Source organism: Meles meles, chromosome 12 (genome assembly GCF_922984935.1).
Source record: "Meles meles chromosome 12, mMelMel3.1 paternal haplotype, whole genome shotgun sequence".
Classification (NCBI taxonomy): Eukaryota; Metazoa; Chordata; class Mammalia; order Carnivora; family Mustelidae; genus Meles; species Meles meles.
In genome coordinates, this window is record NC_060077.1 from 31,486,374 (window position 1) to 31,541,185 (window position 54,812).

General features: G+C 49.6%; 3 protein-coding genes across 3 annotated transcripts; 1 reads left to right on the forward strand and 2 right to left on the reverse strand.

Moving 5' to 3' along the window:
- Nucleotides 1-1,668: 1,668 nt before the first annotated feature.
- On the reverse strand, nucleotides 1,669-16,414 carry LRRC74B (leucine rich repeat containing 74B). The gene is made up of 9 exons (XM_046024090.1): nucleotides 16,276-16,414; nucleotides 15,491-15,633; nucleotides 14,926-15,058; nucleotides 13,800-14,006; nucleotides 9,349-9,458; nucleotides 8,288-8,403; nucleotides 6,799-6,877; nucleotides 4,303-4,398; nucleotides 1,669-1,824 (listed from the first exon to the last, which is right to left on the reverse strand). The coding sequence occupies exons 1-9, from the start codon at nucleotides 16,412-16,414 to the stop codon at nucleotides 1,669-1,671; spliced, it is 1,179 nt and encodes a 392-aa protein (XP_045880046.1).
- Nucleotides 16,415-17,241: 827 nt separating this feature from the next.
- Nucleotides 17,242-27,956, forward strand: P2RX6 (purinergic receptor P2X 6). Its single transcript, XM_046024101.1, has 12 exons — nucleotides 17,242-17,471; nucleotides 18,187-18,337; nucleotides 19,686-19,757; nucleotides 22,733-22,808; nucleotides 23,017-23,110; nucleotides 23,198-23,278; nucleotides 23,360-23,501; nucleotides 23,591-23,700; nucleotides 24,885-24,978; nucleotides 25,065-25,130; nucleotides 25,309-25,386; nucleotides 25,474-27,956. Exons 1-12 carry the CDS (start codon nucleotides 17,338-17,340, stop codon nucleotides 25,555-25,557), a joined length of 1,182 nt encoding a protein of 393 aa, XP_045880057.1. The 5' UTR covers nucleotides 17,242-17,337; the 3' UTR covers nucleotides 25,558-27,956.
- A 348-nt stretch (nucleotides 27,957-28,304) lies between these two features.
- On the reverse strand, nucleotides 28,305-32,276 carry SLC7A4 (solute carrier family 7 member 4). Its single transcript, XM_046024144.1, has 5 exons — nucleotides 32,229-32,276; nucleotides 30,241-31,262; nucleotides 29,116-29,756; nucleotides 28,739-28,847; nucleotides 28,305-28,618 (listed from the first exon to the last, which is right to left on the reverse strand). The coding sequence occupies exons 2-5, from the start codon at nucleotides 31,220-31,222 to the stop codon at nucleotides 28,428-28,430; spliced, it is 1,923 nt and encodes a 640-aa protein (XP_045880100.1). The 5' UTR covers nucleotides 31,223-31,262; nucleotides 32,229-32,276; the 3' UTR covers nucleotides 28,305-28,427.
- Between the last annotated feature and the right edge of the window lie 22,536 nt (nucleotides 32,277-54,812).

The following is a 54,812-nucleotide window of genomic DNA, read 5'->3' on the forward strand; positions in this document are numbered from 1 at the left end:
CTGCTAAGCAGAAAGCTTGATGCGGGGCTTGATCCCAGGACTCTGAGATCCTGATCTGAGCTGAAGGCAGAGGCTTAACCCATTGAGCCACCCAGGCGCCCCTATTTTTTTAAATTCATTTTATTTTTTTAAAATAATCTCTACACCCAACATGGAACTCAAACCTACAACCCCGAGATGAAGAGTCAGGTACTCTATGAACTGAGCCAGCCAGGTGGCCCCTGCCCTAGGCAACTTCTAATTTACTTTCTGTCACTATAGGCCTGCCTATCTGGACATTTCATACAAACAGAATCATACAATATATGGTCTTTTGTGAATGGCTTCTTTCACTTAGCATGATTTCAAGGTTCCTTCATGTTGTAGCATGATACATCCTTCTTGATAGATAATACATTCCTGTAGTAGTAGCATGATACCACATTCCTTTTTCTTGTAAACAGCTTTATTGAGCTACAATTCACATACCATACAATTCACCTGTTTAAAGTGTACAAATCAGGGGCACCTGGGTGGCTCAATCGGTTGAGTATCTGACTCTTGTTTTTTATTTCGGTCATGATCTCAGCGTTGTGAGATCAAGTCCCTGCATTGGGCTCCACACTCAGCAGGGAATCTGCTTGAGATTCTCTCTTACTCTCCCTTTGTCCCTCCCCAACTCTAAAACAAATAAACACATCTTTTTTTTTAAGTGTACAATTCAACTACTTGTGGCATATTCAGATTTGTATGACCATTACCACAATCAATTTTAGAACATTTTAATCACCCCAAATTTCATGCTTCTTATGGCCAATTTGGAGGGGTGTTCCATTGTATGGGTATACCGTAATTTATTTATCCATTTATGAGCTGGTGAACTTTTGTACTTTGTGGATATTATGACTAAGCTGTGAATATCTGTGTGCAAGTTTTTGTGTGAACATATGTTTTCCTTTCTCTATGTTTGGAATTCCTGGGTCTGGGATAAACTACATGTTTGATCTTTTGAGGAACTATTAAACAAAACTTGTGATTTTTTTTAATCCTGATTTTCTCCCTTAACATCAATCATGTGCATTTTCATAAATTACTAGATGGTCTTTGAACATTTGGCTTTTGATGTTTGCAGACTTCCAAATCTTAGTTAACCAATCCCCTGTTATTGGGCATTTAGATTATTTCCAATTCTCATCATATAAACAGCATTTCATTGAACACCTCTGGGCATCAGTGTTTTTAAGCAGCTCTGGTTCTTTCTGCAGACCATTGAATCAGTGAGCACAGACAATTTTAAGCTCCGTGTGCATGATGATAAATCGCCTGCCAGAAAAGTTGGGTCAGTTTGCATTCCGGCAAGTTGAGTTTGTACTTCGATTGTCTCTTGAAATCACTAGAGCAGAGACTTTGGACATCTCTGACCCCATACCCAGCTCAATATGTAGTACACAGTACAAGTTACACAAATTAGCAGGAATGAAGGAAGACCCAGTCTCTGCGTTAACAGAGGCCATGGGATGGAGAGGAGGGTACAGGTGTCCAAAATTTCATCAAGATGGGCTCCACAGGAGTTACTACCTGGTTGACATGGGGACTCACTGCAGACTCGAGTGGTAATAAGGCATTGTGAGGCCAAGAACCCTTGACGTTGAAGTGGCCAATGTGAGATGAGGAAGCCACCTACCACAGTCACTTAGGGACAGACGCTGGTAGGGACGGGGTGAAGACTGGCGGTAACTCCTTTTTGTATTTAACTCTGTGGGCAGCAGTCTTTACATGGAGTGCTGGAAGCAGTACCTTCACTGAGCTGGCGAGGTCATCAAACTCTCTGCCCACTTGGATCTCCTGCGGAGAAACCCATTACAAGGCGGTACAGCATCACCTTCAGAGAACGTCACTGTTTTTTACTTATACACACAAAGTTTTGAAGGAACATCTTAGGGCAGCTTCTCTCATATGAATGACAATGCCATTACTCCCCAAAACATTAAAGTAGAAAAGGGAAGTGGTTCCAGGGGTGCTCCTTGGGGCCTGCACTATTTTTTGATCTGGGGGCTGATTACATAGGTGTGTTCTGTCTGTGGAAATTCACAGTCCTAATCCACGTGCACTTTTCAGGATAGACGTTATTCCTCAATAACAAACAAAAAGCAAGGGGAGTGAGGGGAAGAATACTAGTACCAATGGGGTCTTTCTCTACACAGGCCTTTCCTCTGGGGTCTGCTAGCTCATCCCCTCTTCACGATGAGCCTGGCTGGAAGATTTTAGCCCCATTTCCCCTGAAGACAAGGCTGAAACCTGGGAAGATTTTTACACGAACTGTCAGGATTCGGAAGTGTTTCCCTTAGGGGCACCTGGGTGGCTCAGTCAGTTAAGCATTTGCTTTTTTAAAAAAAGTATTTTATTTATTTATTTGACAGAGAGATCACAAGCGGGCAGAGAGGCAGGTGGAGAGAGAAGAGGAAGCAGGCTCCCCGCCGAGCAGAGAGCCCGATGCGGGCTCTATCCCAGGACCCTGAGATCATGACCTGAGCCGAAGGTAGAGGCTTTAACCCACTGAACCACCCAGGCGCCCCTAAGCATTTGCTTTTGGCTCAGGTCATGATCCCAGGGTCCTGGGATCAAACCCCGAGTTGGGCTCTCTGTTCAGCAAAGAGTCTGCTTCTTTCTCTCCCTCTGCCTGACACTCTGCCTGCTTGTGCTCTCTGTCTCTGTCAAATAAATAAATAAAGTCTTAAAAAAAAAAAGACAAAGAAGTATTTCCCTTAAAGCTGAGGAGAAAATCTAGGCTGGGGAGATTAGACTAATAACAGTTAAGGAACAGGAAAATAGTACATTGCATCTAGACAAGTAATACTCTTCAATTCAGAAGATCCCGTATTGATGCCTCAGGATTTGGTCCCAGGCTTGTCTGATTCTCACCTCTGTGGTGTTTCCATTACATTAAATGCTCCTGATACTAACCATAGGTTATACTGAATAATCACATAGTTTTGCTGAACAGTTTCATATATCATTCCTTTATTTATTTTTTAAAATATTTATTTAAGTGATCTCTGCATCCAACGTGGGGCTCAAACTCAAGGCCCCGAGATCAGGAGTCACATGCTCTTCCAACTGAGCCGGCCAGGTGCACCCCCCCCTTTTTTTTTAAACAATAGAAGCCAGTGCTAACAGGAATTCTCAGAGCAGGAGGGACATGTTCCAGGCAAGCTAATCTTTGGCTTTGGAGCTGTAGAAACTGGGCAGGCAGAAGGAAGCAATAAGGCTGTTTGGCATCAGTTGTTCCAAGCCTGAAGGATTGGAACTAAAAAAAAAGAAAGTCTCTGGAAAGGTTGTTTTTTTTTTTTTTAAGATTTTACTTATTTATTTGACAGAGAGAGACATCACAAGTAGGCAGAGAGGCAGGCAGAGAGAGAGAGAGAGGGAAGCAGGCTCCCTGCTGAGCAGAGAGCCTGATGCAGGACTCGATCCCAGGACCCTGAGATCATGACCTGAGCGGAAGGTAGCGGCTTAATCCACTGAGCCACCCAGGCGCCCCTCTGGAAAGGTTTTGACTTAAATCTGGGTTGACATCAACCAGAATTAGAATAATCAGAATTAGAATAAGACTAGACTTCCTTTTAATAACTCATATTTGGGAATTCTCTCTTTAATGTTTAATTGCTTTTAGTTTTCTATATTAAAAAGGCACAAATGGGGGCACCTGGGTGGCTCAGTGGGTTAAAGCCTCTGCCTTCAGCTCAGGTCATGATCCCAGGGTTCTGGGATCAAGCCCTGCATGGGGCTCTCTGCTCAGCGGGGAGCCTGCTTCCCCCTCTCTCTCTGCCTGCGTCTCTACCCACTTGTGATCTCTCTGTCAAATAAATAAATAAAATCTTTTAAAAAAGACACAAGTGAATGAAAAGGAGTCTTAATCTCCCTCAAGGCCACATGAGTGACTCTTCCAGCACCATGATCCACCTGCAGAGAGAAGAGGCCAGGGGGCAGGGCAGGGACACTTTGTAAGTACTGAACCTGCAAATACAAACATCGTAAACAGCAGGCTTTGTGTCCTCTGAGCCACCTATTATCTCGGGCAACGAAGAACCCAGGCAGGGGTTGGAGGTGAGACCATGGCAGTACCCCCCAGTCTGGAGTGGGAATAGAGCCAGAGTGGCTCTGTGACCCAAATTCTGGCCTGGGGGTGGTGGTTTTCAGACTCAGCCACACTAAGCATCTGGGCAGGGCACTTTATTTCTCTAATTCCCACTTTCTTCCTCTAAATGAAAACTCATGCAGCTGTTGCAAGGATCACAGATGAGAGTAACGAAAAGCTCTTACAGAGAAATCCAGGAGTTCTAGGGCGGACATTGGATTCTCCCGGACAGACTTTAGAACTCCAAAGCAGCCTTCGCCTCGCATGGGATTCCTGGACATCTGAGAAACACACACACAATTGAGAAAAACCGAGCCCAGGGAGGCTGGTGGGGCAACTCCAAAGGGAAGGAGGAATTCCTCATGTCTGCTGAAGTGACTCAGGACAGCCCCACTGTCTCAGCTCAGAAGTTGTCTCTGCTCGCAGAATGCCCTTCAGGAAGCTGTTGGGCCAGGGAAGAGGGGGAGAGAATATACACTGGCTGAGTAGCCCCCCATGCCCAACTCTGCCAGATATCATAGATAGGGACACACAGGACACATCCCTACCTTTATTTATTTACTTTTTTTAAAAAGATTTTTTTTATTTATTAAAGATTATGTTATTTATTCATTTGTCAGAGAGAAAGACAGCACAAGCCGGCCGAGAGAGAAGTCAGCTTCCTGCTGAGCAAGGAGACCAATGCAGGACTCAATCCCAGGACCCTGGGATCATGACCCGAGCCAAAGGCAGCCGCTTAACCGACTGAACCACCCAGCTGTCCCTATTTGTTTACTTTTAAAATTTATTTATTTGACAGAGGGAGAGAGAGAGCACAAGTAGGGGGAACAGTAGGGAGAGAAAGGGAGAAGCAGAGCTCCCCCGAACCAAGCAGGGAGCCTGATGCAGAGCTCAATCCCAGGGCCCTGGGATCAAGACCTGAGCCGAAGGCAGAGGCTTAACCCACTGAGCCACCCAGGTGCCCCAAACCCTGGGATCTTTACCTGAGCCGAAGGCAGATGCCTAACCATCTGAGCCACCCGGGATGCCCCACATCCCTGCCTTTAATGAGCTCACCCATCGCGGGGAAGAGAGGAAAAGGAAACATCATGAAAACCCAGTGCAGTGAGAGTGTATCATCTCTGCTTGGGAGGTAAAGGTTAGGCAGGGGCTAAAACACCTGCCTTGAACTTTACAGGGGAGGCATGCAGAGCTACACATTTCAGCAAGAAAAGCTGGAGAAGCAAAACAGAGGAAGAAATTGCACCACGTGGGAGACTGCACCAGAGCAGGTTGGGGTGAGAGAATGAGTTTCACGGGTGGAAGGCAGAGGGGTTATGGCAGAGCCTGGAGCCCAGTGTGTAGGGAATGCGGTACAACTAAGCCTGGATTTACCCAGAGGGGAGCTGCCTGACAGGTTTAAAGCCAGGAGGGATGGGAGCAGGTTTCTGGTTTAGAAAAATCACCTGGGGGGCACCTGGGTGGCTCAGTGGGTTAAAGCTGCTGCCTTTGGCTCAGGTCATGATCTCAGGGTCCTGGGATCGAGTCCCGCATCGGGCTCTCTGCTCAGCAGGGAGCCTGCTTCCCTCTCTCTCTCTCTCTCTCTGCCTGCCTCTCTGCCTACTTGTGATCTCTCTCTGTCAAATAAATAAATAAAATAAAAAAAAAAAAAAGAAAGAAAGATCACCTGGTGGGTAGGAAGGAGGGGCCAGAGATGGGAAACTAGCAGGTCCACAGAACTTGAGGGGAAGTGAGAAGGAGGAGCAGGGAGCCTGGGGACTCGGCAGGCAGGAAGCAAGATGAAGGATGGAAGGCATGGGGAAGAAAGGGAGGGGTGGGGCGCCGGGGTGGCTCAGTCGGTTAAGTGGTTAAGCGTGTGCCTTTGGCTGGGGTCAGGATCCTGGGATCAAGCCCCCCCCCCCCATTGGGCTTCCTGCTCAGCGGGGAGCCTGCTTCTCCCTCTCTGACTCCCCCTGCTTGCAGTCCCTCTCCCTGTCAAATAATAAATAAAATCTTTTTTAAAAATTCACAAAAAAGGAGGGGTGAGCACTGGGCCCCCACTTCTCACTCCATGAGGAAGTCCCCCCCACCCCCCACCCACAGGAGGCAGCCCTTAGAGAGAGATGATGTCTTCAGTTTGTGCTTTGTACCCATGGGACATCCAGGGAACTGTCTAGCAGGTGTCTGGAAAGGGGGATCCAGAGCTTAAGAGAGGTCAGGGGTGGAGGGGTGGGTGGGAAAGAAGTGAGTCTCAGGCTGGGGATGGGAGGACTACACCAGGGCTCCTCTGCCGGTTGAGGGTGCCAAAAGCCAGGCGGGGCTGGATACCCCCTGGACCTGGCAGCGCTGTCTGCTAAGCACTTGCCGTGGGCACAGTGGCCCTCACGGACCTGCTCCACCCCCAGTTGCACCCTCCCTTCTCTGTCCTCTGCTCTCAGCCCTGCCTAGCCGCTCCTAGTATGACTGCTGGGAGGGAAGGAACGACAAGGGAGGAGTCGGAAGAAGTTCATGGGTCAGGCCAGAGATGAATGAGTGAATGGCAAGGGAAAGAAGGGGTCACAAGAGGAAGCCAGAAGGCCCCCCTCCCTCATCTGGGCTTTAGAACCTGTGTACTCCACTGCCAGAGGACTGGAGAGATGTGGCAGGGGAGGGATCTGTGTGGACACGTACAGGGGGACCTCCCCCATCAGGCTAGCACTCACAACAAGAATCCTCAGTGTCTGATTGACCCGGAGGCCCAGGCCCAGGCTCAAGGCTCCCACTGCAGAGATGCGGTTGTTGCTGCAACAGAAAGACACGAGCATTTTGCTACTTTCCGAGCAGCTGTGCAGGTGGACCCAATTGGACTTCACATTCCAGCCTCCACTGATGCTCCAGGGACCCTGGGAAGGTCAGTATGCAAAGACTGGGTAGTGACTCTGCTTCACTGGAGGCTCCCAGTGTTCAGGGAGACCACTCAGCAAACACACCTAGAGCACCCCCCCTCCCTAGCAGAGGCCAGCTGCTGCCCGCAGGCCCTCAGAGCTTAGCAGGTCCTCCCACATGTCCCCCCCACACCCCCGCCATCAGCACCCCATTCCTATCAGCAGGACAGCATCTGTGCCGGAAACCACCCAGCTCCCTCCTCACGTCCTCTCCTCCTGCTTCTCCAGATGGACCTAAGCTCTGGCCCCAGCACCTCTCTTGGCCACTTCAGCTCCGAGCCAGTCCCTCTCTACTCTGACCTCTCTGGCTTCGAATTCCAACATGTCTCATAGCCTCTTCTGGCTTTAGCTCCTTCCATGGGAAGGACAGAATTGCTTCAGGAAGACCCTGATCATTCCAGCAGCACCCCCAGGGGAAGTGCTCAGCCACACAGTCCAGGACCTACTGGGCTTCTGCCTCTCTCATTTCCTGTGGTTTGCTGCCTCTGCTCTGGTTTCTTGCCCAGGGCTGGGATGCCGCCTGAGCCTGCAGCAGCAAATCACACAGGGCAGGCCCTCAGCAGTCATCTGCTGAGTGGAACAGGAGCACTCCCCCACACCAGTCTCTGCTGAAGATGTTTTGTTTGTTTATTTGTTTGTTTGTTTTGCTTCGTTTTGAAGTAGGTTCCCACGCCCAGCACGGAGCCCAGTGCGTGGCTTGAACTCACCACCCTGAGGTCGAGACCTGAGCTGAGAGCTGAGATCAAGAATCAGACGCTTAACTGACTGAGCCACCTTGGCACCCCTCTACTGAAGCTGTTTTACATATCTGTTTTCAATTCTCAGCCCCCGCCTATGCAGCAGGAATTATGAGACCCAAAGTACAATGCTGAACTTGAGTGAGGGGGCCAGAGCTGGGTGCTCTTGGATTGTGGCTCAAGCCCCATCACGGTTAGACTGTGGTATATTTGCCGATTAAGGTGGTAAACAGCAGGAAGATCTTGGAGTCCCTGAGCCCTCATGTGACTTTGGACGTGGAGGCTGTGACACAGTGACCACTTTATTTTTCTTTTTTTAAGATTGTATTTATTTATTTATTTGTCAGAGAGAGAGAGAGCACAAGCAGGCAGAGTGGCAGGCAGAGGCGGAGAGAGAAGCAGACTCCCTGCCAAGCAAGGAGCCCAATGCGGAACTTGATCCCAGGACCCTGAGATCATGACCTGAGCCGAAGGCAGTGGCTTAACTGACTGAGCCACCCAGGTGCCAGGGACCACTTTATACACCTCACCTCATGCTGAGTTCCTCCAACACGTTGTTGGTCTTAAGTGCCTCACCCACTGCGGATGCTCCAGGATCTCCAAAGCCATTGTATGAGATGTCCAGGACTCTGAGGAAGATGTTTGCCTGGAATGCAAGAGTGAAGCCAGGAGACCACTCCTCCCCACCCGCTCCCCCTCCCCTGAAGGTGGCCAGGGACCACAGTCTCACAGCCAGGAGGCCTGAGGAGCAAATAAACACAGACTGAGAGCAGAAGGTCGGAGGTTCCAGGTAAGAATCTTGTGGCTGGAATGATGGTGACCAGGAGACCTGAATGACTGGGAATATAGCACCCAGGGTGGGTGTGGATGACCCTCAGAGACAGACTTGATGATCTGGCTCACGTCCACTTGGGGACCCAAGGACAGGTTCTCCGAAGCACAGAGCAGGATTCCAAAGGGGCTCCAGGGAAGGGTTGTTGGGGACTGACGGGGAGAAGGGCAGGAGCTTGTGGCTGCACTGGGAACACTGGGAACTCCACCACTTGTGGAGCAGGATCCCCAGGTCAGCCCCAGGGGAGTGCACCAAGCAAGGCAGCTGCTGCCATTTCCTGAGGAGAACCCCACAAAGGGAGCTGGCACCAGGGACATCCTGGCAGGGGCTAGGAGCCACCCATTCCCGAGACCTACGAACCACAAGATCCAAGGAAGAAAGTGGTATGTTTCAGAGTGTGTGCGGGACCCAAGGGTGCAGGGTGTCACTTCAGAGAAGCATCTGCATATGCCCTCAGTGAGCACCAGACCACACGATGTCCCCCACCAGCCATATGCCTATAGTATCTATAATATCCGGAGAAGGTATGCAACATTCAATCGTAGACCCTTCAGGAAGCATCATGAGAACAAGCATGGTGTTTCAGAGTCATGATATGGGGCTGGGAAAATTGAAATCACCAAACAAAATATTTTGCAAGCTCTTCTTAAAAGATCCAAGGCTCATTTCTGAAGAGCTGTAAAGACAGGGAGCTGATACCTGGGAGACCAATCCCCACAGGACAGGCCAGAAGGGTACAGGTTGTAGGGCTGTTCATACCTCCAGTCCCCTAGCAAAGGCTACAGCTCCTGGTCCTCGAAGGTGATTCCAGCTTATATTAAGCTCAGTGAGTCCTGTATTTTCTGCCAGGGCTGGTCCAAGTATCTCCCCTTCAGAAACACCAAGACAGGCCTTACTCATTCTGTTCATTCCTTCAAAAAATGATACTAATGACAGTGGTGTGCCAGGGTCTCTGCTGGGTGGCAGGGTCACTAAGTTGAACCCAGTATGGTCCTGCCCTGTCCTCAAGGAATTCACATTTAATAGGGGAGATACAGTTGATTCTTTTTTTTTAAGATTTTATTTATTTATTTAACAGACAGAGATCACAAGTAGGCAAAGAGGCGGGGGTGGGGTGGGGTGCATGGCGGGGAAGCAGGCTCCCTGCTGAGCAGAGAGCCTGATGTGGGGCTGGATCCCAGGACCCTGGAATCACGACCTGAGCCGAAGGCAGAGGCTTTAACCCCTGAGCCACCTAGGTGCCCCCAGTTGATTCTTGAACAACATGGGGATTGGGGCACCAAACCCCTGTACAGTTGAAAATCTTCATGTAACTTTGACTTCCCCAAGCCTCAACAACTGAGAGCCTACTTGTTGATCAGAAAGAAGACCTTACTGAGAACATTAAGTGTTGATTAACACATTTGTAAGCTATGTATATTAGATGCTATATTCTTAAAATAAAGTAAGCTAAAGAAAATATTATTGAGGGGCGCCTGGGTGGCTCAGTGGGTTAAGCCTCTGCCTTCGGCTCAGGTCGTGGTCCCAGGGTCCTGGGATCAAGCCCTGCATCGGGCTCTCTGCTCAGCAGGGAGCCTGCTTCCCCCTCTCTCTGCCTGCCTCTCTGCCTACTTGTGATCTCTCTCTCTGTCAAATTAAAAAAAATATATTATTGAGAAAGTCATTGGGGGGCACCTAGGTGGCTCAGTTGGTTGAGTGTCCGACCCTTGATTTCAGCTCAGGTCATGATCTCAGGGTCGTGAGATCGAACCCCATGCCAGGCTCCACACTGGGTGTGGAGCCTGCTTGAGATTCTTTCTCTCCTTTCCCTCTGCATGCTCCCAATTTCTCTCTCTCTCTCTGTAAAATAAATAAATAAATCTTTAAAAAGAAAATCAACAGAGAAAATACACATGTAATACTGTATTTATAAAAAATTTGCATATAAGTGGACCCATGCAGTTCAAATCCATGTCCAACTATAAATACAAGTTAATGGAATATGAGCTATCATAGACTACAAACAGGGATGTGTTGGAACAGGGTAGGGACAAACCCAGCCTTAGGCGGGGGTGTCAAGACAGTGAGGACAGGGAGATAACCTTGAAGATGGAGGGTCTCACCACCTGTGCAGGCACACAACAGCAGAGAACACACACAGGAAACTGCAAACATGTGGAGGCATGAGGGAGCACGGAGCACTTGTGGAAATGCCCACAGGCCCGGCAGGTCGGGGGGGAAGCCACTGAAATGAGGTAAGAGTGATGGGTACTAGGGAGAGGCTGAGAGGCTTCAATGCTGGGCCAAGTCTTTGGGGGCACCAACCAGTTAGTGGTGAGGCTTTAAGAAATGGCTGGGCTCCTTAGTGGCAGGTGTAGGGTATGGACTGAGGTGGGCAGCGGCAAAGAGGTGAGGAGGCTGGTGCAGCTGTGTGGAGAGAAGGCACTTGTGGGAGAGAAAAGGAAGGAGCAGGGCAGGGTAAGAGACCTTGAGAGATTTTTAGCATATAAAAATGGACAGAAGTCCCACCACCCACCATGTTCTCTACTCTGTCAGGATTCAGCCAGTCTGACCTGCTCCCAGTACTCAAAAGCACCAGCACCAATATGACTCTGGGCTGTCCCCCTGGGTAGGACTCCTGACTCCCTCTTCACCTGGATAACTGCTCCTCATCCTTCTAACGGGGGCTCACAGCATCAGGAAGCCTTGCCTGCCCAGCTGGGTTGTGCTGCCTTGCGCCCCAAGTCCAATGTGCTTCCATTCTTCCAGGCCTTGGTCTAATGACCTCTCTTTGCCTGATCATTCTCTCCCAACAGCCCAGAAGTCTCTCAAGAATATGAACTGGGGGGCACCTGGGTGGATTAGTGGGTTAAAGTCTCTGCCTTCAGCTCAGGTCATGATTCCGGGGTCCTGGGATCGAGCCCCGCATCGGGCTCTCTGCTCAGTGGGGAGCCTGCTTCCTCCTCTCTCTCTCTCTCTCTCTGCCTGCCTCTCTGCCTACTTGTGATTTCTGTCTGTCAAAAAAATAAATAAAATCTTTAAAAAAAAAGAATATGAACTGGAACCCTCCCCATGGTCTCAGCTCCTCATGTGGTTTAATAAGGCTGGTTTGAAGAAAGACACAGAGGAAAAACAGATGCTCTAACTGAGCAGAACTACCTTGCTCAGGGGTGCCTGCCTGGGTCAGTCAGTAGAGCATGCAACTCTTGACCTCGGGGTTGTGAGTCCAAGCACGAAGTTGGGCACAGAGATCGCTTAAAAATAAATTCTTAGGGGAAGAAAAGAAAGGAAGGAAAGGAAGGAAAGTAGGAAGAAAGGGAGGGAGGGAGGGAGGGAGGAAGGAAGGAAGAAAAAAGATCGCCTGCTTGGCCAGAACCCACTGCCGGAAGATGCTTTAGCACCTTGGAGAGTTCCCTGCAAGGCAGCCAGCTGGGACTTCTGGGCAGCCTCCCTGAGAACAGGACTCTGGATTCCCAACCCAGCACGGTCTGACACCCACAGATTCTCAGGTACAGGTATGGACTTTCCCCCTTCCTCAGATACTTCTAGCACTGGGAGGAGAGGCAGGTGGCTCCCGCTTGTAGGTAAGCCCCTTCTTTGCTGAACAACTAGAGGGTGAAAAGTTTCCTCTACATACATGAATTGGCCTCTTGAAATTCCAATGCTTAGACTTCATGACCATGACCTCCATAGCCAACCATGAGGTAGGTGCTACCTTTGCCTTGGGTCAGATGGGGAAATTAAGACCCAAGCTCTTCACCCTTCAAAGGAGTGAGCCCCACCCACAGATCCCCACTTGAGGAAACAAAATGGTCCTGCTGAGTTTGTATTTTCTGAGCTGAAGACCTCCCTATCACATTGTGTAGCCTTCACAGGGCCTTCACAGGGCCTTAGCTTCCTGCCTTGTCCATCCTGGCTGCCTCTTCGGTGCTCACCTTTTCACTGTGAAGGCCCAGGGGGACACCTATACTTAGTTTGTTGGAAGTCTGAAATGATTTTTTATTTACTTGAGAGAAAGAGAGAGAATTAGTGAGGGAGAGGGAGAAGCAGACTCCCCACTAAGCAGGGAGTCCAACAAGTCGCTCGATCCCAGAACCCTGGGATCATGACCTGAGCTGAAGCCAGGTGCTTAACTGAATGAGCCATCCAGGTCCCCTCAACTTCTTTTTTAATTTCACAGACTTCTCATAGTAATTTTCTTAGAAGGTAAACAGGGTATCTGGCAGTTAAATTCTAAGGCTGATCCTCAAAGGCCAAGGTTGGTAACACCTCTACTCTAAGCTGCTTGAGACAGAACAGTGATTCCCCAACTTTCTTGATCAGACAAATCTCCTAAGGCATCTATTAAAATGTAGATTCATCATGGGTTTTGCCCTGCCAAGATTCTGGTTCAGCAGGTTCAGGGCCCAGGAGGAATCCATGTTCCTAACCTCAGGTCCCAACTGATTCCTATAATTGATTGGAGTGGTTGAAGACAGACAGGTAGAAGTGCATGCTCCTGGAAAAGCAGATAGCCTCTGCAAAGGCCCTGGGGCATGAAAGTGGTGAGATCAAGGAATCCAATCAATGTCTTCCACAGCACTTGCAATAAGATCTTCATGCCTTTTGCCAAGATTTGTAGGCCGGAAGCCCTCCACCTCTTCACCCAGAGCCCACACCTCACAGCACAACGCCTCTCTCCTGGCTCACTAGCCCAGCCACACCATTATCTATCAGTCTGGGAAATAAGCCTTCATGTTCACTCTTCCTCTTCTTGAAATGCTCTCTCCCTGGTCTTGCCATGGCTGATTTTTTTCCCACCCTGCACATTTCAGCTGAAATGTCATCTCACGGGGCCCTCCCCAGCCACCTAAGGCAAGGGGTCCCCATTCATTCCCATTCATCTCAATTCATCAGGGCATTCATTCATGCCCTGTTTATTTTGTTGCACCAATAATTATGGAGAATTATCTCATTAATAGGCATTCCTTGAGACCAGGGACTCTGTCTTGTTCACAACCAGGTCACTAGGGGCTAAATCAGCATCCAGCACAAGCAACAGCAGTCCATGGCAATCTGTGGGATGGATGAAGAGTTCTGTGTGGAAGGAGCGGGAGAGGGGCAGGCCAAAGTGGGACATGGGAAACAGGAGCCAGAGCATGAATGTTCAGAGAGGCCCTGTCAACCTCCACCCGCCACTGTCCCAGGAAGATGGGCTCGAGTGCCCCATGGTGGCTCTGGCTGGATGTTACCTGCGTGGTCATTCAGCTGGTTATAGCTCAGATCCAGGGATTTCAGTCCTGTGTGAGCCAGCAGGAGTTCAGCAAGGTACTGGGCTGCATGCTCCTCCAGGCCATTCCCTGCCAGTTGTACCTTCTGCATGGTTGGGTTCACTGTGAGGGCAGCACAGATCGCCCGGGCTCCCACCACTCCCATCTGGTTCTCCGACAGGTCCACATCTACGGGTTGGCAGCAGTCCTCCATCAGTGGGATCCAAAGTCAGGTACTGCCCTCTTCCCCCTTCCTCTATCTCCGAAATCTCCAGGCCTGAGGCAGCAGAGGAGGCGAGACAGCGGGACGATCCTGGGGTTGCACAGTGACTGGGCCTCACATCAGCTAGATCCATCCCCTCAAGCCCCAGGCAGCTTCTCTGATGCCCACAACCCCTCCATGTATCCACAAGCTTCTTTGCCTCAGGGTTCAAACTGCGTACTTCATGGTTTGTATAGGATACCCGTGATGGCGAGGTGACCACCCATGGATGATTCCTGCCTAACAGCAATGTACCACACCCACAAAAGTCTTCATCGATGCGTTTCTGTGAACTGGCAATGACAGCCCAGGTGACCAGTGCACGGAGCGCATACGTGAGCCGGGCTCCTTGCTGAGCCCTTCATGTGCAGTTTCATTTCATACTCAGCACAACCCCACGGGCTAAGTGCTATTGTTGGGGCCATTTCACAGATTGAAAACTAAGGCTCAGTGAGGTGGAGCAGGTTGCCTGGGGCCTCCTAGCTCATCAGTGGTAGAGACGGCATTTTCATCCAGCCCTACTTCTTTCCACCCAGCACTCCACTCTCTCACATTGCCCATCGCCTGCCTCTCCGTTAGAGGACCTCTCACCCAGCACTTAAGCAGTAGGAGGCCACGATAAGCAGGGGGTTGTTGGCTAGAAGAGGAGGGGGTGGGGCACAGGCTGGGTCAGGAGGGGAATAGTTTCCAGCATTGGGGGCACCACAGAGAGTCTAACACCACCCCGACCCACCCCTGCCCCTGCAGCACCAGGTCATGGGTGAGAAGGCCTGGCTATGGGGGAGCCCACACCCCCAGGAAAGGGAGGACTCAAATCTGCCCACCTTCCCCAGGCTCAGCACCTACCAGAGATAATGCTGGTTTTGCTCAGGGCACCTGCCAGGGCCTCCACTCCGGCCCCACAGAGCCCATTGTCTCGAAGGTCCAGCCGCTTGACATAGGGATTGGAGGTCAATGCTGAAGCCAGAGCCCGGGCACCCTGGGATAAAGAGGAGCCTGAGGGACCTGGTCCTTCCCAGGGGTGAAGGCCCCAGACACAGCTGGTCACTACCCTGGCTCATTTCCAGGGGTCAGTCCACCCAGTGGTCTCCAACTGGATGGCCCTCTCCTTCCCACATGCCCAGGGGACACCTTATCCTTCTAGACTTCACCCAGATCTCACCTCCTGGAACCTTCCCCGGCTGCCCCGCCTCAGCAGGTTAGGGGCCCCCCTGCAGGCCCCCCAACCATCACACTGAATTCTGTCATAGCCCTGATACCACCTGTCACCCAGATGCAGGGATGGTACATGTCTGACACACAGAAAGGCTGGGGAGTGTGTGGTATGGGCTCAGGGAGGGTCCACTCCCATGGCTGGTATCTCACAGGTCCTGTCACTTCAAGCCTGGCTCCAGGGTCTCTCCAGGGTTACCTGGGGCCCCAGGCCACGGTGCCGCAGGTTCAGCTCTGGGGTGCTCCCCTGGCGCAGGAAGCAGGAGGCCGGCACAACACTATGGGCCTGGCAAGATCTCAGGTAGAGGGTGTCCTTGGTCAGTTCTCCAGGCCCACGGATGTCTGATAGGAGACAGGGAGTTGATGAATGTGGGTCCCTCCCCAGAATGGATCCTCCCCAGACACAGTGGCCTACTCCATGCCCCCTGTGTTCCCCTCTAGAAGTATTTCTTCCCAGGCTAATAGGGACACTGAAAGTCAGACAAAGCAAGTCCTTTCCCTAAAGCCACACAGCTAGTAGTTAATCCTGGCAGAGCCAGGATTAGAACCTTTCCTGTTGGACGCCAAAGTGCATGCTGCCTTTTCTACTGGATTACAAAACACGTATGTTTTGTGAATATTTTATGGGGGAAGAAATCAAAACAATTCTAAGTTCTATACATTTATTAGCTTAGTTGTTCCTGTGGATTGGGAAAACTCGCCCTGATCCTATTTCGGGGGGCACACCCCTTCTTACACTGTTTGGCGGGTTGAACATCACTCACTTTGGAGACGTTTTCTAAAGGTGGAACTCCTGACACCGCCAGGAGCATTGTGGGGAGGGAACGGGGCTGGCTGGAGGTGCTGCCGGCAGTCCCACAGAGGGGTATGCTCCCTGCTGGACAGAGATCTTCCCCACTGGGCCCCCTCCTGCCCCCTCCACCCCTGCTATAGAAGCTCCCTAGGTGAGGAGACAGGCCTGCGCTCATCCCTGCCCGAGAGCACCTTCCATCTCCTGGTCGGAGTCTGAATCAACGACCGAACCCTCCTCGGCCTCTGGGGGCCCAGCAAGACGCCCAGCGGCCGCTGCCACCTCTTCCTCCTGCTCTTCCTTCTCCCCCGATCTCTCGCACGGAGCCCTCATGGTTACGCCCATCTCTCAGTCCCTGGCACTGAGACCCGAACTGTGCTGCACAGAACCTAGAGCACAGCCCGGGAATATGCGCGGACCCTCCGGCTGAGTTGACCAATCGAATGTGGCGCACAGCGAACAGGCGCCCGCTGCAGCCAATAGAGACGCGCCTCCCCCGGAGCTGTCGCCCGGGCAACCCGGTGTTGTTGGTTGCTACAGAAACGCTGCTTGAGTGGGCCGACCTTTAGCCTACTCAGGCTGGACAGATGAGAGCGTGCGCCAGGGTTCCAGCATCGCCCTCACACCTTCCGCAGACTGAGGAACATGGCTGACCCAAAGCCTCTGCTTTTTGTCCCTACGGTCCGCGGACGCGCTGCACAAGAGAGCCTCGGTCACCCTCCTCTCTGGAGCCAGAGTCACACTTTGACTCTGGCTGCCAGTTCTCTCCCCTGCTCTAGCGTCGCCTATGCTGCTTCCTCCACCAGGACATTCCTCTCCAACTTTGCTTGTTGAACTTCAGAATCTCCAAGTGTCAGCTCAGAGGTCACTTCTTCCTGAAGCTTTCCTTGAGTCGTCCTCTGGGTTCCTGCAGCCCCCGTGCTGCCCTCTCACAGTACATATGACACTTGTCATCTCCTCCTCCTCCTCCCCTCCCCCAACGAAGTGAGGCCAGAGGGTAGGGTTGCTGGGCGGGGCTTCTCCTTTCTGTGGGGCCCTGGGCCCCCTCAAAGGGAGAGGGTGGGAGGTCCTAGGCAGCTAGAGCTTGGGACTGAACCCAGGGCTGGGGGGGTGGAGACTGGGTCTTGTCCCCAGTGGAAGTGTCCCTTTAACAGCTTGCTGGCCTGGTCCCGGTAGGCTGCTGCTGTACCTCCTTCAGCAGTGGCTGCAGCTGTTGTGCTGACTCATGTGCTCCAGCAGCCGCAGGAGCTGGAAGCATGGGCTCCCCAGGGGCGATGGCGGGCTGGGGGCTTCTGGATTATAAAACGGAGAAGTATGTGATGACCAGGAATTGGCGGGTGGGCGCCCTGCAGAGGCTGCTGCAGCTTGGGGTCATGGCCTACGTGGTGGGGTAAGGAAAGGCTCCTGGGCCACGCTTGGCTGGGGGGATAATGACTGGGCCTGCTGGGCTGAGGGTTGACCGTTTGACTCTTCAGGGGCTGAGCTGGTGGTAGCAGAGGAGAGCAGGTTAGGACAGGGGAGGAAGTGGGCAGAAGGGAGGATCTTTTTCTGTCTAGAGACCAGTGGATACAAGGGCAAGCTGTGTGCTTGTGTCCTCCTGTGTGCCCACCTGCTTCCTTTCCTGGGCCTTGTTTCCAGGCCCATATTGATCTCTGGGCCCAAAGCAAGATGGGTCTCCATCTATACCCAGGAGGCCCCTAGTGGGGCAGGAGATAGTCCCTGATGCTTGGGAGAGTTGGAGCACTAAGGTCCCTACAGGGACACCAATTTTAGCTGGGTCAGGGAAGTCTTTAAGGAGTTGGGCCTAGCCAGGACGGGGGGAGGGAGTTGGTTGGTGAAGGAGGGGGTAGTGGGCATCTCTAAGCCCATGAGAGCCTGATAGGGGACCCCCATGAAAGGCACTGGCTCGCCAATCATGGTTGGAGCTTCTTGCCTGTGCAGGGTGTTTGGGTGGGAAATGAGGCTGAAGGAGAGGCAGGGGCCCTAAATGCTGGTCTGGAAGCCCTGAGGGTATGTGAAGAGAGATGCCGAGAGGGTGGGGCCCGTGCCGTCACTGCTCACCGTGTACCAGGCAAAGGCCACACTGCCTGTCACTTCTTCCTAAGGTGGGCTCTCCTCGCCAAAAAAGGATACCAGGAGCGAGATCTGGACCCGCAGATTTCCGTCATCACTAAACTCAAAGGGGTTTCGGTGACCCAGATCAAGGAGCTGGGTAACCGGCTGTGGGACGTGGCGGACTTTGTGAAGCCACCACAGGTAGGTGCCTTGGTCCTGCTGCCAGGCGGTGACATTTCTGACACCACCCTTGCGGTGAGTGTGTGCATGAGGGGCGTGGGATGCCTGAGCGGGGCGCTGGCACCTCATAGGGCCAGGCTTGGGAAGGGTCTTACAGAGGAGTGGTACCTGCGTGGGGCTTTCCAGGATGTGTAAGAGGTTTCCGGGTGGACAAGGAAATAGACCAGGAAGCCAGGCCAGAGTAACTTCCTTTACAAAGCCTGCCCCTGGAAGAGTGGAGTATTTAGGAACTCAAGGCTGGAGCTTGAGGGTGGGGGAGGAGAAGCCCCTAGTGGGCAGGGGCTCGGGGTCTGGAGCTTCCTAAATGCTCCCCTCCCCAACCCGGGGGACTGCTGTCAGGTGCCCCTCCTCTGTCCCTTCTGCAGCATTTCCAGCTCCTTCTCCAACCCAGATTGTCCATAGCCTCGGTTTCTACCTTTATCCTGCCAATGCCGAAATTGTAGCTCCAGTGACCACCTCCCCCGAGTGCAGCTGCCTCCTGGGTGAACACCCACCACGTCCAAAGAGAAATCATCTCCCTCTCCTGGTGTGGCCTCTTTTCATCCAGTGAGGCCCAGAGCTGGACCTGTGCTTCTCTTCTGTGCATTCTGTCTCCTAGCGGTGTTCACTGCTGCCTGGGTCATCCCATGCCTGGGATGAGGCCATGATCTTCTAGTGGGTCCCCCAGTGCACGTCACCCAGCAACCAGCCTGAGCTTTCCTACGGTATCAGTCAGAGCCTGCCAGCCCTTGTTTCCACTCTGGGGGGGACTCCATTTCCATGGTGGTGGCCACTAAGTCCAGATCTTGACCACTGTCATACCCACTACCTGCTTTCCTTCCCGGGTGTGCATTGCCCCAAACTTGCGGAGCTCACACATGCAGCACTTGGGTGTCTGCCTCCTGTCGTTAGCCACCCTTTGCCCAGGTGGAGCTCATCACCTGCTCCCCTGCTCCCTGACCATGCATGCAATTGAAGGGGTCGAACTAACCCTAGCGTGGGCAGGTCCCCTGTCCAGCTCAGCTCTGGATCTTCAGTGCCTAGAAGCAGGAGGAGCTTGGACAATTCTGGGTGAGAGAATGAATATGAACATGAAAAATATACTCGTCTCAAAGTGGCAGCAGTGGGCTCTCAAAATGGCCAGAACCACCCCCCACCCCCCGCCAGCCTCTTATCACTGCTTCAGCTGGTCTCCCTGGAGATACTTTGCTGGGGTAGTGTTGATGACGTGTTGGGGCCAGGACCCTTTTCCCCCCAAGCTGAGGTGCCAGTTCCGGTCTCTCCTTTTGGGGGAGGGAAGCAGGGACCAACCCTGACACTTGCTTTCTAGGGAGAGAACGTGTTCTTCTTGGTGACCAATTTTCTTGTAACGCCAGAACAAGTTCAGGACAGATGCCCAGAGGTAAGCCTGCCCAGGAGCTTCCCAGCAGGTCCCTAGTTCCTCTGCCAGCCCTGGGTCACCAGCCATGTCCCTCCTTCTCCTTCCCACATAACTGAGGTTTCAGTACGTGCTACCATCTCTCAGGCACTGAGCTAACACCTTTTTCTGAATCATTCCACTTAATCTTCACTAATACCCTGCCTGGTAGGAATCACTGCAGTCCCATTTAAGATGAGAAGACAGGGTCTCAGCAAGGTAGACTCACAAGCTCAAGGCTGTCCAGCCTCTGGACCACTAAGCTGTCTTCTGGAGCCTTCCACCATAGCATTCTGTGAGATGTCCAGGCCCTTCTCAACCTGGTCCCACCGCTGGGCACCCACCAGCTTGTCAGTATAACACCCAGAACTGGGTATAAGGCTCAGGTGAGCTCTAAAAGCAAGAGGCAAGCTTAGAAGAAGATCATCACCTTCTCTTTCCCTCTTTTTTTTTTTTATGCGGGTGGGGTAAGATTTATTTATTTACTTTTAGAGAGAGAGCATGGACATGTGTGAGTTGGGGGTGAGGCACACTGATGCAGAGGGAGAGAAAGAATCCTGAAGCAGACTCCGGGCTGAGCAAGGAGTCCCACCTGGGGATCAGTTCTAGGACCCTGAGATCATGAATTGAGCCAAAATCAAGAGTCTGCTGCGGGATCGACTGAGCCCCCCTGGCGCCCGATTACCTCCTCTTTTCCATGCACAGTCTCTATTAATGTGTCCCAAGTCAGCTTCCATTTCTGTGGGCAAACACAGCACACTCCTGGTGATACTGAGGTCAGGGTCACTTATAACCTCTGGATATTTTTTACTACAGTTCTGGTCACACCAGAGTCTCTCACTCCCTATTCTTGTCTATTTCTCATCCGGAATCACAGGTTTTCCTCCTGAAATCTCACCTTCTCTCCTTGCCTAAGGATGTCCCACGGTTCCAGTGTCTGTCACAGAGCACACTTGCTCTTCTCTCCAGCAGTGGGTTTTTTTCCAAAAAATTTTTTATTGGGATAAGATGCATGGAACATAAAATTTACCTTCTTACCCATTTTTTAAGTGTCTGGTTCCTAGCTATGGATTTTGTTCGAGCGGTTGGCACCCAGGACATAGCCCTGGAAGCCAGACTCCACGGTGACCCTTTTTAAAAATCAGGATTAACATTTAATTACTTATGGGGCTGTAGAGTGACTGTGGGGTCACCTGTACCCTGTGTCCTGGTTGTTGGTGGTGCCACAGATGCTGGGGGCGTCACACGTCCCAGGTGGACCCTGTCCGCAAAGGAGGTAAAGTGTGTGCACAAAGGATGTGCAAATGCCCATGATATCCTTCCTTTTCTAAATGTTCAGAAGACATCTAATTAATATTCAGTGTGTAGAGTGTGTAGGCGGTCCTGAAATTTTGCGGAAGCCATCCTTCTGTGTCCTCTGGAATCTGTGTGATTCCCCTTTGCCTTGTGTCCTGGCTTTGCAGCTTCCCATGAAACTTATGGGGCTGGGAAGAAATTCATCAGATCTGACAACATGGCTTCCTGCGATGGTCCAGTGTTCCTGCCAGCTCCTCTTGGGGGTCCTGATCTTCCCGTCCCTCCCACATGCCCTGCTCTCCTTGGAGAGTAGAGCCTCTAGCAGACACCTGCTGAGCCTCAGGGAGAGTTGTGTGTGTGTGTGTGTGGCCATGGTGGGGGCAGGCAGGTCCAATGCTGGGGATGCAAAACTCCACCCCTTGTACCTCGAGCAGTTCCTACACAGGGAGCCCAGCCAAGGAGGCAGTTCCTGTGATGCGGGCAGAGGCTGTGGCTGGAGACCCAGGGAGGCATGTCTGCCAGCCCAGGGCCTCAGGAAGCATTTCCCACAGGACTGGAGACTCAAGTGGGCTCTTGTGCATGTCTGAGCAGAGGGAGCTGTGTGAGAGGAGGCACCTCTGGGGTCCCCTGCTGTGGAGTGGGGTTGGAGCCTAGATCTGGATTAAGGGGGCAAAGGGGTAGCCTGACATCTCAGGGGCCCTGTGAGCTCTGCTGAGGAGCTGAACTTGATCATAGCAGCATGGCGGAGGCAGAGATGGTCTCTGCTGAATGAGGGGAGGCAGATGAGGCAGAGCCCAGGCCCTGTGGCGGTCATCATGGGGTCTAACTGGAGGAGCTGGTGGTCCAGCTAGGGTGGAGAAGAGAGGTGGACTCAGGACACAGGGGGCCCTACTCTGTCCTGTGCCCACTGTCTCGTTTGGCTTGGAGTCTCTGAGCCTTTCTTGCTGGCACCACGTTCCTCTGGCTACCCGAGCCCTGTGACCCCAACAGTGGTGTTTATTGTTGGCCTGACGGGGAATTGTGTCTGTGAGAGTGTGCCTTTCTCTCCAGGCTCTAGGGCTCCCAGAAAGCTTGCCACATCCCCCTTCTGACTGATCCCTAGAATACAGTGAGTGTGCAGGCACTAATGTCCCTGCTTTACAGAAGAACAAGCAGGGAAGGGACTAGTCTGTGGTCCTTCAGCAGGTGTGTGTGGTCCTACCTACTTCCCTCCCCAGACCCCACCCACCAGGGTCCTTCCCTTTGTTCCCCACACCCAGTGCCTCCACCCTGGCATGAACTTGCCCTTCCCGGAGTCCCTTCACCTTCCTTATTTTGTCATCTGAGTTGGACCAGAGGGTCTGGGCCTCTGGCTAGGAGAGAACAATCAGGAAGGAAGGAGGCACATCACAGCTTCACCAGCACACAGGCTCCGGACCCTCTCCCCAAGCCCTCCTGGGGAGCCTTGCTCTGCCTTGGAATACAACACCTGCCATCTCTAGCTGGCTGGGTCGGGGGGGGGGGGGGCTGCTCTTTTTATTTGTATCCCCCCCAGATTTCCTATGTGCCCCCCAAACTCAGGCATCTCTATGGGTGGGGAGGGCTGTGTCCCCACAGCCTGCAAGGCTGGGTCAAGAGGGGAGACATACCCCGGGCCCTTGGCAACTCTGCTCTCCCCATCTCAGCACCCCTCCATCCCGCTGGCTAATTGTTTGGCTGATGAGGACTGTCCTGAAGGGGAGACGGGGATTCACAGCCATGGTAACGTGGGCCCTGTCTTCCAGTGCCTCCCCTCGGTGGGGACTCCAGGGGCTGGGCTGGGACCCTGGGTGGCTCTTGAGGGCAGGCCTGGTGGTGCCTCTGCATCTCTCCTTTCTGTCAACAGCCCCCTGCCCCTGCCCGCCCCCCAACCCCGGTCCCCTGACCCTGTGGAAATTTGAGGGCCTGGAGTTTGTCTTGTGTTTTCAAGGCATAAAAACGGGCCAATGCGTGGAATTCAACAGGACCCACAGGACCTGTGAGATCCAGGGCTGGTGCCCCGTGGAGAGCAGCGCTGTGCCCGTGTAAGTGTCCCATCCTCCCCCCCACCTCCAGGGCGGGGCCCCAGAACTGCAGAGCCTGCCCTGCATGAAATTCCCCTCCACCCACAGGAAGCCCCTACTGGTCCAGGCCGAGAACTTCACCCTATTCATCAAGAACACAGTCACCTTCAGCAAGTTCAACTTCTCCAAGTAAGCATGGGTGGGTCTTGCTGGCCCCAGACCCTGCTGGTCTCCTACCTAACCTGAACCTCCCTCCATTCCCCTCCCCAGGTCCAATGCCTTGGTCACCTGGGATACCACTTACTTCAAGCGCTGCCGCTATGACTCACGCTACAGCCCCTACTGCCCTGTGTTCCGCATTGGGGACCTCGTGGCTGCGGCTGGAGGGGTCTTTGAGGACCTGGCATTGCTGGTGGGTCCATGAGGGGCAGGGCTCCAGGAGGGCTCGGGGAGAGGGTCCGGAGTCTGTGTGCTGGTGAAGCAGTGATGTGCCGTGTGCAGGGAGGTGCCGTGGGTGTCCGAATCCACTGGAATTGTGACCTGGATGCTGGGGGTTCCGACTGCCGGCCCCACTACTCCTTCCAGCTTCAGGAGAGGAGCTACAACTTCAGGTGCAGCCCCTACTGCCCTCCTGCTCCTTGGCCAGGTTCCCCCTCATCTGTCCCCCTGTGGCAGCCAGGACCCAACACACAGCGGCCCACCCCTCCGGGCACCCTGCTGTGTGTCCAAGGAGGGCCCCAGGGACAGGAGGGGAGTTCTCAGCCCCAGGTCCCCCAGGACGGGCTCTGGTCCAGCCTCTCTCCTGATCCAGTTCCCCCACCCCCCACTCTGTGACTCTTCACCCCCAGCCCCTGCCCCACACTATCCCACCTTCATCTAGCATCTCCCTCCTCAGCACACAGTGGGGGTTTCTTTTTTACTTTAGCCTTAGGTCTTATCTAAAAGTTCTCAGAAACCTATAGAAAAGTACAAAGATTAGTACCGTGAACACCCATATCCATCCACCCTTCATCTGGATCCTCTAGGGTTTTTTGGGGGGGGCTTTATTTATTTTTGGGGGGGGCTTTATTTTTTAACATCTTGCCACATCTGCTTTCTGTCTCCCTCTCTAGAGTGAGCTGGGTATATTTAGACAGATTTCAGAGGGAACTATTTGCAAGTGAGTGGCAGACATCTGACAATCTTCCTCTCGACACTGTCCTGAGAATGAGGACTTTCCCCACGTGACTGCTGTCCCATTGTCACACTCAAGAAATTTAACATTGGCAGAATAAATCTAATATTAAACTTCCCCAACTGTGCCAGTAATGGTCCTTCATCTTTATTTTTCCAATCCCGGATGCACTCAGGAACCTTGCGTTGCATTTATTGCTAGATCTTTGAGTCTCCTAAACAGATCTCCCCCGTCCCGTCAGAATCCTCCTGCCACTTCCTGTCACCTGGTCATTGTCACGGATCTGCACCCAACAGCCACTGGGCCTGGAGATGATGTTCCTTGACATCCCTTCCACCCTTTAGACTCACACAGCCCAGGGCTTGCCTCCCTACCTGCTCTCACCCCTACTACCAGTGCCTGTGTAGGGACCTTTGGTCCCCTCTGCCCCCTCAGCAGGCAAGGAGCTTCCAAGAGGCAAGTAGGTCCCAATTTGTCTTTCCCCTGTGCTCCCAGCCATGACACCGGGCTGAGACAGCCCTTTTATAGAGTCAATGGATGAGTAAGAAGGAGGCCCGGGAGGGCCGGGCCAGCCCAGGAGTGGCAGCAGAGCAAAGCCCCGACTTTCTTTCCTGCCCGCAGGACAGCCAGCCACTGGTGGAAGGCCTCAGGTGGGGAGGCCCGGAGTCTGCTCAAGCTCTATGGGATCCGCTTCGACATCCTCGTCACCGGGCAGGTGGGAGGTGTTGGGTGAAGGCAATGGGGGGTGGGGGGTAGGGGAGATAGTCATAGCCCCAGAGGCTCAGTCCAGGTCTGTCTCAGGCAGGGAAGTTCGGGCTCATCCCTACGACCATCACTCTGGGCACTGGAGCAGCTTGGCTGGGCGTGGTGAGTCTGGCCGATGTGGGCTCCCTCTGGCTACAGTGACTGTGAGCCCAGGCCTGCCAGGTGCACACCGAGCACCCCAACCTCCACCGTGCATGATGTTGTTTCTGGGGTGAGGGCTGGGGAGGCAGCCAAAGGGCAGGCTGAGGGCCAAGACACAGGTCTGCCCTGCCTCTCCCAGATCACCTTCTTCTGTGACCTGCTGCTGCTGTACGTGGATGGAGAAGCCCATTTCTACTGGAGTACCAAGTATGAGGAGGTGAGCTGTGGGCCTGTCCGGACCCCGTGCTCTATATCGCTTTGCAGGATATCGACCAGAGCCCTGTTCTGATGTTCTCCTCTGCAGGCAAAGGCCCCGAAGGTCACCCGCAGCCCTGAGCAGACAGAGCCAGCTTCTACACCTCTGCACGTGGCTGCCCAGCTGTCTTAGAGGGGACCCAGTCTGGGAACCACATACCAACACCAGAGTGGCCATGCCCAGTCTCCCCGCCCCCCTGGCCCATTTCTGTGGCTGTTTCCTGCTCTTTGCAGGGTAGGGGCCCCATCTTGGGGACCTGCTGGATAAAGTCCCAGCAGGAGCAGGGTCGGGGTTAAGGGAGAATTCCACCCTTCCACTCCCAGACAAACTGACCATCCCCTGACTCCAGCTTCAGCAGGGAGCTGCCTGGGTTAGGGGGCACAGAAGCCAGTTTTGTATATAGACTCGCAGCAGAACAGATGCTACAGAGAAGGGGAGACCCTGGGGCACCCACGTGGCAGGGCAGTGGGCCAGTGGGGGTCCTGCTCTGTCTAGGTATAGAGAACTCTCTCCCAGTCTCTGTCAGTAGTGTTCCCAGTTCCCTGCTTACCAGTGGTCAGCACTGGCCCTCCCACTGGCTGTGGCCAACTCTAGCCCTCCTCCCTCTGCCAGCACCCCACCCTTATTGTAGGTAGAGTTCCCCCATCTCAGCTGCCCTGCACTGGGATCTGTGTAACCCAGGTCTGAAGCAAGGTAGAAAGAAGCCTGGCAAGAGGGGTTATCTCCACTGCTCTGGTGTTGGGTCGCCTGGGACAGATTCCTACCCAACTCTGGGCCTCGTCCATAGAACAAAGAGTGGATCGGCAAATAATCGAACCTCTTGAGAACTCCAAGCAAGGGCAAGACACCCTTTGGTCTCACACCTGCCCAATTTGTGGGCATCAGCTCATCTCTGGTGGTAGCCCTTGGGCTGTGGGGTTTGGGATAGGGAGGAGAGGGTAGAGGAGCTGAGATGGCGGTCACTGGGTCCTTTGGGATCTTCTATGAGCTTCCTCATTAACCCCCCCAAATCCAACTCCTAGAACCCACACCCTGGAGCCATGGGGGTAGGAAAGCTGTACTCTGGAATTTATTGCTGCCCAAGGTCATATCTAAGAACCTGTCCGGGCATCTGCTTGTCCCAGCCTGAGGCAACTGCATGTAGGAGACCTTGATCATAACCCCAGGCAGAACCCAGGGGCTAGAAGGAATGTCCCTAACAAAGGACACAAAGGCCCCCAGCAGGCTGCCTTGGTATCTTTCTGGGGTCTGAGTCCCTCCCCCTGTCCCAGAGTCCCACAGTCAGGAGGGGAGGAACAAGGGTTGCAGGAGCCAAACTCCCTGTGTTCCCAGGGCAGAGGCAGGAATTTGGGAGTACCCACTCGAGGGAGGCAAGGGGCTCCAGGTGTGCTGGTTGCTTGGTGGCAGAACAATGAAGACCAGCTGGGGAGGGCGGGGGCTCAGGCTCAGGTTGGGCTAGCATCTGGAATCATTTGGTTTCTGGAGCCTGCAAAGCCTCGGGGTCTCGCCAAGGGGAAAAAACATGGCTCTGAGGCCCGGTTATTGGATTGGGGTCCCATGTACCTGGTTGTCCTCAGGGGCCAAAAGAAAGCTGTCATAGCTGCAGAAAAAGTCAAGAAGTAAAGCCTGCTAAAGCCAGCAGCTTCCTGTGTTGTCCTTCTAGGCAGGATCGGGGACTTGGAAGCAACTCTGATGGACCTAGTGTGGCTTTAGGGAGATCACTGGAGGAAGGGGCATGGTGGGCCCGGGGACCCCCCAAGGACTGGGGCCTCACAGCCACCAGTTGAGCTTGCAGGTCCCTGGAGGCATGTATCCCATACATGGTGTACCATCCTGAGCCTTTATCGCAAAGCCCTTGAGGGACAGGGGAGAGAGGAAGGAGTGCCAGCTATGACAGACAGCTGTGGCCAGGGCCTGAGGCTGGAAGCAGCTGTTGCCTCCGTCTGCCTGTGGGTGCACACCGCCAAGGTAGCTGTGCAGGCCACGTAGGTACACGTCTCAGAGGAGCCCTGGGCAGGCCTCGGGAACATGCTCTGCTTTCTGGGAGCCTTGGGAACCCAGGAGGACCCTGGAATTCCCCTGCCCTTCCTAGACAACCTTTCTGGGGCCCAGACTTTGCTCTCTAATCTGCCTCCCCCAACCAAGGGACATATGGGGGGAGCCTGGGGTGGGGGGAGCCTGAATTTGCCCTTTTCATGGACTCTTCCTCTCTTGGTGTGTCTAGAGCTCCCATCGGAGCTGGGCTGAGGGCACCAGCCCTCCCCTAGGACCCAGGCCAGTTGGTGTGTCTGATTCGGGGTAGTCCCAGAGCTGGTGCCTCCCTCTTGCCAAACCTCAGCATCTTTGCTGTGAATTGGAGACAATAACCTGGTTCTTGGGGGGAAGGGGGATGGGCAGGAAAGCACTCAGCGCCCCAAGGAATGAAACAGTGGACACAGGGCACCTGGGTGGCTCAGTGGGTTAAAGCCTCTGCCTTCAGCTCAGGTCATGATCCCAGGGCCCTGGGATCAAGCCCTGCATCGGGCTCTCTGCTCAGCAGGGAGCCTGCTTCCCTTCCTCTCTCTCTGCCTGCCTCTCTGCCTACTTGTGATCTCTGTCTGTCAAATAAATAAATAAAATCTTTAAAAAAAAAAAAAGAAAGAAACAGTGGACACAGCAGCAGGGCATGTGGCTGGCCAGTAGGTTATTATTGTGGCTATCTGGGGCTGTGGGCCACTCCTCCCCAACCCCTCACCACCCTCATCCACCCCACCTGCTCATAGCTAGACTTGCTCATGAACAGGAAGGCGCTCGACGAAATATTCACCCCACCAGCACTGGCCACGGCCCACTCCCCCAAACCCAAAGGCACTTGGGCTAAGGCCCTAAGGTCTCGAGGATCCCCTCAGCATGGACAGGCCTGCAAACCAGAGCTGGCTCGGAGACGAGGGACTCCCTGCCCCCTGGGATCCTGAGGACACGGGGGAGGGGCAGAGCAAGCAAGGGCAGGCATCTCGCTTGATTCATGGACTGGTGGGCTGCTCCGTGAGGCTGGGCTCCTGGGCAGGCACCTGGCTGGAGGGCTGCACTGGCTGTACCACCTCCTCTAGGCTGGTGCTGGGGAACACCACGTAGCGTGTGGCAGTCAGCTCCGGCGGCTCCCGCTGGTTCTCTTTGCTGTGCCAGATGCCATAGCCAAAATACACGGTGAGTCCTGCAGGAGTTGTGGGAGACTGAGCGGGGGTCGGGGGGAGGTTTCCCAGCCCTGCTTGCCCTCCTCGCTCGCCTTCCCCCGGCAGCCTGCCCGGGGCCCCCACCCTGGCCCCCCACTCACCGATCAGCAGCCAGATGGAGAAGCGCAGCCAAGTCAAGTAGCTTAGCTTCAGCATGAGGCTCACGTTGAGGAGGATGCTCAGGGCTGGAGTCAAGGGCACCATGGGGATCTGAGGGGGCAAGAGTGGGGCTGGGCTGAGCTGTAGGGAAGGTCTGCTGTCTCAGGGCCTGATTTCTCAAGAGTCCACAGAGCCTTTATCCATCTCTGGACATCTGGGAAATAAGAGCCTCCTGTGCCATGCAGAAAGAGAGGGGGATGGATGCATGGGCCGCCCCCACCCCTGTGAACCCTGGTTCATCCTGGCACAGCAGAGGGGAGGAAGGGGCAAAAAGAGCTAGCTGGACTGAGAGCCAGTGGCCGGTGGCTGGGGGAGGTACCTGGAAGGTGTCTTGCAGACGCTGTTGCTGGTGGGCCCCCAGGACGAGAAGGCTGAGCAGAAATGCGACAGAGCTGAGCAGGAGCAGCAGGATGTAGCCCCAGTATGGGAGGTGCAGGGCTGAGTCCCCAAAGACCAGGACACAGGCCAGGGTGATGGCCGAGGCCACCAGGATGCCGAGTGCCCAAGCCACAGCAGCTCCGGGGCTGAACCTGCCTAGGAAGCCCAAATAGGGCCTCAGGGCTGGCCGCAGCTGCCCGGGCTCAGGGGCTGAGGCCTGCTCAGTGCCCACCAGCTGTATGTGGTCTGAGAAAGAGTGGTACTCTTTGACCCTGGAGCCAGGGCTGGCTGGGCCTGGGGAACTGGCTGGAGGGGTCTTCTGGAAACGTAGCACCAGAATGCTGGTGGCCACGAAAGTGTAGGCCAGCAGCGTGCCAATGGACAGGAACTGGACCAATGCCTCGAGGTCCAGCAACAGCGCCAGTAAACTCATGAGGCCCCCGAATACAATGATGCCTGCCAAGGGCACCTGCGTCCGGGGGTGCACTCGGGCAAACACCTGGAAGAAGAGCCCGTCGACGGCCATGGCATAGACGATGCGTGGCAGGGAGAAGAGGCTGCTGAGCAGGACAGTGTTCATGGCTGTGGCAGAGGGTAGGTGAACTGGTCAGCAGAGTGGACAGGCCCACCAGGGGCCCCCGCTGGGAGCTAGGACAGGCACAACCCCTTGGGAACATGGACATGAGTCTGTCTGGGATCTCAAAGTGAGCCTGAGTATATGTGGGGTGTTGGATTATTACCCTCTCCATCCCTCCAACCCCCGCCACCAGGAATGGGACACCCTAGTTTAGGCGACAGGCCCATCAGAGAATTTGATGAGCGTTGAGCCCTTTTCCCAGCAAAGGACCTAGAAGCACAGGCTCAGAAGTGCTATTTTAGGTACGATTGGGGGAAGGAACAGTGAGGAGGGCCCTTCCAACAAGCCTGGAGAGTCTAATGGTTACCACCTTCTTGGACCTGTTATGCAACTGGTAAACAGACTCAGATGGAGACATGCTCCCCAGGAAGCTTAGGGTGGGGAACCCACTGCCCTGTTCACTCCCACTGTGCTGGAAAGGCCCCTTACCGCAGATGGAGCCAGCTGCCACGATGAAGCCAGCCCAGCTATAGCCCCGCCGGTAGAAGGCGTCCGCTAGGGCAGAGTCAGGGTTCAGGCTGTGCCATGGCACCATGAGGGTGAGCACAGTGGAGACGAGGATGTAGGCGCCGGCGGCCAGGCTGAGCGAGATGGAGATGGCTATCGGCACGGCTTGCTTCGGGTTCCTGGCCTCCTCACTGGAGGCGGCAATGACATCAAAGCCCACAAAGGCGTAGAAGCAGGTGGCGGTGCCGGCCATGATGCCGGAGAAGCCAAAAGGCGCGAAGCCCCCCTCCTCCGCACTCCAGTTATGCGGGCGGGCCAGGATGAAACCCAGGATGATGATAAAGACGATGAGGAGCAGGCTGACCACAGAGAAGATGTGGTTGAGCCAGGAGGAAACTCGGGCTCCGCAGGAGATGAAGGTGGAGGCCAAAAAGATGATGCCGGCAGCCAGGAAGTCTGGGTAGTGGGCCAGCAGGGGCACCTGCCAGGTTCCAATGTGGGCCTGGGTGAAGTTGTGGATGCGGTGGTTGAACATAGAGTCCAAGTAGCCACTCCAGGCACGGGCCACGGCTGCACCACCAATGAGGTACTCCAGGAGCACATTCCAGCCGATGAGGAAGGCCCACAGCTCACCCATGGACACGTAGGTGAACAGGTAGGCAGAGCCTGTGCGGGGTAACCGGGCCCCAAACTCCGCATAGCACAGCGCAGACAGCAGGGAGGCCACGGCAGCCACCGCAAAGGACACGAGCACCGCAGGGCCGGCCATCTCCTTTGCCACAGTGCCCGTGAGCACATAGAGGCCCGAGCCCACCATGCCACCCACCCCCAGCAGAGTCAGGTCCAGCGTGGACAGGCAGCGCCGCAGGGATGTCTCCATGGTTGACTCCTCCAGCGGCTTCAGCCGGTTCAGTTTCTGGCAGAAGCGCGCCAGGCTGGCAGCGCTGGGCAGCCCCCTGACCATGATGGGCAGCTGAGAGGAGCACCAGGCCGGCTGCCTGCACCTACCAGGGCCAGAGGGGAATGACAGGTTGCCCAACCAGGTACGGACCAGGCTTTAGCCTGCTCTGTTCATCCCCCTGGGGACCCGAGTGCCTGCATAGCTAGTTTGCCTGGGGGCTGGGATCAGTCAGGAGTGGACAGAAGGTCACACAGGGAAGAATGGAGATCCTGTCGGCCTCTGGGCAGGTGAGGGAACCTTGTGCTGCTGGACCTGGGCGCTTTAGTGGGGTGGGGGGATTCTGAGGGTGAAAAGGGTGCAGCTCTAGGAAGTGCAGTTGGGAAAGGCTCCTTGGTCTGGTATAGGAGAGCAGGGTGGAAACCCCAGGCTTCCCAGGAGCTGGGCAGGGCCACCAGGACCCGGAACAGGAGGGGCTCTGCTGTCCTGGGCTGAACCAGGTGGCTTCCTGGGCTCAAACAGTGGCACTCACCACCGCGCAGGCACGCGCGCGCGCGCGCGCACACACACACACACACACACACACACACACACCCCCCACCACACACACACACACACACACCCCACCACACACACACACACACCCCACCACACACACACACACACCACCACACACACACACACACCCCACCACACACACACACACCCCACCACACACACACACACACACACACACACACACACCCCACCCCGAGGGACTTGGTTCTGTGCATACTCAGCGGCCAGGAGGCGGGGCGCTCTTGGCCGAGCACCCCAAGCCAACGCTCCATTCCCTGCCTCCGCCCCAACGGGCCACCGCGAGGGACGTGGTTATCTGCCTACCAAGCGGCCAGGAGGCGGGCGCTCTTGGTTGAGCACCCCAAGCCAAAGCTCCATTCCCTGCCCCCGCCCCAACAGGCCATCGCCGCCCGCTGCCACCGCCACTGCCTGCGGAGCCGGTTCCACCCGGGAATCCGAGTCTTTGCCTCCTCTCAGGCTCGAGCACGTCCCTGTAGAAGTCGCTGAGACTCACCTGCTGTCACTGCTGTCGCTGCTCTGCACGCTGTGCCTGCCTTGCCTGGCTGACGCCGCCTGCGCGCAGAACCCGCCCCCACCCCTCCTGCGCCAGATCCTGCACGAGGCCCCACCCACCTCGCCGTTTGCTTAAGCACCCACATGGCCCACCATACCCATACCTCACCTGATGGAGACCCCAAGTCACCAGATCTAGGGAAGTCCTGTTACTGTGCCCGGTTCACAGATGAGGAAGCCCAGGCCACCAGGTAAGTGGCTAATTCAGATCAACTGGGTGGCCCTGGGAGGCAGGCAAGATTAAGGACCCAGTCTGGAGGGATCTGGAACCCTTCCCTTTGCCACTGATGCAGTAACCCTCCTTGATTCTTCACCTCTGCACAGGTACTCCGTTCAGCTGGTCACGATTCAAGTTCCCTTCCCCCAATCCTGGGGCGTTTTGGGGGAGAGTCAGGCAAACCTCTGGTAAGATGAGGGTATGGGTCTGGCTGAGTAACCCCAGGTAATCCCTGGCGGGTCCTGTACAATGAGATGGCAGTAAGCCACCCTCATACATTGGTGAGGGCGTGCAGAATTTTGGGGAGTGTTCTGTGTGTTGGAAGAACTCATGCCGGCTGCTCTGAGCCTTGTCCTAAAAAGCAACAATCTATAGCCTTCCAGTTCAGGGCACCCCCAGGGCCCTGCAGATGCCAGTGACAGCCCCTCCTGGCCTAGGAGCACCTGTCAGGCTTGGAGAACCCTGGGGGACCCCAACAGCAGCTTCCCACTTGTGAGTATCAGTGAGAGGTCATATGCTGAGCACTACTCCATGCCACTCCCCACACCACAGGCGGTCCCCATGTCCCATCATGGAGTCGTTGCAAATTCCCCTCAGGCTTCCTTATTCCTGGGGCTGAGGGGTCTTTGTCCCGCTTTTTTCACTTTTTGAAAATGAAAAATTTGGTGTGACATGGTGTTAACTTGTCAGCAAAATGACGGTAGTCCATGCAAGTAAAGCAAAACCAAAACGGATTTTAGGGGTACCTGCAGCCACTCTGGATCAATGAGCTGGTGACAAGGTGGGGGACTCCCAGCAAGATGGTGCCACTTGGAACAGTCTGCCTTGGCTAACCCCCTTGATCCCTTCTGATACTCTGTTGACGTCTTGAGGAGCTTCAGATGGGCTCCCACTTCCTACAGGGATGACATCTCCCTTACTTTGCTCCCCTTGGTCTAAACATAACTGAGCAGAAATGCCTCCACAAAAATCTAAAAAAATGTATTTCTTTTTTTAAAATTTTTATTTATTTATTCAACAGAATAAGAGTAGTAGGCAGAAAGGGAGACAGAGAGAGATGGGGAAGCAGGCTCCCTGCTGTGCAGAGAACCTGACTGTGGGGCTCTATCCAGGACCCTGAGATCATGACCTGAGCTGAAGGCAGAGGCTTAACCCACTGAACCATCCAGACACCCTAGAAAAATGCATTTCAACCCAGGAGACTGGGGCAGGTTTGTAACAAAATCTCTCCCCCAGGCTTCATCAACAACCACCTGAGAGCTGGCACGCAGTGTTCCAGAGAACTGACTTTTTAACCATCCAGAGAAGGCTCTCCATGTATATAAGTACATATTTGAGGGCAAACATAGTTGACACAGTGAACTGTAACCTTCGGAGATGTGACAGGGCCAAGTTCTGGGACCCCGCTGAACAAGGCAGTTACAAACAGCAACCTGATGAAGACGCAGTGAAGCTAAAGCACCAAAAAGAAAAAAAGAAGGAAGAGGAGGAGGAGGGAGAGAGGGGGAGGGAATACCTAACTTATTCTACAAAGCCAAAGGCATCACAAGAAAAAAAAAAACAAACTACAGACTACTTTCTCAACAAAATACTAGCAAATTGAATCCATCAACATATAAAAAGGGCCAAGTGGAGTTTATCCCAGAAATGCAAGGTTTAACATAGGAAAATCGAGCAATGTAACATGCCATGCTAATAAAGTAAAGAACCAAACCATATGATCATCTTAACATACACACAATAAAAGCACTCAACAGATGAGGAATAAAAGGGAACATCCACAGCCTGCTATGAAAAACCTATAGCTTAAAAAACCAACCAACCAAACAACCAACCTTTGGCTTATATACTCAATGGTAAAAAACTGAAAGCTTTCCCTTGTGATAACAACATAAGGATGTCTCCTCTCACCACTTGTACTCAACATTTTACTGGAGGTAGTAACCATAGCAATTAGGCAAGCATGTGCAATAAAAGGAATCCAAACTGGAAGAGAAGTAAAACTACCTCTAGTCCCAGGTGAAATGATCTTATGTATAGAAAATCGTAAGGAATCAACCCAATGAAATAAATAATAAACAAGTCCAGGAAAAGTACAGGATACAAGAGTAATATATATGAATCAGAGAATCTAATGTGGAATATGGTGACTATATTTGACAGCACTGTATTACCTAATTGAAATTTTCCGAGAGTGGACCTTAAATGTTCTCACACAAAAAAAGTAAATATATGATGCGATGGATGTGTTGATGAACTAGATGGGAAGAATCCTTTCACAGTGTTTAAGTAAATCAAATCATTGTGATGTATGCTTTAAACGTCTTACAGTTTTGTTAATTATATCTCAATAAAGCTGAGGGAAATTTCCAAAATCAATTGTATTCCTATATATTAGCAATGAACTCTCCAGAATGAAATTAAGAAAATAACTCTGCTTACACAGTCTCAAAAATAAATATATTTATAAAGATATTTAGAATAATACATCAATTATATCTCAATAAAGCTGGAGAAAAGGATGCTTAGAATTAATTTAACAAAAGAAATGCCAGACTTAAAAAAAAAGAAAGAAATGCAAGACTTGCACACAAATTAAAGTAGACTTAAATAAGTGGAAAGACCTAAATAAGTGGAAAGAACATCCTATGTTCATAGACCGGAGCACAATATTGTTAAGATGACAGCACTCCCCAAACCTGTCTGCTGATGCAATGTAATGCCTATCGAAAACCCAACTACCTGTTTGCAGAAATTATCAAGCTGATTCTAAAATTCACATGGAGATGCAAGGGACCCAGAATAGCAAAAACAATTCTGAAAAAGAATAAAGTTGAAGAGACGCCTGGCTGGCTCAGTTTGTGGAGCATGTGACTCTTGATCTCAGAGTTCTGAATTGGAACCCCATGTTGTGTGGAGAGATTACTTAAAAAAAAAAAAGGAATCTGGGGCACTTGGGTGGCTCATTCGGTTAGGCGTCTGCCTTCTGCTAAGGTCATGATCCCAGGGTCTTGGGATATAGCCCCGCATTGAGCTCCCTGCTCGGCGGTGAGCCTGCTTCTCCCTTTCTCTCTGGCCCCACTCCCCCTGCTTGTGCTCTCTCTCTTTCTGTCAAATAAATAAATAAAATCTAAAAAAAAAAAATCTTGAAAAAAGAGAACAAAGTGAGAGTACTCCCACTTCTTGATTTCTAAACTGACTATAAAGCTACAGTATTTAATACAGTGTATTACAGAGAAAAGGATAGATATATGAATCAATGGAATAGGGCTGAGAATCCAGAAACATGACCAACTGATTTTTTTTTTTGACCAACTGATTTTTTAAAATTCCTGTCCAATTTAAGTCTATGGCCAATTGATCTTTAAAATCCTTAAAAAATAGACTTTATTTTTTAGAGCAGTTTTAGGTTCATAACAAAATTGAGCAGATGGTATAGTTCCCATATACCCCCTATCCTTACACAAGCACAACACCCCCCCAATAATCAGTACCCCCTACAGAGTGATACATGTATTATAATCAGTGAGCCTACATGACACGCCATTATCACTCAGGGTCCATAGTCTACATTAGGATTCACACTAGATGTCCTACATTCCATGGGTTTTGACAAATATATAATGTGTATCTACCATTATTATATCATACACAATTGTTTTTCTGTCCTAAAAATCCTCTGTGCTTTGCCTGTTCCTCCTTTGCTCCACCCTAACCCCTGGCAACCACTGATTGCCATGGTTTTGCCTTTTCCAGAATGTCATGTAATTGGAATCATACAATATACAACCTTTTAAGATTTTTTTCATTTAGTATTATGCATTTAAGATTCCTCCATGTCTTTTCATGGTTTGATAGCTCATTTGTTTTCAGTGTTGAGTAATATTACATTATCTGGGTGAACCGTAGTTTATTTATCCATGCATGTACTGAAGTATATCTCGGTTGCTTCCCGGTTTGGCAATTATGAATAAAGTTACTAGACACAATGGGATGCCTGGGTGGCTCAGCGGGTTAAAGCCTCTGTTTTTGGCTCAGGTCATGATTCCAGGGTCCTGGGATCGAGCCCCGCATCGGGCTCTCTGCTCAGCAGGGAGCCTGCTCCCCACCCCCCTCACCTGCCTCTCTGCCTGCTTGTGATCTCTGTATGTCAAATAAATAAATAAAAATCGTTTTTAAAAAAAAGCTACTAGACACATCCATGACCAAGTTTTGGTGTGGACATAAGCTGTCAACTCATTTAGGCAAATATGAGCATATCTTAGAGAGATATTGCAGGTTGATTCCACCGAATAAAGCAAATAACATAATAAAGCAAGTCAAATTAAATTTTTGGTTTCCCAGTGCATATAAAAGTTATGTTTACACTCTACTGTAGTCTATTAAGTGTGCAGCAGCATTATGAAAAAATATATACATACCTTAATGAAAAAGTACTATGGTGCCTGGGTGGCTCAGTTGGTTAAGCATCTGCCTTTGGCTCAGCTCATGATTGCAACATCCTGGGATCAAGCCCCACATTGTGGGGGCGGGGGTCCTTGCTCAGTAGGGGTCTGTGTCTCCCTCTGCTTGTTGCTCCCCCTGCTTGTGCTTGCTCTCTCTTTCTCTCTGTCAGATAAATAAATAAAATCTTTTTAAAAATTAAAAAAAGAAAAAGTACTTTATTGCTAAAAAATGCTAAACATTGTATGAAATTTCAGTGAGTCAATCTTTTTGCTGGAGGAGAGGGTCTTGCCTTGATGTTGATGGCTGCTGACTGACCAGGGTGGTGGTTGCTGAAGGTTGGGGTGGCTGTGGCAATTTCTTAAAGTAAAACATGAAGTTTCCCGCAATGATGGACTCTTGCTTCCACAAACAATTTATCTGTAATGTGCAATGCTGTTTGGTAGCACTTCACCCCCACTAGAATTTTTTTTTTAAAGATTTTATTTATTTGACAGACAGAAATCACAAGTAGGCAGAGAGGCAGGCAGAGAGAATGGGGGAGGCGGGCTTCCTGCCGAGCAGAGAGCCCGATGTGGCACTAAATCCCAGGACCCCGGGATCATGACCTGAGCCGAAAGCAGAGGCTTTAACCCATTGAGCCACCCAGACGCCCCAACCCCATTAGAACTTCTTTCAAAATTGGAGTGAATCCACTCAAACCCTGCCACTGATTTATCAACTAAGTTTATGATATATTCTAAATCTTTTGTTGTTATTTCAACAATTTCCTTTTTTAAAGATTTTATTAATTTATTTATTTGAGAGAGAGAGAGTGGGGGTGGGGGAGGAGCAGAGGGAGAGAGACAAGCAGGCTCCACACTGAGCTCAGAGCCCAGCATGGTGTTCAATCCCATGACCCCGAGATCATGACCCCTGCCAAAATCAAGAGTTAGCCACCCAACCAACTGAGCCACCCAGGCTTCCTGTCATTTCAACAGTTTTCACAACATCTTCACCAGGAGTAGATTCCATCTCAAGAAACTACTTTCTTTGCTTATCCATAAGTAGCAACTCCTCATCTGTTCAAATTTTATCGTGGAATTATAGCAATTCAGTCACATCTTCAGGCGCACTTCTAATTCTAGTTCTGTTGCTATTTCTATCACATCTGCAATTACTTCCCCCACTGAAGTCTTGAACTCCTTGAAGTTGTGCATAAAGGTTGGAATGTACTTCTAAACTATTGTTGGTATCTTGACCTCTTCCCGTGAATCATCAATGTTCTTAGTGATATCTAGGATGGTGGATCTTTTCCACAAAGTTTTCCACTTACTTTGCTTAGATCCATCAAAGGACTATCTATGGCAGTTATAGCCTTATGAAACGTATTTTTAAAAAATATTTTATTTATTTATTTGAGAGAGAGACAGAGAGAGCATGAGCAGAGAGAGGGGCAAAGGGAGAGGGAGATGGACAAGCACACTCCCTGCTGAGAGAGGGAGCCCAATGCAGGGCTTTATCCCAGGATCCTGAGATCATGACCTGAGCCCAAGTTAGATGCTTAACTAACCGAGCCACCCAAGTGCCCTTATGAAATGTATTTCTTTTTTTTAAGATTTTATTCATTTATTTGACAGAGAGAGACACAGCGAGAGAGGGAACACAGGCAGGGGGAGTGGGAGAGGGAGACATAGGCTTCCTGCCAAGCAGAGAGCCAGACGTAGGGCTCGATCTCAGGATCCTGGTCGCAACCTGAGCTGAAGGCAGATGCTTAATGACTGAGCCACCTAGGTGCCCCATGAAATATATTTCTTAAAATAAGTCTTAACAGTTGAAATTGCTCCTTGATCCATGGGCTGCAGAATGGATGTTGTGTTAGCCGGTGTGAAACCAACATTAACCTCATTGCACACCTCCATCAGAGTTGTTGGATAACCAGGTGCATTGTCAATGAGCAGTAATATTTTGAAAGGAATTCTTTTTTTTCTGATCAGGAGGGCTCAACAGCAGGCTTAAAATATTCAGTAAACCACGCTGTAAATATCTGTGCTGTCATCCAGGCTTTGTTGTTCCACTTACAGAGCACAGGGAGAAGAGATTTATCATAATTCTTCGTTTTAAAAGATTTATTTATTTAATTTAGAGAGAGGGAGAGAGACTGTGTGTATACGCGTGGGGGAAGGGCAGGGGGAAGAAATCTTCAAGTAGACCCCCCACTGAGTTCAGAGCCTGAGGTGGGGCCCCATCTCACAACCTGTGAGACCACGACCTGAGCCGAAACCAAGAGTCAGATGCTTAAGTGACTTAGCCAGCCAGACACTTGACTTTTTTTCTTTCCTTTTTTTTAAAAGTGTAATTCTTAAGGGCCATAGGATTTCTGGAATAGTAAATAAACATCGGCTTCCACTTAAAGTCACCAGCAGCATTATTCCCTAATAAAAGAGTCAGCCTGTCCTTTTAAGTGTTGAAGCCAGCCACTGACTTCACCATTCTATCTGTGGAAGTCCGAGAGGTCTTCTTCCAACAGAAAGCTGTTCCTGTCTACATTGAAAACCTGTTTTTAGTGTAGCCCCCTTCATGAATTATCTCAGCTAATCTAGAAAACTTGCTGCAACTTTTACAATGCTTCACACTTGATGCTTCACCTTGCACTTTAAGTTAAACCTTAAGCCTCATGAAGCAACCTCTGCTGGCTTCAGACTTTGCTTCTGCAGCTTTCTCACCTCTCTCAGCCTTCATGGAATTGAAGAGAATTAGGGGATTTCTCTGAATTAGACTTTGACTTAAGGGAATGTTGTGACTGGTTTAATCTTCTATCCAGACCACGAAAACTTTCTCCAGATCAGCAATAACGCTGTGTCTTCTTATTTCTCTATCATTTGTGTGTCCACCGGAGTAGCACTTTTTCAAAAAAGCTTTTTATTTGAGAGAGAGAGTGCATGCATGTGCGAGAGCATGAGAAGGGGAGGGCCAGAGGGAGAGGGACAAGCAGACTCCCCAGCTGAGTGGGAAGCCCAATGCATGGCTCAATCCCAGGACCCTGGGATCATGACTGAGTCAAAGGCAGAGACTTAACTGACCGAACCTCCCAAGTGCTCCTGGAGTAGTAGTTTCGACTTTTTTCTCCCACATTCGCAGCTTAGCTAACTATATGCCACAAGAAACCTAGGTTTTGGTCTATCTTGGCCTTGGGCATGACTTGCTTATTAAGCTTACTCATTTCTTCCTTTTGGTTTAAAGTGAGAGCTACATGACTCTTCACTTGGACACTTAGAGGCCATTGCAGGGTTATTAATTGGCCTAATTTCAATATTGTCATGTCTTAGGGAATAGGGAGGCCTGAGAAGAGGGAAAGAGATAGGCAAACAGCCAGTTGGTGGAGCAATCAGAACACACACAATGTTTACCCACAAAGTCTGCCATCATATATGGGCATGGTTTGTGGCACCCCATAACTATTACAATAGTAACAGCAAAGATCACTCACAGACCACCGTAACAGATACAAAAATAATTAAAAAGTTTGAAATATTATGAGAATTGCCAAAATGTGAAAAAAGACACAAAGTGAGGAAATATTGTCGGGAAAATGGCACTGATAGACTTGCTCTATGAAGGGTGGCAATGCTCAATGCATTTTATAAGATTTATAAAAAACTTAATAAAGCAAAGTGCAACGAAACAAGGTATGCCTGTACCAAAGAATGTAATTCTTGTATCATATGGTAAGAATATGTTTAGTCTTTTAAGAAGCTGCCAAGCTGTACCATTTCGCATTCTTACTGGCAATGAATGAGTGTTCCCATTGCTTAGTATCCTCAGCAACATTTGGTAATGTCAGCATTTTGGATTTTTGTCATTTTAATGGGTGTGTAGTGGTATCTCATTGTTGTTTTAAGTTGCAGTTCCCTAATGACATAATGTTGAGGGGCACCTGGGTGGCTCAGTGGGTTAAGCCTCTGCCTTCTGCTCAGGTCATGGTCTCAGGGTCCTGGGATCGAGCCCCACATCAGGCTCTCTGCTCAGTGGGGAGCCTGCTTTCCCCTCTCTCTCTGTTTGCCTCTCTGCCTACTTGTGATCTTTCTCTCTCTCAGTTGAATAAATAAATAAAATCTTAAAAAAAATTCTGTTGACATATAATGTTGAGCATCTTTCATATGCATATTTGTCATGTATATATCTTCTTTGGTAGGTGTCTGTTCAGGTCTTTTGCCCATTTTTAATCAGGTTGTTGGTTTTCTTATTATTGAGTTTTAAGAGTTCTTTGAATACTTTGTATGATAGTCCTTTAACAGATGTCTTTTGCAAGTATTTTCTCCCAGTCTGTGGCTTGTCTTCTCATTCTTTTGATGGTTAATTGATTTTTGGCAATGGTTGTGAGCCAATTCAATGCGGGAAAACAATAGTCTTTTCGACCAAACTGTGCTAGGACAACTGGTTATGCACATGTAAATAATGAAGTTGGCCCCTTACTTCACACCACACACATAAATTAACTCAAAATGAATCGAAGATCTAAATATAAGAGCTGAATTATAAAACTGTATTATGACTTTGTTAAACTACATTTTTCAAAAAGATTTATTTATTTATTTGAGAGGGAGAGAGGGACAGTGGGTCATGAGTGTGGGGTGAGGAGAGGGGCAGAGGGAAAGGGAGAGAGAAACTTAAGCAGACTCTGAGCTGAATGCAGAGCCCTGCATGGGGTTCAATATCATGACCCTGAGATCATAACCTGAAAGGAAACCAAGAGTGGGCTGCACCATTGAGGCGCCCTTTAGCAGTTGTTAAATAGAGCCCTGGAGGCACTGGATGGTGAGCCTTGGTTCAACAGAAGACCATAAAAAAGTTGAAATAGAGACATTTATTACTTACAGATTATAGAAGGGATAGGATACGTAGCATACCTTGAAGGGCCACACTAGGAGTTTAGGGCGGGGTTCAGGCAAAGAGCATGCAGAACCCGGGGTACATCCCTTTATTAAGGTCTACAGATGGAGTGCTCTGAGATTCCCAGGCTAAGCCTGGATTGGTCGATTCAAATTCAAAAGAATGGATTTTGACAAACTTTGCTGAGGTCTTATGTAAAGAGTGAGGGAAGGGAAGGCCCTGGGAAGTGCCCCAAGAATGCTTATCACAAGGACGATTAAGAGAGTCATATCAGGGATTTACATTTACCTGTGAATCTCAGAGCTGTTATCTAGGGCATATACTCTTGGGATGGGTCAGTATCAGTTTAAGGCCCCTGCAGGCTCCTTAGCCACAAAAAATAGTTGCTGAGGCAGCAACTTTATGGATTAGTTTAGATAAACTCTCAACAAACTCTGAAAAGGAAACAAAAGAGTACATCTTCATGACCGTGGTTTAAGGAATCGTTTTTTAAAATATGACATGAAAAGTTCAAGCAACCTAAGAAAAGTATGGATAAACTGGGCTTCATTAAAATTTAAAACTTTTGTGTTTGGAGGGACACTATCAAGAAAGTAAAAAGGCAATAATCCACAGAATGGGAGAAAATACTTGCAAATCATATATATGGTAAGGGGCTTGTATCCAAAATATATAAAGAGCTCTTACAACCCAATAATAAAAAGACAAGTAGGCTAACTTAAAAATGGGTAAAGAGTTGGGGGAGAGGAGCGCCTGGGTGACTCAGTCAGTTAAGCCTCTGCCTTCTGCTCAGGTCCGGATTCCAGAGTCCAGGAATCTTGAGCTTGCATAGGACTGCCTGCTCAGCGTGAAGTCTGCTTCTCCCTCTCCCTTGACCTCTACCCCTGCTTGTGTGCACACTCTCTCTCTCACTCTGTCAAATAAATAAATAAAATCTTTAAATAAGAAATAAAGATTTTATTTATTTGACAGAGAGAGAGAGAGAGAGAGAGAGAGCGGGCGCAAGCCAGGGGGAGTAGCAGGTAGAGGGAGAGGGAGAAGCAGACTTGCCATTGAGCAGGGAGCCCGATGTGGGTCTTGAACCCAGGACCCTGGGATCATGACCTGAGCAGAAGGCAGACACCCAACCGACTGAGCCACGCAGGTGGCCCTAAATAGCTTAAAAAAAAAAAAAAAAAGAATGGGGGATGGGTCAAAAAATGGGTAAAGGCTCATTAATGGAACAGATTGATGGTAGCTCTACTTGTGGTGAACATAGCATAATATACAAACTTGTCAAATCACTAAGTTGTACACCTGAAACTAATGTAACATTGTGTCCACTCTATTCAAATAATGAAAAAAAATATGCATGTAGATGGGTAAAGGATCTAAGTAGGCATTTCCCCAAAGAAAATATACAAACATCCAATAAGCACATGGGAAGATTCTTGTTATCGTTAATCATTCGTGAAAATAAATAAATAAATAAATCTTTAAAATATGTATATATATCTAAAACATAAAAACATTTACTGAGAATTAAGTCCGGGAAAAGTTAGTGACCTCCATCCTAACCACCCTATGAATAAAAGGTGCTTGCTACCCTGCTCTCTACCTCCTGCTGTTTTGTGACCCTGGACAGAGGACTTGTCTTTCCTCATCCCACACCCCAACCCTGTTACCACTCAATTGCACCTCTGACCTTCTGGAATCTGCAAGTAGTAATAAATATTTATTGATTTTTTGTTATTTTTAAGTAGGCTCCATTCCCAATGTAGGGCTCAAACTCACCACCCCGAGATCAAGAGTCATGAGCTCCATTGGTTGAGTCAGCCAGGCACTCATACCTGTTCTTTTTTTTTTTTTAAGATTTTTATTTATTTATTTGACAGCGAGAGAGAGATCTAATTCAATACACCACATTGAGCTTCTCAACACGCTAATTCTTCTTATCTCCACACCACACTCTTATCTGAAATCTGCTCAAGCAAGGGAGGAGTATGGAGCTGAAGAGTTCTCCCTGAAAGCATGGTGGGCATGTTGCAAACCCAGACCATTTGAACTGCCACTGTGAACATTACCTCATACCTCAATGGACCTTGAAGTGGTAGGCAGGGCAGGAAATCTGCATTTTGCATCAGTGTTTTTGAAAATTTTTATATTAATATGTAAATTATTATAATGTATTTTATGTTTATAGTACTATACATACTTTGCATTTATTTATTTATATTCTCAGTATTTTTATTTATTTATTTTCAGCGTAACAGTACTCATTGTTTTTGCACCACACCCAGTGCTCCATGCTATACATGCCCTCTCTATTACCCTCCACCTGGTTCCCCAACCTCCCACCCCCCACCCCTTCAAAACCCTCAGGTTGTTTTTCAGAGTCCATAGTCTCTCATGGTTCATCTCCCCTTCCAATTTCCCACAACTCCCTTCTCCTCTCCATCACCCCATGTCCTCCATGTTATCTGTTATGCTCCACAAATAAGTGAAACCATATGATGCTTGACTCTCTCTGCTTCACTTATTTCACTCAGCATAATCTCTTCCAGTCCCGTCCATGTTGCTACAAAAGTTGGGTATTTATCCTTTCTGATGGAGGCATAATACTCCATCGTGTATATGGACCACATCTTCCTTATCCATTCGTCTGTTGAAGGGCATCTTGGTTCTTTCCACAGTTTGGCGACCGTGGCCATTGCTGCTATAAACATTGGGGTACAGATGGCTCTTCTTTTCATTACCTCTGTATAGTTGTGGTAAATACTCAGTAGTGCAATTGCAGGGTCATAGGGTAGCTCTATTTTTAATTTCTTGAGGAATCTCCACACTGTTCTCCAAAGCGGCTGCACCAATTTGCATTCCCACCAACAGTGTAAGAGGGTTCCCCTTTCTCCACATCCTCTCCAACACATGTTGTTTCCTTTCTTTTGATTTTTGGCCATTCTAACTGGTGTCAGGTGGTATCTCAATGTGGTTTTAATTTGAATCTCCCTGATGGCTAGTGATGATGAACATTTTTTCATGTGTCTGATAGCCATTTGTATGTCTTCATTGGAGAAGTGTCTGTTCATGTCTTCTGCCTATTTTTTGATATGATTATCTGTTTTGTGTGTGTTGAGTTTGAGGAGTTCTTTATAGATCCTGGATATCAACTTTTTGTCTGTACTGTCATTTGCAAATATCTTCTCCCATTCCGTGGGTTGCCTTTTTGTTTTGTTGACTGTTTCCTTTGCTGTGCAGAAGCTATTGATCTTGATGAAGTCCCAAAAGTTCATTTTTGCTTTTGTTTCCTTGGCCTTTGGAGACATATCTTGAAAGAAGTTGCTGTGGCCGATATCGAAGAAGTTACTGCCTATGTTCTCCTCTAGGATTCTGATGGATTCCTGTCTCACGTTGAGGTCTTTTAATTGACAACCTGAATAGATCTATATCTAGTAATGAGATTGAAGCAGTGATCAAAAACCTCCCCAAAATCAAGAGCCCAGGACCTGACGGATTCCCTGGGGAATTCTACCAAACTTTCAAAGAAGAAATAACACCAATTCTCCTGAAGCTGTTTCAAAAAATTGAAGCAGAAGGAAAACTTCCAGACTCTTTTTTGAAGCCAGCATTACCCTGATCCCCAAACCAGGCAAAGACCCTATATTCTCAGTATTTAACTCCTTTTTGGTCCGGTCTTCCATATGAAAATTCTAGTTCATTCAGGTAGTACTTAGAAGAACCAAGAGAAGGGGCTCTTTTCTTCTGCAGGGTAAATACAGACTCTCCCATGGAGCAATAGCAAGAATGGGGTAGTGAACCGAGTGCATCAAATTCCCTTTCAGGAACCTTGCAAACTCTGTGTGTCCTTTCACTAAGGTGTGTGAGTGGGTGGGTGGGTAATTCTTTGGCTTTCTGCAATGTGAGGTCTCCTGCCCCTATCCTCACCCTGTGGTCTTATGCACTCCCTAATTGGCCAATCCAGTTTGTACCTGTGGTTGGTTTCCAACCCACCCAGTAAAGCCAAACTCCTTGGTCTGGCCACCGTCATGCTGGCCCCACCCAGAACCTTCCATGCTACCCTCTTCACCGCAGTCGGCGTGCTCCTGGCTGAATCTTGCAACTCTCAGACCTCCTTGTCCCCAGGCCCTCTCTGCCCACACCATCTAGGTCTCTTTGCTGCTTGGAAAACTTGAGATACATTCTTTGAGACCTAGATAAATCCTGTCTCCTAGAAGGCAGAACTAACCTTTCCCTCTTTCCTAGAATTCCCCAGCCACTTCCCGCAGGGAACCTATCACGTAGTCCACATCATATCCTCTTCTTGTAGAATCCTGTTACATCTGCCCCTGAGAGATCCAGGATTTAAAAATTCTTACCAGCCCAGGTTATTAACATCAGCATCAGTAAAAGTCTGCTAAAGAAAACAAAAAAACAAACAAAAAAACCCCCAAAAACACCCTAAAATGTATCTGCTCGAGCTTAAGTCTGCAAGACCCTTTCACTGTTAACAGCCTTGTCACTTCCAATACTCCTGTCCAAGTATAAAACTAAACATGTAGGAAGACTACATTTTACAGATGAACATATGGGGCTTGGGCAATGTAAACTACGGTAGCATGGCCTCCGCCCCTAATCGGGGGCGCCCCGCTGCCACCCCTCTACAGTCGTTCATTGGGCTAATATTAGCCCGGCAGCGTCCTGCCAATGTTCCAAGAGACGCTCAACCTCTGCATTCCCACCACCAGGTCGCTGCTTCCCGCCCAAAGTGATGACCAATCAAAAGCCATTTCGCAGGTCAAGAAAATAGCCAGTCACGATTTAGATCCCGACGTGGGACTCGCCCCCTGAAGTGGTCGGAGCCAATGACATTCGCGTGAGCAGTGAGCCAATCAGGACGCGTGATGCGGCGTGGAGTGCAGGGAGTTGGGCGCGTGGCATTGCACTGAGAGGAGGTGAAATCCTGCGTGCGACCAGGAGGCAATCACAATGGTATGACGGAGGGCTTCGGCGGGGGTGTAGGGGGCCGTGGGGCTCTGGGGTGCAGATCCAGTTGGCAGTGGGGCGCGAGGGTGACCCTGACTCCGCAGTTCTGGAATGCTTGTGCTACCCAGGAGCGTGCGGGTCGGGGTTTGCGCCCGCTGCCCGTGCCCTTCCAGACACTTACTTCCTTGAGCACCAGTAGGTGCTGCGCTCGAATTCTCTGACTTGACTCTGTTACTCTGTGGGCTCTCGAGGGCGCTTGCAGAAAAAGGCAGTATTTACAGCGTCTTGAATTAAGAATCATAGAAAACGCATATATATGCTGAAAAATCTTGCTTCCTTCATTAGATAAGGTATTTATTTATTTATTTATGTTGGTTTATACTTCGAGTTTTCTTAGTGCAAAATCAAGCAAACGAGTAGATACGCTTACATTCCCCTTTCTTGCACCGAAAGTAGCACACAGAGGGTGCCTGGGTGGCTCAGTGGGTTAAGCCTCTGCCTTCGGCTCAGGTCATGATCTCAGGGTCCTGGGATCCAGCCCCGCATCGGGCTCTCTTCTCGGTGGGAAGCCTGCTTCCCCCCCCCCACTTGTGATCTCTCTGTCAAATAAATAAATAAATAAAATTTTTAAAGTAGCACACAGTAGACAGTCTTGCACCTTGTTTTTGCATTGTAGAAAAAATCCAGCGCCCTCCGTATCCACCTACAAAGATCTGCATTGTTGTTTACTGCTGCATAGTATCCTAGTGTGTGGCTCTAGATCATTCAACCTGTTTGGGGTCTCTGGTTACTTGATTTTTTTTTTTTTCCAGTCTGTGCATGTGCCCTTTCTTACTGGTGTAGGTGTATATGCGATGCCACAAGTGGATGGCTGTGATTTTGTAGATATAATAAGATGCCCTTTTATTGGCAATATATGTGAATTCCTGACTTCCTACAGCAGGCTAAGCTTCTGCCTTTAAGTCATGCATTTTTATATCCTCAGCTCATAGATCTACTAGGTAGTTGGTTAAATTAACAGTTAATAGTTTGTACATCAGTTGAACCCAGCCAACGCCTCTGTCATTGTGTATTTCTGAACAAACAGTGCCCAAGAGGACAGCCTTAGGTGGAGAGCAGCCAGAACAGTCTTCAGACAGGACTTCACATGGTCTGGTTAAAATTTCACTTGTTTGAAGCTTTTTTTCACTTGTTTGAGGCTGAGACTTCATCCTGTTTCCTCTGCTGATTACTGTGGTAGCTTCCAAACTGTGTGTGTGTGTGTGTGTCTGTGTCTGTGTACAACTATATATATATATACAAGCTATGTAATAATTCACTATATAATAATTCAACTAACCTCTGCATTCTCCCTTTGTAAAAGTTGGTTTTGAGGTGTCTCTTACTGGTCATTGCACAGCGTGAAATCAAGCTACTCAAATAAATTCCTTGTAGAGGTGAATTATTCCAGGTATAAAGGAAAGGTATCTTCTGTTACCATACAGGTAAAAGGAAGCTTCGAGATTAGAAGATATTTGCGCATTTCATCGTTTTTAGGAGCTATTGTTTTTAGCAAAGGCTTCCTCTTAAGAGAGAAAAACACCATGATTTGTCCAAAGATTTATGATTTATCAGAATCATGATTTATCAGAAGAGCTATTCCACCATAGTTGCTTGATATGTTACGGTCTTCTCAAGTTGAAATGCCTGAAATTTGATTTTTAAAATTCCTAGTACTGGGGTGCCTGGGTGGCTCAGTGGGATAAAGCCTCTGCCTTCAGCTCAGGTCATGATCCCGTGTCCTGGGATCAAGCCCCACATCGGGCTCTCTGCTCAGCAGGGAGCCTGCTTCCCCCCTCTTTCTCTGCCGGCCTCTCTGCCTACTTGTGATCTCTGTCTGTCGAATAAATAAATAAAATATTTTTAAAAATAAATAAATAAAATTCATAGTACTTAGCTGAACAAACTAGATTAGGAAACCGCTAGGAAGGGGGAGGGGGAGGTGGTGGCAAGTTGGTGTGAATATATGTTGGCCATTCTCGGTATTTTGTGTTTATTAGAAGGGTTTGTGTCTGAAGATGAATTTATTGGGAATCCCAGCAGCAGAAATTTTGCTTAAAATCCAACTTTGTGCATCCCTGAGCCTCATCACAAAGTTAAGTACCTTCTGGAGAATTTGTCCCTGCCTCTAAAGGTAAATTTTTTTGGGGGGGGCTCACTATTGCAGTCTGGTTGGAATCAGAATTAGACTTATCATCTGTGATATAGTCCCTTGTCTTTCACTTATTAAAAACAAGGCCAGAAGCAGATTTTGGGGCTTCAGACAATCCGTCGTAAAAGCTGGGAGATTACAGTGTGGGGTCAGGAAATTAGAAACAACTTGAAGTAGTTTGGGACTTTTGTTTTCAAAGATTTTATTTATTATTTGACAGAGAGAGAGAGTACAAGAAGGGGGAACAGCAGGGAGAGGGAGGAGCAGGCTCCCCGCGGAGCAGACACCCTGACTCAGGGCTGATCCCAGGATCCTGACCTGAGCTGAAGGCAGACACTCAACCAGCTGAGCTACCCAGGCGCCCCTAGTTTGAGATTTCTGAACTATAATCAATCATAATTAGATGATGGGAAAATAATACCCATGGTTACAATGATCTGGGCTTGTTGCCAGGAGTGCTGGGGTGGAGACAGCTGAGGGTCTTGGCCTTGCTCTTCAGGGCTGTGGTGATTGTGACTGGTGACAGGAGCAGGGCTGCTTGGGGGTCTCCTCTCCCCTCCCGCTACAGATAAAACTCTTACTTGAATAATTTGGAATTCGTTTAGATTTGTCTTATGGTTGGTGGAGAATATGGTCTGCTTGGCAAATGTTCCCTGTGCGTATGAGAAGAATGTGTATTCTGCTGTGTGGGGTGGAGAGTTTTCTAATGTGATTTAGGTCTGTGTGGTTGATGATGTCCAAGTCTTCTGTGCCCTGACTGATTTCCATCTGATTCAGTTATGGAGAGAATGTTGAAGTCTTTGATTGTCGACTGTCTCACCTTTCAGTTCTGTTTCTCTTTGTACATTTTTTTTTTTTAAGATTTTATTCACTTTGACAGACAGAGATCACAGGTAGGCGGTGAGGCAGGCAGAGAGAGAGGAAAGGAAGCAGGCTCCCTGCCGAGCAGAGAGCCCGAAGCGGGGCTCTATCCCGGGACCCTGGGACCATGACCTGAGCCGAAGGCAGAGGCCTTAACCCACTGAGACACCCAGGCGCCCCATCTCTTTGTACATTTTGAAGTTCGGTATCAAGAAGCGGTGACTCTGATGATACATAACCACTGTGGACTGTTGTGCCTTCCTCTCGATTTGGCCCCTTTACCATTATGAAATGACCCCCTTTCCTTAGTAAAATTCTTTGCTTTGAAAGCAACAGTGTTGGTCCTGGCCTGCTCTATCCCACACTGTCCACTGCCAGGCTGGGTGCCCTCTTCTGTCTGGGCTCCCTGTGAGCCATGTGCTGTCAGCCGGGTGTGACCCAGGCAGCCCCTCAGCAGGGACAATACCAGGAACTTTGACACTGGGTTCCTGCCCACCGTGGTGCTCTTGGAGAAGTGGGAGACGAGTGGCGGAGTGGGAGGCTCCAGGCTCACCACCTTGTTCCCATGTGCCCGAGTGATGTGACTGCCCTGCCGTGTGCCAGTGCAGTCCTCGCAGCCTCTGTGCCTTGCCTCAGCCAGGGTGGTGTTTCCTCTAAACCCGCTTGGAGGAACACCTGATGGCCCCATCGAATCCATCCTAACTCCCTCCTGCTAGACCAAGGTCAGTCCATAGGCTAATAGCAAGCCAGTGTCAGCAGAAAATAAAATTAAATGGAAACTGCCCTGTTCATCTAGCCACTCTAGCTTGCCTTTGGTTTAGCCTTAGCACAGTATATCATTTTCCATCCTTTACTTTGGAACCCATCTCTGGGCTTCTTGCAGTTAGCTAGTAGTTAGGTTTTGCTTTTTCTCTGACAATCTGCCCGTTAATCAGGTATTTTCATTTAATTTGTAATGTTGTTTAATGTGATTAGTGGTATGGTTGGGTTTAAATCTACCAGGTTGCTATTTGTTTTCTGTTTATCTCCTGTTTGTTCCCTCTTTCCTCTTTTTTCCTGCCTCTTTTGGATTGTTTTTATGATTCCGTTTTATCTTTTTTATTAGCTTTGTGGCTATACCACTTCATTTAATTTTTTTTGTGGTTGTTTTGGGGGTTATAGAGCACATCTTCAGTCTGTCACAGTCTGCCCTTAAGTGCTATAATATCATGTCCCAGCCATATACTTCCATTCCTCCTTCTTGCCTCTTTGGTACTGCTGGTCATATTTTAATTTTATACAAGCTATAAACCCCACAGTAAATCATTGTTTTTACTTTTTTTTTAAAGATTTTATTTATTTACTTGACAGAAAGAGATCACAAGTAGGCAGAGAGGCAGGCAGAGAGAGAGGCAGAGAGGCAGGCAGAGAGAGAGAGAGGGAAGCAGGCCCCCTGTTGAGCAGAGAGCCCAATGCGGGACTCGATCCCAGGACCCTGAGATCATGACCTGAGCGGAAGGCAGTGGCTTAACCCACTGAGCCACCCAGGCGCCCCCATTGTTTTTACTTTAATGTTCGATTCCATTTTTAAAATTCAACAAAAGTTCTTTTATGTTTGCCCAAATCTTTAGTTGTTTTGGTATTCTTCGTTGCTTTGTGTAGTTCCAGTTTTCCATCTAATGTTTTCTTTCTGTCTGGCATAATTCTTTTAACATTTCTTGTTGTAATGATTTGCTTATAATGAATTCCCTCAGTTTTTGAATGTCTGACAAAGTCTTTATTTCACCTCTTTTTAGTTTTATTGACTTAACCACTGTCATAAAATAAAATAAAATAAATTCTATAAATCGATGAGGTTTATGTATTTTTTAAAGATTTTTTTTTATTTCTTTATTTAACAGAGAGAAATCACAAGTAGGCAGAGAGGCAGGCAGAGAGAGGGGGAAGCAGGCTCCCTGCTGAGCAGATGCTCATCTGATGCAGGGCTCCATCCCAGGACCCTGGGATCATGACCTAGGCAGAGGCTTAACCCACTGAGCCACCCAGGTGCCCCTAACACTTATGTATTTTTTATTTTTATGTATTTCTTAACTCAATAGAATTACATCTGTTGTTGTGTTGTAATTATTTGCCAGTTAGTATTTCTGTAAAGTTTTAATTTAGAAAACTGTCAATTACATGATTAAACTTCTGAATGCAGTGAAATCTAGACAGAATTAGAACAAGTCTTTCAGAACACTGATCTTTTAACAGTGCAGAGGCTCTACCTCTGTTCTTGGTTTTTTGGAGTTTTTTTTTTTAAGGTTTAACATTTAGTAACATACTGATAATCCATGAAGCCATCACCTCAGTGAAGAAAAAAAACATCGGGGCGCCTGGGTGGCTCAGTGGATTAAGCCTCTGCCTTTGGCTCGGGTCATGATCCCGGGGTCCTGGGATCGAGTCCCGCATCGGGCTCTCTGCTCGGCAGGGACCCTGCTTCCTCCTCTCTCTCTCTGCCTGCCTCTCTGCCTACTTGTGATCTCTGTCTGTCAAATAAATAAATAAATAAATAAAGGAAAAGAAAAAAAACCTCCCATTACCCCCAGAAGTTTCCATCTCCTCCTTTGAAAATCCTCCCTCTTGACACTCTTGCTCCACTACTAATGTACTTAGATGTATTTTCTATATATGGGATTATTGAGTTCATATTTTGGTGTTTGAATTCTTTCACAGACTATAATTGTTTTGAGATTCATCCATGTTGTATGTATCAATACGGTTGCTTTTTCTTGCTGAGTATCACCTTTTTTTGTGGTTAATTACACATGACACCAAATTTACCATTTTAACCATTTAAGTATAATTCAGTCACATTAAGTATATTCATATATTCTGTATGTATTCACTTATATTCTAGAACTTTTATGTTATCTGCACATCTTTTCATCTTTTTTTTAAGATTTATTTATTTATTTGACAGAGACACAGCGAGAGAGGGAGCACAAGCAGTGGGAGAGGGAGAGGGAGAAGTAGGCTTCGCGACAAACAGGGAGCCTGATATGAAGCGCCTGATACGCGGCTCTATCCCAGGACTCTGGGATCACGACCTGAGCCGAAGGCAGACGCTCAACCGCTCAACCGACTGAGCCACGCGGGCACCCCACATCTTTTCATCTTTACTGTATAATCAGCTATTAATTCCATCCAGTGTATTTTGCATTTCAGGCATTCCTTTTATCATTAGCAGTTTGATATAGGTCTTTTTTATATTTCTCCTCATTTTCTCTTCTACCTTCCTGAGATATGGATACATAATAGCAATTTTTTAGAAAGATTTTATTTATTTACTTGACAGAGACAGAGAGAGACAGCAAGAGAAGGAACACAAGCAGGAGGAGTGGGAAAGGGAGAAGCAGGCTCCCCGCTGAGCAAGGAGTCTGATGCGGGACTTGATCCCAGGACCCCGGGATCATGACCTGAGCCAAAGGCAGATGCTTAACAACTGAGCTACCCAGGTGCCCCTACATGATAGCTATTTTAATGTCCTCCTCTGCTAGTTCTGTCATCGACTAGTTCAGTCAGTTTGTATTGGTTACTTTTTCTTTTCATAGATGGTTATATATTCTGTGTGTCTCTGTGTGTGTTTATACATGGTAAGTTTAGATTGACATTATAAATTTTAAGTTGTTGGGTGTTAGGGTTTGTTTTATGTTTTTTGCTTTGGGTTTTGTTTTGTTTTGTTTTGGTTGGTTGGTTGGTTGGTTTTTGGTATTGCCTTAACTATTCTTAGGCTTTCTTCTGGGATGTTATTAAATACCTAGAAATAATTTGATCCTTTTTTTTTTTAAGATTTTATTTATTTGAGGGAGAGACAGTGAGAGAGAGCATGAGAGGAGAGAAAGTCAGAGGGAGAAGCAGACTCTCCAAGGAGCAGGGAGCCCGATGCGGGACTCGATCCCAGGACTCTGGGATCATGACCTGAGCTGAAGGCAGTCGCTTAACCAACTGAGCCACCCAGGCGCCCCTAATTTGATCCTTTTGAGGCATGCTTTTAAGCTTTAGGTGAGTTCCAAACAGCCTTTAGTATAGGTCTCATTTGATGCTACTACTGAGGTCTCCTTTTGGTGCTTTGTGAGTTAGGAGGCCTTTCCTTCATGACTGAGGGGAGTTCCGGAGTCCCTCACACATGGGTGCAGAGTGCCGCTCTACTGTAGACTCAAGTGGAACTCTCTGCTGACATCCTCAGGGCTCCTTGTGCAGCTTTCTCCCCACCACTATTAGCACCATCATTTCTAGATGCCTTGGCCTCCCTGAACACTGAATTCTCTCCCAATTCAGGGAGGTCCCAGGGCTTTAGGTTTCTTCACCACACCCTTACTCCTCCGTGCAGCCTCGAAACTCCCCATAGTCTTCTGGGACAGTGCTAAGGCTTACATTGCTTGAATCACTGTCTTGTGCTGCCTTTTGTCCAGTGACTTTAAACTGTTATTTCAGGAGCGCCTGGGTGGCTCATTGGTTAAGCAACTGCCTTTGGTTCAGGTCATGATCCTGGAGTCCTGGGATGGAGTCCCACATGGAACTCCCTGCTCAGCAGGGAGTCTGCTTCTCCTGCTGACCTCTCCCCACTCATCCTCTCTCTCCCTCATTCTTACTCTCTCTCTCAAATAAATAAACAAAATCTTAAACTGTTATTTCATATATTTTGTCTGATTTTCTGAGCCATGGTTTCTTTTTTTTTTTTTTTAAGAGTTTATTTATTTATTTGACAGAGAGAGACAGTGAGAGAGGGAACACAACCAGGGAAAGCAGGAGAGGGAGAAGCAGGCTTCCCACCAAGCAGGCAACCTGATGTGGGGCTTGATCCCAGGACCCTGGGATCATGACCTGAGCTGAAGGCAGATGCTTAACAACTGAGCCACCCAGGCGCCCCCTCTAAGCCATGGTTTCTACTTGTTACATTACTTACTGATGGCTTGAAAGACTATAGTGACTCTATTACTATTCACAGTTTAAGTGTATGT

Excerpts from the sequence above, each read along its gene's own strand:
- SLC7A4 (XM_046024144.1), bottom strand. The coding sequence starts at position 31,222 with ATGGTCAGGGGGCTGCCCAGCGCTGCCAGCCTGGCGCGCTTCTGCCAG. Across the intron at positions 29,757-30,240 it reads GGCAGCTGGCTCCATCTGCG|CCATGAACACTGTCCTGCTC; the intron begins GTAAGGGGCCTT and ends CCTCTGCCACAG. Across the intron at positions 28,848-29,115 it reads GTCTGCAAGACACCTTCCAG|ATCCCCATGGTGCCCTTGAC; the intron begins GTACCTCCCCCA and ends TTGCCCCCTCAG.
- P2RX6 (XM_046024101.1), top strand. The coding sequence starts at position 17,338 with ATGGGCTCCCCAGGGGCGATGGCGGGCTGGGGGCTTCTGGATTATAAA. Across the intron at positions 17,472-18,186 it reads GTCATGGCCTACGTGGTGGG|GTGGGCTCTCCTCGCCAAAA; the intron begins GTAAGGAAAGGC and ends CTTCTTCCTAAG. Across the intron at positions 24,979-25,064 it reads ACATCCTCGTCACCGGGCAG|GCAGGGAAGTTCGGGCTCAT; the intron begins GTGGGAGGTGTT and ends GGTCTGTCTCAG.
- LRRC74B (XM_046024090.1), bottom strand. The coding sequence starts at position 16,414 with ATGAGGGCTCCGTGCGAGAGATCGGGGGAGAAGGAAGAGCAGGAGGAA. Across the intron at positions 9,459-13,799 it reads CCAGCTGAATGACCACGCAG|GGGAGATACTTGGACCAGCC; the intron begins GTAACATCCAGC and ends GTGTTTCTGAAG. Across the intron at positions 8,404-9,348 it reads CCTTTGCTAGGGGACTGGAG|GCAAACATCTTCCTCAGAGT; the intron begins GTATGAACAGCC and ends CTTGCATTCCAG.